The following is a 72,089-nucleotide window of genomic DNA, read 5'->3' on the forward strand; positions in this document are numbered from 1 at the left end:
AGGTAAACTTTATAGGTTGTGGAAGGTCTGTTGTTTGTTAATTAGAGAAATAAAATTTATACTTATATATCCACAAATTTAGGTTAGAGTATATTCTTGCCCTTAAAATTAAAATAATTTGTTAGTCGTTATTATATTTAGACATTAGTTAAAAGACAATTTTTTTTTATATTTTTTTATTATTTCTGTTTGAAGACAAATTAACAAACAAATAATATTACCATTGGTTTTCATTAACCGTTCGATTTAAATTTACTCTAAAAAAAAGTTTCTATTTGTAAAAGACCAAACAAAAGAATAGTTAAGGCTAGTTTAGTTTTCTTTTTAGATTACAATTTAAGAATAAATTTAATAAATTATTTGTAATGTGAAATTAGAAATGTTTGTCATGTGGTAATTTTTGTTTCTGGGGTTTAAGTTAACGATGTGAGGTAAGTGTGGTTGAAGTGCAATAATGGGGACTGCAATAAAAATATGAAAGTTTAGGAATGAATAGCAGTCCAGGTTGGGAGGGCAGTCGTGAGGTATGTAACAGCTCTACCTACTATCTCGAGGTGCAATTTTCGTTCGTGATAATTTTTTTTTTGTTGTTATAGTTGAATTATTTTTAATTCGTTGTGCTTGTCCTTTGGGTTGTAATGGTGGGTTGGAACCTTTCCCTAGGTGAGCCGTTGAGCTAGTTGGCATCACCATTACAATGCTTTTTGGGACACGTAACACGGAATTAAACGAACTCGTTTTATTGTATATTTTATATGAGATTTATTTATTGCATTTATTCCGGACCAAATAAGCGAGTAAATCAATAATGCGGAGAACAATTAAGCGGAAACTGTACTGTACTGTACCTACTCAAATTGTCACTGACAAATGACGTCAATTTGAATCTTCATTGTTTAATGAGTTTTCCAAACTATTAGGTATTAATGTGACGCATACTTGTCCCTATCACCCACAGGCTAATGGACAAGTAGCCAATCAAACCCTCCTTGGTAAGATGTTTTGCCAATAATTATGTTGCGTCTAATGTCTTCCATTTACCACGATCTAAACATTTCCCCTGCTGGATCAGTATACGGCATGGAACTTACAGTGTCTCTCATAAGTATTCGAATTTGGGTATTCCATGAAAAGAATCCCAATTTAAAAATACTTTTTGTGTGCAAAATAAATAAATTAACTTATTATATTGTCTAGACGGTTTTAAATCACGCTTTTTAAAACTTAAAAAATTTACATTTACTTAAATTAATTTAGCTTTTTTTAAAAAAGTCCACAAAAATACCTCCCAAAAGTATACGAATTTTTCCTGTATTTCATATTTGATCATATTATACGAAACACAGATTTTATAATCGATTGGTTTTTATGCTTAAAATTATTTTAAGGGGTTACTATCAACCGAAAAGATATATTTTCGGCCCATTTGGTCCACAATTTTGGTGGATTTGTACCATATTTTCATGTTATCATTAAAATGTCGATTTTTGGCAATATTTGTAATTTTTTCTCCTTTTTTCCAAAGATAAAACCAAAATTTGATATTGGTATTTAATAGACCGCTTGTAATAATAATATTTTTTGTTACAAGAATCTTTATTTAAACGTTCCAAGATATATTATTGGGATCATTTTTCTGTCGTTAGTTCAATTTATTGGAACTTAAGTCCATTTTTATAATACTAGGGTCAAAAATTTTTCGGGGAAAGTTGTCTTATATATATTCTTTTAGATATCAGCTTTTAACATTTCAAGTACAACTCCAAAACATGCCTTGAAGAAACACCTTTCAATTTAGTATAATCATTATTTTTATAACCAAGGCTACCAGGCTGCATGTCGCCATATCATTATGGCCCAACTCAAAAATATTGATATCTGGTTAAATATTATTTACGATGATCAAAATAAACCCAAAATTTTGGACTTACAGTGTTATTGTAATGGGAAACAAAAGCGTGGAAGTTATGAGTAGTAAAACCTGAAATCCACTCTATAGGATGACGTTTTGTTAAGGCATATTTTGAAGTTGTATACCGATACAATGTCTTGGAAATTGAAAATATATTAGTGCTAATATCTACAAAAATATATACTAGCCAACTTTGACGGAAAATATCGACCCTAATGCTACGAAAAGGGACTTAAGATCCAGATAATTCAATTAGAAACAGAAGAACGATCCCAAAAATACATCTTCGAGCGCTTAAGTACAGATTCTTTAACAAAAATTATTATTTTTAGATACCTCAAGAGGTCTATTAAATCCCAATATTAAATTTTGGTTTTATCTCTGGAAAAGAAGGAAGAAAATTGCAAATATGGTCAAAAATCGCCATTTTAATAATATTACATGAAAACATGGTACAAATGCCCCAAAATTGTGGACCAAATGGACCAAAAATATATCCTTTCGGTTGATAGAAACCCCTTAAAATAATTTTAAGCAAAAAACATTCGTTTCTAAGTTTTGGGCAAAGAATAATAAGAAGTTGGACTATGACATTGTTTTACAACAATAACATTTCCTTCTCTTCACAGACGAGTTCTGTGTAAATTCAACACACTTGTGAGAACTCAATTCTCTCACAATACTTCAAAACTTTTTCGCGAAAATACCGGGATAATAGGACTTGAACGACGTTTTTTCTGTCAGACACTGTACATAACCAGGTGAACTTTAAATTGATTTTAAAAAAATATTAACAATTAAAGAAGTCATGGATATTATAGAACTAAAAAGGTTGTAAGACATGATCAAGCCCAAGTATACATACATGCCGAAATTTATAGTCACGTATCCGTCACCAAGTTCAGATCTTTATACCCTACACCACTATAGTGGGGAGTGTATTATGCGTTTGTGCTGATGCTTGTAACGCACAAAAATATTGGTTAAAGTATACCGATCAACTCAGAATCACTTTCTGAATCGATTAAGACATGTCCGCCCGTTTTCAAAATATTTTGATAAAATTTGGACCATACGAGTTGTTCAGCACAAGGACGATGATTGAAAATGATTGAAATCGTTCCATTATTTCACCTAGCCACCATACAACCTGACCTTACGATTTGGGTTTTATATAAGCATAAATGACCATGTCGATTTTTATAATGATCGGCCGTCGTTTGACTCCCATACAAACCCACCTTTAAAAATATCTTAAAAGCCCAAAAATTGACTTATAACCATTTGTATCGCGATGAAATTCAGTATACCTAACCTAAAAATACATCCCCCTCCCATATAAAGCCTCTTTTAGAAATTTTGTTTTTCATCAATAAATTGCATAAATACATCGGAATCAAGGTAAAATTCAACATAAAATTTTCTTTGTGAAAAATAGATAACTTTTAAAATATACTTATGGTATATTGGGGACGAAATTCAGTGTTGTGAAGTCTACGCACAGCAAGACTTCTATTTTTATTAAATAAATTTTGTTCAATCTGACACCAAAATAGTTGACCTCTTACTCGGAGGACACTTCACATGTAATTTGGCAAATGCTTTATTTTTTTAAGGACCTTTTTAGTATATTGATTTCTTCCACTTTTATCCTTTCATTTCGTATTCCATTCCAAGTTGTATTCCATTTTAAAGAATAGATCGCATAAATGTAATATTTTGCATTACCCAATATTTTTCGCTCTAAATATGGTGTTATTTTTGAACTTTTTGCACTACTTTCTGCTTTAAATTTGTACTTTACAGCACTTTCTTTATGCTGTCAACTATGTATATTTATCGTTGTCTCGTTGTTTATATCGTTCCCCGCATCCTCGACTGCAATGTTTGCCCCTCTGCCCATTTTAGACACAAAATTACAATTTTTTTAATTGATTGTTTTGCAATTGTATAAACAGACTTTAAACTTAAATGCAAATTGAAATTATTTTGCACATTGTTAAATTTAGCTATTTTTGCCAACATACTCTATTTTATGTCATGTTAAATTTTCATTGAAACTACGAATAGTGACGCGTAAATTATTGAAACACAGTAAATCCTAATCTAAAAAAATACATCTAATGAATATTTAAAAATGTTTCATAAATAGATATGTATGTATATTGAGCTCAAAAATATTAACACATTTCGATTATTTTTAACTAAAGGGTCACAATTAAAAAAAACATTGTTTCGTGTTAAACATTTTTACTAGATTAATGTGACTTTACTTTACAAAAAACATTAGATAGGAAAAATAAAAGCAGGCACATATACATACTTACATATATAAGATATTAAATTGAGGATATACCCTTTAGAATAAAATAAGCGATATTATAAAAAAATAAACATTTGATGAAAATAAAAAAATAAAGTATATGTAGTAGAAGACAAATTACGACATTACGGTAAAAGCACATCCCTAACGCAATCCACACAACTTTTGTATGTTAATATCGATTTTTGAAACTGTTTTAACTTTTCCAAATAATGTAAATGATTCTTAGATCGTATATTTTTATAGGTAACACCATCGACCATTTTTGATATGATATATGAGATCCAATATATGTTTGTTTTTGGTTCGAACGTCTCCCATTTATTGCTAATAAGTATAAAAAAGAGATATATTACAATTAAAAATTATTACAATTATGTTGTTAAAAGCAACTCATACTTTAAAACTTTTCGCATCATCCGATATATTTCAAACTGATAATCACCAGTTGCGGTAAACAGTTCTTCGTCACTGGATAAATCGTTGTAAAAACAATAGTCATTAAATGTCATTCGCGATAAAGTGTAGTCTATAATAGTAATTTCAATGCCCTTGGTGGGTATAGTCACATTATCGTCCCCAAGCTTATAAGATATACTTTGTCGGTTGGTATTAAGAACTAAGACATTACCCCAATGTAAGTCACGATGCTCAAATTGAAATTCATTTTCACCCACAGCCAATGTTAATATTATCTAAAAATAAAACACAATTTACAACAATACCAAATAATTATATTTACATTGCACGTATTCTTACCTGTTGTAAAGCATAAAATGACTGTTCAGCATTTTTGAACTGAAATCCTTCTAGATCTCTACCGCTATATGCTAATTCTAAGACTATATATTGCTGATCGTTTGTAAAACAATTCGGGTGATCGTTTTCCGACTCTTTTTCCAAATCGTACTCCTCCCAAAGTTTTTGGAGATATGATGGATAGGATCCTTTAATGCATCTTACCTGAAATTTAAATTTAACTCATAGATAATTTAAAGTTCACAAATTTAATTAATTTAATACCTTTTTTAGATTTACAAATCCAGAAGTTACATTCGATTTGCGGTTGTCGTCGCTAAGATTGCATAGTTCCATTGAAATAATAACTTCAGGGAGAATTTGTTCATAGGTTTTTTGCACTTCACCATTAACTACTTCCTTTCCCTCTATAGGTATTATTTTTAATACTGTCTTTTCAACACTCTCATTGTCGACATCTCGATTATTGGTGTTGGAATGAACAAAAACCTCCCCATAAGCTCCTTCTCCAATTTTGTAACAATTTCGTAGGAAATCTTCGTTGTATGCACTATCAAATGTTAAAATGCGACGTTGCCCGCAACGCTGCAATATCTGACGCTTAAAATCATTACTTCCTAAGCTGTATGTTGATCTTGAACCTGATCTAGTTTGAGTTGAATTCGACGGTATATAAATTGATTTACGATTTCCAGCGATACTTGTGGTAGTTGTTGATGATTTAGGCCTTCCAATAACACCTGTACCTCTACCTTTATGGTTCTGTTTCGTTAATGATATACGGTCTTTTTCTAGAATTGAAAGTGAAATTAATTAAATCTTGCAGTGAAACAAATTTTATTTATATATTGTTATACAAATACCGCATTTTTTCTAATGTATAAGAATCATATGTATATCAAATTATATATGTACTTACATAGATATCTTTACTTTGAACTTTGGGTGTATTATTTTATGATTCCAAAATAATTCGTTTTGCGTGATCATTAAAAAAGAGTTCAATATGTAGTTTATGAAAAATATTTCTTCCTACTTTAATTGAACTCAGTCCCGCTATTAATAGTTCCAATAAATTCAAAACAGTACTTACCTAATGTAGGATGTTGTGTTCGACGTAAGCAGTTTAACGATTTACGCCATTTGCCAGGCTGCAAATCTATCTTAGGGGGTAATGGAGAAGGGTCAAGCTCTACTACTTCGTGCTTAGTATTATTTCTAACTTCATGATCGTTATTCGATTCATTGGAGGCAAAACAAACTTGTTTTTGAGTTTGTTTGGATTTCCATTTCTTTCTAACTAAAACAAGCGGAGAGATCCCAAGGGAATATCTATTATTTGATTCTTTAGGACTGTTTAATTCCTCTACGTATTCAACATTTACTATAGGGTTATTTGTGATTGGTGTAGCGTTAAATTTCACATTACTTGCTTGGCTCTTACACCCATTTTGGTTTCTATAATTGAAATGCCGTAAATCCCATGGTCCTATAGGAGAAAGAGTGCATTTGAATGGATTCACTAAACTCTTATTTCTGACGGGAGTTGAAATTACACCAGATAGCATACATTGTTTATTTGCTTTCGTATTTGTGGGTATATTAAGGTACTGTACGTTTGTCGGTAAAGATGCCTGTGATGAACATGAAACGGAGGTATCCATTTGTTGTGGTTCTGGCATTTTAGACATAGAGTTCTCATAACTACTATTTTCATAGCTTGAGTTCAGATTAAAGGAAGCACGTATATCTTTTTTTATTACATTTAACTCCCTTAAGGCACTAAAAGCAAGATTTTTGGATTAATTTTCTACAATTGTATATTTTTGAACTTACGGTCTTTGGTCTAATAATTTATCAAAGGAATCCATCCATGCATCATCAGGCAGCGTGTCGTCTGTCATAAAATCCATATTGAGTATAAAAATACATAAATATATATATTTTTAAGAACGTAAAGAATATAATAAATAGACTTCTTCAAAATAGTCCAAATCACAGATATAATTTGTGGTTCAAATATTTAAATTGAAATAGTTTGGGGCGTCATTACACATACTGACGTTTTTACACTTTATATCAGTGTTATCAATTAAGCATTTTTCTGCTCTATATAAACAGTTTGTTTTTTCTCCTAAAATGTTTGTTCAATTTTTCCTTCATATTCTATCTAATTTGTGATGGCTTTGTGACATGTTGCGTTCTCTTCTACACAAAATTTTCACATATCATATTACTTGTGGTATAATGTAAAAGGAGCTTTAACAAGTCACATATACACTGTAGTTTGTAACGCGTCTGCCGCGAAAACTTAAGTTTATTTTATATTGAATATAAATAAATTAAAATAAAATAAATTTCCCCAACAATGAATGAAAAATATAGTGCTACGTATTGAGTACAGAATGGAAATGTAGCTTTGCAAATCATACGGAGGTGTTACCCATATCTAGATTCGATAAATTTTTATTATGCTAAACTTTAAATTGTTATCATGATAAAAAAGACAAGCAGGTAGAGACAGCATTAATTAACATAATATCATCGTTTTAACAAAGATGTCAGAACAATTGTTTACCCCATGTCTATATTAGACAAATATTTATCACAGCACTTGACAAATCGTCGGCAGAAAAATTGTCAGTTTTTTGCTTATGTTAATGCATAGGAGTAAAAAATGCTGATTTTATCACGACAATTCACACATAATTTTACTGAAATAATGCTATATTTTACAGAAACAATTGTATGCAATTAAAATTGATTTTTAACATTAGAAATTAGTGTTTATTTACAAAATTTGTATTTAATTATACCCTACACCACTTTAGTGGGGAGGGTATATTGGGTTTGTGCTGATGTTTGTAACATACAAAAATATTCGTCCTATACCCACCTTAAAGTATACCAATCGGCTTAGAATCGTTTTCTGAGTCGATTAAGCTATGTCCGTCTGTCCGTCCGTCTGGCTGGCTGGTTGTCCATGTAAACCTTGTGCGCAAGGTACAGGTCGCAATTTTCAAGATAATTGGATGAAATTTGGAACACACTCCTTTTTCAGCCCAAGGACGAAGCCTATTGAAAATGGTTAAAATCGGTCCATTATTTCACCTAGCCCCCATACAACAGAACCCCCCGAAAAGGGCTTCTGAGCTCATAATTATGTTAAATATACCTGTATATTGATAAAAAGCGGCACAACTAAGTTTTATACCTTGATGACCTTGCCAAATTTCATAGAGATCGGGCCTCATTTGACCCTAGCTCCCATACAAAGTCCCCTTCAGAAAATTACTTGAATGTCCAAAATTAACTTATAAACACAAATATAGCGATGAAATTAAGCACAATAAAATATTTTGTAAATATAAATATATTCACAAAATTTTATCAGGCTTGGTCCTAATTTGACCCTAGCCCCCATATAAAGCCTCTTTCAGAAAATTAGTTTTTCGTCCATAAATTGCTTAAACGTATCGGAACATTGCAATAGAAGATAAATGCTTTATTATGAAAAATAAATCACATTTAATATTCATAACTGGTGTAGAGTATCATATGGTCGGTCACGCCCGACTATACTTTCTTACTTGTTTTATTCGTTTTTATAAAGTATAGCATTTTAATAATAAAATTATTATGATTATGTTAGTAAAAAACTCACACTGTGTGGTTTGAAGGAAATGCAGCAGAAGAACCAGAAATTTAATTTTTAGGTTGTTTTTGCTGCGACATCATTACATATGAAAAGTTCAAGATTTGCTTAAAAAAATCAAAATTAGAAAAATAGTCTCACAAAAACCATGAGTTTATTAATAAAACAATCGTTATCAATAAAAAAAAAACATAATTTCAGAAGCAAATCCTTATTTTTGGACAAAAAAGAGGCATTTAGATTGATGGAATAAATTTGATGTATGGCTGCGTTTAACTAATTAATATATTAATTAATATTTTATAATATGGGATGTGTGGCCATGGGACTTAAGTATGCTTAAAATATCGCTATAATTCCCTCTATTGGGTAAAAAAAACGATTTTTAGCCGCTTAATTGGTTGGAAATCGCTAAATTTGATTAATAATATAATAGTTAATTTGACATCACCAATTGATTATATAACCTCGAAAAACGATAAGACGACTGTCCGATCGTCTTCTGTGATCTGCTGATAGTCCCTTTCAAAAAAATTGGTAAAATTACAAAAATAGTGTAAAATGAATAGGTACTCAAAACAGTTGTTGGGACTAATTAAATCCAACAAGCCAGCTTTTACCCGATCACATTTCACATATTATCCAGACAAAGATGTAACACCAGCTGGATCACAAGGCGTTCAAAAAATGAACATGTTTCAAGCAATTAACAACGCAATGGATATTGCTTTGGAACAGGACAAGAGCGCTTTGTTGTTTGGCGAGGATGTCGGATTTGGCGGTGTTTTTCGTTGTTCAATAAAACTACGTGATAAATATGGAAAAGATCGAGTATTTAATACACCACTTTGTGAACAAGGTATCGCTGGTTTTGCAATTGGAGTTGCCAACGTAGGAGCTACTGCAATAGCAGAAATTCAATTTGCAGATTACATATTTCCAGCTTTCGATCAGATCGTAAACGAGGCTGCTAAATATCGGTATCGAAGTGGTGGTCTTTTCGATTGCGGATCTTTGACCTTCCGCGTACCCTGTGGTGCTGTTGGACATGGCGCATTATACCACAGTCAAAGTCCTGAAGCGTACTTTGCCCATACTCCTGGCTTAAAAGTGGTAGTGCCTCGTGGACCAATCAAAGCCAAGGGTTTGCTGTTAGCATGTATTAAGGATCCTAATCCATGTATTGTTTTTGAACCAAAAACTTTATATCGTGCAGCTGTTGAAGAAGTGCCTGTAGATAACTATACATCTGAAATAGGAAAGGCCGATGTTCTTCGAAAGGGCAAAGATGTGACTCTAATTGGTTGGGGAACGCAAGTGCATGTACTTCTCGAGGTACAATTAATATAAAGCTTAACAATTATAATTAAAAATTTAAAAAATTTTTAAATATTTTAGGTTGCTGAAATGGCAAAAAAGGAATTAAAAATTGACTGCGAAGTAATTGATTTGGTATCAATACTTCCTTGGGATCGAGATGCTGTTGCTAAGGTGAGTAAAACAGGAAAATAAAAGCTAACTGCTTTTTTCATTGGGGGTATGACTCGTTTAACTTCTTTAAGCCATTTTTAGTTGTTAGTAGTGTTGACAGAAACTGCGCAAAAGGAATTTATCAGACGTTAAAAAATTTCTTACATGATATGGAACTAGTTTATTTATTTACTAAAAATAAAACAGTTTAAGGCCCGTTATCCCAACATCCGGTTATCGTTTAACCAGTAGATATTCTGCCGGGTAAAATAATTTTTGTATAAAAACCAGAAATGGGCTAGTGCACTAATTTTTAACTATCACTAATAACACTGTGTGACACTAAAAACACTCGTTACGCGATATAATGCTTTTTATAGACCTAGATGAGTAAATCGGAAGCTATTGGAAAAAAACGCTTTTTGTTGACTAGACAGACCAAAAAAATTATATCTCAAAATTTTCTTGACCGATTTAATATTTATCAACTGTTTTGAAAAGAGTTTCCTTTGTCCTTTTTAAAAAGTATACACACTTTAATATTTTTTACGGAAATGTGTAAAATATTTAGATTTGAATACAAATTTTTATTATTTTTTTAATTTTTTTACAATTCAAGATCATTTTTGACCCACACTTTATTTGAAAACATATTTTTTTTTTATATTAGCCCATATTTCTATGAATAAAATAATGAAACGTTGAAATCAGATAAAAACTGACAGAAATATATTTTTTTTCGTAAAATCAAAAATTTACCAAATCTCTCATTTCTAAAGTAAATTATCAATTTGAATAATAAAGCTAAGCAATAGCTAAGATATGCAACACAAATATAGTTGCATATCTTAAGTTGATATTTTACTTCAGGAAAGAGAGATTTGGTAAATTTTTGATTTTACGAAAAAAATTATATTTGTCAGTTTTTATACTTTTTAAAAAGGACAAGGGAAACTCTTTTCAAAACCGTTGAAAAATATTAAATCGGTTAAGAAAATTTTGAGATATAATTTTTTTGGTCTGTCTAGTCAACAAAAAGCGTTTTTTTGCAATATCTTCCGATTTTTAGGGTATATTGAAGATTCTAAAAATGGTACTGTAATCTACTCTACTAGACCTACCAACTTCACTAGATCTCGCGATGAGTGTATTGAATTTTTTGTAATTTTGTCACACCGTGAAATCAGTGGTAGTTCAAAATTATTCACTACATTTATTTCAGTTTAGCGATGAATTAAAAACTATAAGCCTCACTCAATAATAGTGACAGTGATATTTAAAAAAACAATATTATCACTAAAAAATATTAGTGCTAAAAATATAAGCTTCACTATCACTAAGCTGCTGAAAATTAGTAAAAAATATTTTTTTGGAAATAATATTTAATAACTCGGGGGAGTTTTCCAGATTTTTCCTACCGAGCGCGTCCCCGGGTGGCGGATAGGGGGTGGTGATGGACCATCTGTCCTCTCCCAGCTTTAATTTCACTTAAGCTGAGGGAGGGCAGATTGTCCACCACCTGGGAATATTATATTCCCCGCGGACCAAAAAACTGGAAAAAAAAAAAAAAAAAAAAAAAAAACAAATATGGAAAATAAAAATAAAAAGATAAAAGTTACGGTGCAGGGCCTAAATAACCCAGTACCGGCGGCAAGTGTTGATCTACTCGCGAGTCACGTGTCGTCGTCATCCTGCAATCGTGAGCAGAATACTACTACGGAGGTGGGTACCTTGGCCTCCGTGGCGGACAATGCGTCAAGTGTACAGCATGCCGCTGGCAAAAATATAGGGGTGAAAGAGAAGGATGTACTCGGAGAGAGCTCTAAGCTACCTCAGCCTTTAAATATAGGTGAGGGTTCCGACTCTGAATCCTCAGATGATAATAATAATAATACCATTATAGCAAATCCCAAAAAGGATGAAGTAGAGCAAATGGTGAAAGAGGTGAGTGATAGCATAGCTAAACTACCTATTACTAAGAAAAGACTTTCTGGAGCACAGAGGAGGAAGTTGAAAAAGATGCTTCAGGAAATCATAGTTAGTCAATCCCACGACACTCCAAAGGAATCGGACTCTCTCACAAGATCTGAGACAAAAAGGATCAGGTCACCCGAGGAGTTGACAACTGAGAATAAGCCTAAGAAGAAAAAGAGCTCCCCGTCTTCTAATACACAGTCGAAGCCAAGCCATACTTCACTCAAAGGAATCTCAAGTGAGAATCCTGCGAGTAAGGGTGACAACGCCAAGCCAGATATTCCGAAGACGAACACGTCGGCGAAATCAACCTCGAAGGTAAGGGAATCTCAAAAGAAGCCCCGAAAAACGAGGAAGGAGAAGCTAGACGGAGGAAAAGGTAAAGAGCCGCCATCTTACGCCAAAGTTGCCAGAAGTAGGCACCGGGACGATCTCTGCTATGCAGTTTACGATGCCGGTAATCCGACAGGCAAAATTCCAATAGACCAACAGAGTAAAATAGAAGACCTGGTCAACAATAAGATAGTGGACCATGCAATAGCTTCAAAGGGCAAACAACCAATAGAGAGCGAGAGCTGCGAGTTCAGCATGGGCGTGATGTTGATGAGGTTGGCATCTCACCAATGTGTTAGCACCCTAAAGAACTTGGTGGAAAGTATCCCTCCTCCCTGGGACGGCGCTAGGCTGGGACTGGCAAAGAAGAGCGAGCTTCCGGTGCTCCTAAAGTCCACTGTCTACATAAAAGGATGGGGCAGTAAACTGGCTAATGAACGTATACTGGAAATTCTTGGAGGTCAAAATGGTGAGCTGGCCGTGGAAAAATGGGATGTCTTTTACAGGAAAGAAGAACCTGAGGGAACTTTATTTGTAATAGGTATCGACCAGAAATCCATGGCTAGTCTTGCCAAGAATAAAGGTAGGGCTTACTTCGCCTCTAAATCTGTCATATTCAAAATTGGGAAGGTGCCGATTGGAAGGGCTGTTACAACAAGCCTCGAAAAGGACACTAAAAAACCTAAGACCACAGTATCCACTACTGATAACGTTGAGGAGTCAAATCCTAAAATCGAGGAATTTACCATTAACTCGCCAGAAGAAAGTGTAGTTTCCCTTTCCAAAATTGGGAAGGCGCCGATTGAAAGGGCTGTCAAAACCGGCCCCGACAAGGACACTAAAACACCTAAGACAGTACCCAAAGCATCATTAGCAAGTACTAGCAATGTTGAGGAGTCAAATCCTAAAAGCGAGGAGGAAATTACTCACCCGCCAGAAGACAGAACAGCAATGCTCTCCAGAATTGGGAATGTGTCTATTAAAAATACTGCTATTCCTATGCCTGATAAGGACACCGCAGTGCCATCAACAGTACTCACTGCATTAATAGCCACTTCAGGCTATCCGGAGGAGTCAAATCCAAAGAGCGAGGAGGTGACCACCAACTCGCTGGAAGACAGTTTAATGGATGACCATGATTGAGGTTATCCAAATAAACCTCCATCGGAGCGAGACAGCTACCAACGCTCTGATGGCTAAAATCAACACAGGTAAAATACATATAGCTTTAATCCAGGAACCTTGGACGATTCGCAACAAGGTTTCTGGATTAAATCACGTAAATTTCCAACTTTTCTACGCTGATACAGGATCTCGCCCGAGAACATGTATCTTATGTCACAAGAACTTATGTTTTCTCCTCTCAACAGGATTATCAACATCGGATGCAACGGTGCTGAAGCAAGGTCGAGGCAACATATACCTTGCATCTATTTACCTGCCTTTCGATTCTCCGACCCTACCACCAACGTCGGATCTGATGAAACTGGTTGAAGAGGCACAAAGGAAAAATAAGAAAATTGTAATAGGTTGTGATGCCAACTCGCATCATGTAGCTTGGGGTAGTACAAACACCAATCGCAGGGGACAAGCCCTCATGGATTTCTTTAATACTAAAGACTTGATAACATTGAACTTAGGTAATAAAGCTACCTTCGTCAATAGAATCAGAGAAGAAGTATTAGATATAACTATATGTTCAGAAGAGCTTATAAACGAAATTCAGGATTGGAGAGTTTCGGACGAGCACTCCTTTTCTGATCATCGGTACATAAGATTCAAAATACTAAGGCCACCACCAAAGCCGATAAAGTTTCGGAATAAGTCTAAAACTAATTGGACAATGTTCGGGGCCTTACTAAAGAACCGTTTAGGTCAGGACACTTTTCAATGTCGAAATAAAGAGGATATAGATGCCAAAGTGGAAACGTTCACAAGTGCCCTGGTTGAATCGTTCGAGGACAGCTGCCCTCTGCGAGAGCGGAGATCTGCCCAGGAAAAACCCTGGGTAACTGGGGAGATCCGGAACCTTGGGAAGACTCTTCGCAAACTATTTAACCGGGCACGGCGTAAAAAGACCGCAGTATACTGGGATGAGTATCGTAATAAACTTGGTGAATATAAGAAAATCGTTCGAAGAGCCAAACGAGACTCCTGGAAACTTTTCTGTGAACAGGTAGATAGCGTAAATGAGGTATCGAAGATAAAAAAATTCCTATCCAAAACTCATGTCCAACCGGAATCTATGATCGAGGACACGGGCAGGAGGCTTGAGGATATGGAGGAGACAATGAAACTCCTAATGGATTCTCATTTCCCACCCGGTATATCGAATAACATAGATGAACCGATATTGGAGGAAGGGGAGGGTAACACGGAAATAGTTATTACAACTGACATGGTTAAAGGGGCAATCAAGAGCTTTGCTCCCTATAAAGCTGCAGGGCCGGATGGAATTTTCCCGGCACTTTTGCAGATGGAGGCGGGACTGGTTTCCGTACATCTGTCACAGATATTCACTGCATGCTTAAAATTGGCATATACCCCAGTTAAATGGCAGGATGCAAGGGTAATATTTATACCCAAACCAGGGAAACCTAGCTATGCGACACCTAAGTCCTATCGACCGATAAGTCTTACGTCCTTCCTACTTAAAACCTTGGAACGGATAGTCGATAGCATGGTTAAAAGCAGCATACCATACAATGACCTTAAATATAAGCAGCATGCTTATGTAAAGGGACGATCGGTGGAGACCGCTTTAAATGAAGTTGTCCACTACATAAGTGAATCTTTCGATAGCAAACTGTATACACTGGCAGTATGCATTGACATCGAAGGCGCTTTCAATAACGTGCACACTGATACCCTTATCCAATCCCTAGACCAGTTTTATGTTGACCGGGTGCTCCGTAACTGGATCAACTACATGCTGAGGAACAGATGGATAAGCTGCGAGATGTACGATATAACTATCAGGAAAAAGGTATTTCGCGGTATACCACAGGGTGGCATTTTGTCACCTTTACTCTGGGTCACCACGATTAATAGCCTCCTAAGGACCCTAACCGAGAAAGGACTTAGACCTGTCTGCTATGCAGACGATGTCGTAATACTTTTAAAGGGAAAGGATCCAAATTACTTGTGTAGAAGAGCTGAGGAGGCTCTGAATACGGCCTTGAGCTGGGCTCAACCGAGAGGCCTCAATGTTAACCCGGCGAAGACGGAAATCTGTCTTTTCACAAGAAAGACAAAAATTTCTACATATACTGAACCTTGCTTCTTGGGCAAGAAGATACCGGTGACAGACAAAGTTAAGTACTTAGGTGTAATACTTGACCGGAAATTAAAATGGAGACACCACATAGAGGATAGGATCAACAAGGCACATCGGTGCTGGGCGATATGTAGGAGAACCATAGGCATGAAATGGGGTCTTAGTCCTACTATGACAAATTGGCTTTATAAAAGTGTAATTAGACCAATTCTAGCTTATGCTTCAATAATCTGGTGGACTGCTTTGGACAAAAAGTGTAATATCAAACTACTACAGGGAGTTCAGCGTACATGCTGCTTGGGTATAAGTGGTGCCATGTGTACTACTTCAACCAAGGCTCTGGAAACGTTGCTAGATATTCCACCCATTGAAACATATATAAGATATGAGGCGGCGCTTACAGCCGAACGGCTCTTTACTTTAGGCGAACTGGCCAAAAACGGTTATAGGACACGTCATCAATGTATACTGGACACATTGGAAGGTTATACACATTCATCGGACGTGCCTGATCGCATACCAGACACTGAATATGTCGGAAACTTTGAAACGCTAATCCCAGATAGAATGTCTTGGTCAAGCGGAACATTAGAGCAAATACCAGTAGGAATCCGTTGCTACACGGATGGCTCTAAATTAGGGGACAAAGTGGGTCTGGGGTTCTATATTGAAGACCCAGAAACAGAAATATACCACCGTTTACCTAATCATAACACAAGCTTCCAGGCAGAAGTACGAGCAATAACGGAATGTGTAAATTGGATTAGAATAAATATGGCGCCCACAGGGCTTAATATATTTACCGACAGCCAGAAGGCAATTTGTGCGATATCAGGTGATAGAATTAAATCTAAGACCGTATTGGATTGTAAGAAAGCTTTAACTGAATACTCTCCCAGAGGTAAGGTTCACATCATATGGGTACCAGGCCACTCGGGAGTAGCCGGCAACGAAAGGGCGAATGTAATAGCTTTAAAGGGAAGGGAGCTCGATGTAGTTAACCTGACAAACGCAAAACCATTCGACGCAACAAAAGCTGAATTAAAAATATGGATGAGAGAATCCCATAAGGCCTCTTGGAATAATGAAACGGTGGGTAGAACCACAAAGATTCTATGGGGTGACCCTGATGAGAGCAAGACGAGAAATCTTCTCAAAATGAGCAAGTCTGAGGTTAGTATGATGGTACGTATTCTCAGTGGACACACAGGATTACGAGCACATCTATACAAAATTGGACGTGCGAATTCAGACGAATGTAGAGCATGTGGAGAGGACAGTGAAACTCTGGAGCACTTTCTTTGCCATTGTCAGGCATTCGTCGAAGTTAGATCCAAGTATCTTGGAAGTGATGTTATTCCAGAAATAACATTCTTAACCAACACCGATTGGAAGATTCTTAGGAATTACGTCCAGGAAACTGAGTTTCTGAACATGGAAAAATAATACATTCAGTGAACAATTTTTTTTTTTTTTTTTTTTTTTTTTTTTTTCTTGAATTGGAGCGCACAACAGGCCCGATAGTGGCCTAGGTGTATTTCTTCGGATTTGATGTAGTATACATCCTCCTATCAACCTACCTACCTACCTACCATATTTAGTGTTAGTGAAATATTGATTTAACTAAAAAAATAGTTAACTACCCCCATCTCTGATAAAAACTCAATACACTCAAACCTCGTTTTATGCGATTAATTCGTTTCGCAAAAAAGCGCATAATTCAAATTCGCACAAAATGATACACTAGCTCCGTACAAAATCCATTAATTGGGTTTTAAATAAAAAAGCGCACATTTTCAACTTATTCCCTTAAAAGTCAAACAAAATCGCATATAAAAAATCAACAAAAATTTAATTCTTTACTGAAACCATAAAAAATAAAGGAAACAAACAACAAAACAATACCAATTCCAAATAATGAAGAAAATGTACAACATTTCTTAAAAATAAAACTTAACATTTCTTCATGTACAGAGGATTTGAACAATACTTTATATATCCGAACCGGAATTGGTAAAAAATCAGTAGTTGTAAAATTTTGCTTAAAATTTTAGAATTCAAATTCGCATAAAGCGAGGTTTTTTTTTTACTTATCCTTCGGGGACTGACGTGGTATTCTGACAGACACCAAAAAATCAGAAAACTTCGATTTTTCAATTTTTACCTCGTAAATAAACATTGTTTAACTTGAATTATCGTGTCGAAATGAAAAAAAAATATAAATAACAACATAGACCCTTAAATTATAAACGCTAATAATTTATTAGGTTTAAAAAAACAGGTCTTCGAAAATATAATTGAAAGCTTATATTTTCGAAGAAAATGGTGTAAGTAAAATATTTGAAAAAACGTAACGTCAGTCCCAGAGGGTTATTTAACGCATCAGCAATTTTTGTGATGCCTGTTTGACATCTTTTGCCTTTTATTGTGGTTCATGTACTTATGAGATGCATTTCCGAACAGGACCATGCTTTGATGGAATACTTCTGAATCAATTAATAAACTCATTTAGATTTTTTTCTTAGTTAAATCCGTCAAAGGGTTATAACTTAAAACCGTTGTTCCAAGTACAAATTGTTTGAAAGTTAAATGTAATTTTAGTATTCTTTATATAGCTACAAAAATCATCGCCATTAAAAACAAATATTTTGCATTTCAATTCTAATTGAAATCGTTTCGCTCATTTACTACCAGACTGGCATAATATAAAAATCATTTCGATCATATAGTTGAGTATACCGGATAGAACACATCACTTTAATGCTGTTTTTAGCATGATAATGAATTAAAACCTTTGGCATAGTTGATCTAACAGTAGTTATTTGGTGATAGTACTAAACATTGTTGATTGCCCATCAAAATCGTATGACTCAAATCTCTTAGAAAAGCTGTTCGGCGTTTTGAACCGCAAGGTTGGAATTCGCCGTTTTAAATAACAAAGCCGCTGGTGAATGGCTTAAAATGCAAGTGGGAATCATTCCCAACTACACTAGTAACTAATCTATTCCATAAGGGTGTTTGGTGCTCCTTAAGTACAACGGTTTTTGTACGAAGAGGAAAAAGTTGCTTAAGTTTCGAACATCTATTTGTAGAGTTAATTCAATTTTTATTTTCTTGTTACTCAGAATTAAACTTTTGTTATTATTATAATGTAAACACATAAGTTAAGTTATGTTTATTTGAGTCTTTTAAATATCCATACATATAAAAGTTACAACAGATCTGATATAAAGAAAACTTAAAATTATAATGTTTTGTTTTAATAAAAAAATGTTGTTTACAGCATCATACTATTATACAAATCAATTATGTTATTTTGAATAAATCAATTAAAATACAATAGGTCTTTGTATATATTGCCAAATAAAGATACTTAGGTTTCAAACAATACTGTATTTGTGATTTGATAAAGCTATATGAAAGACTTTAAGTATTGCGCATGTTTTGTATCCCTCAGTTCAAAAAACCCCGAATTTGGGATTATGCCAGTCTTGTAGTAAAGAAGCGGTTTGGAATCTTCGATATTCTACATTTCGACGTTCCGCCACTAAAGTAACAACTTACAGAAACATAGTTACGGTCGAAGTGCGGAATACACATAATTGTTCAGCGTTGAAGAAATTTCTTTTTTTATTATTATCTATTCTTATAATGCATTTTTTCGATCATTGCTTAACTAAAACGTAATCGAAGCCCAAAAATATGACAAAACACAAGACATGGTGTATATTGGGAATAATAATTTTTTTGTGAACCTGTATAATGTGTATACATATTTAATAATTTTAATATATATTTTTTCAGTCTGTTAAAAAAACCGGACGAGTAATCGTCTCTCATGAGGCTCCCTTAACACAAGGCTTTGGATCGGAAATTGCTGCTTATATTCAAGAGAAATGTTTCCTCCATTTAGAAGCACCAGTTAAGCGTGTAACTGGCTGGGATACACCATTCCCTCATGTTTTCGAACCATTCTATTTACCAAACAAGTTCCGTTGTTTAACTGCTATAAAGGAGTTAATAAATTATTAGATGTCTTTATTTATGTAACTCATATTTAACCGGCAACAAAGAGGACATACTACAAATTTTTTGTGCAATTTTATATCTAATGTAACCGATGCATTTATTTAGATTTTAAATTAATTAATAAACAACTACGAGTAATTTTAATTTTCATAATAAGTAATAAAAGTTTTTAAATGATATTTTAACTAGAATATGTATATAAAAGATGCTTTTACAAAAATGTTTCATTTTTTTTTTAAATTTAAACTGCATATACATAGATAAGTATGTATGTACATTAGACCGACTCACTCTGTATGGAAAGCAAAAATGTGTTTTTGTTACCCCTCTCAAAATTTACCTTGCTTTGTTTTTTGATGATTTTAAGTCTCGCGATGGCCGTTCGTGAGCTGGACCAAATTAAAACAAGGTACTTTTAAATTATATTTTTAAAATTTAAGTTTTGTTTTAAAACAATATATTCAGTAGGTGGTATCGTTCGAAAGGGATTTTAAAGCTGCGTTCAATGATGTATTAATCATAAAAATAACCGTCAGTTAGTAATTGTCATGTTCCAAAAAATTTAAATTTGTTAGGTTTTTTATTAACATATGTAAATAAAATGTATGCACAATTTTATATAATTTATGCACTAGACGTGGCTTCAAAAAACCTTTCAAATTATACCACATATTGTATATTTAAAACTGTAAAATTTAAAAAACTATGTAACTAAAAAGGGCCTTTTTTGTAACCGGTCCAGCTCACGAACGGCCATCGATAGACTAGAAATATTTTGGGAACTCATTATAAAAACAAAACATAGATTTTTTGAAGCTGGGAAAATTTTGAATTGGACATGAAAAATCATGTCCCCCATATGATATTTTCTTGAAAACTGTCCAGCTCAACGGACAACACTAAACCCAAAATATTTTGGATAACATCATATTACATAACAGCGAATATTTTGAGGGGGGTAACTCGAGCACCATTTTTTGTGAGTCGGTATAATGTACATACTTCTATATCATCATATCCCAGCAAACATTTTAAAATTTTGGTAATGAGTAATATACTTGGTATTGATTTGAATATTATTTTATGCCCAGAGCGTCTGCCCAACAAGGGGTTTGAACTCTAGTAACCAGTTATTTTTTGGACGTAGATGAACAAAAATGACAGCACATAAGGTAAGTGTTGTAAATTTTAAATATACAACACCAAAATAGTTAATGTTGTGAACCATAGGTTAGGTTAGGTTGTTGAGGCAGTCGGTCCTTCGACCGACTCACTTGGGTCCTTATGGTCCCGTTGTGATACCCTATAGCGGATCCTACGAGAGGAAAACCAAAACCTATGGGACATTACATGTCCGTGTTCGATATGGTATTAAACCAGCCTGAGGCACGAATGAACGATTCTATCTTATATACGTCAATATTTGATAGAGCCGCAAGTTCATGCAGTATTGGACTGCCTAGAAACTCAGTCCTGATATTTGCTAGGGCGGGGCAGAGACAGAGGAAGTGTTCAACAGTTTCCTCTTCATCCTCGCTCTGACAGCTCCTGCAGAAATCATTGTATGGAAGATTTAATCTTCTTGCATGCGCACCTATAGTACAGTGCCCTGTTAGGATGGATACCAATATACGTAATCTCATCCTTGAAAGCCCCATCAAGCAAAAAGACCTTCGTTCATCATAGAGAGGCCAGGTCATTCTTGATATAGAGCAATAGGTCAGTGATGACCATCTGGTCTGCGCAGACCCATATAGTTCATGCTGAATAAAGGCCTTACAGCATGAAAGCGGAATACCAACCAGTGTGTCAGTATCCCATGTGTTGAGGCGTGAACCGGCTTTTGCTAGTTCGTCCGCTTTTCTATTTCCGGGAATATTAGAGTGACCCGGTACCCAGAGTAGCTCCAGGCACGAATGGTTCGCCATCTCGTCAAGAGACACCCGACATTCGCGAACCAGTCTGGATGTCGTATAGACACCAGATAGAGATTTAATGGCAGGTTTACTGTCAGTACAGATTCGGATATTACCGTTGCATATCCTATAGTACCTCATCCAGTTAACCGCTCTTTTTATGGCTGAGATTTCAGCCTGTATGACGCTGCAGTAGTCATTCAGCCTAAAACATACCGCTTTGTTTAAGCGGGGGATAAAGAAACCACCACCCACGCCTTTAGTGGACTTAGATCCATCAGTAAAGATGTCAAGTGTTTCACCTTCTGAGAAGGATGGTTCGTTTGACATCTTAACTGTGAATTTTTTGTCCGGAAGGGTCGTGGGAGAGCAGTAATCGATATTCTCGGGGATGTAACTCGTGCACCCCAGGATAGAAGCGTGACCATATCGGTTTGGCTTCCATATTCCGGCAGCATGAAGTCTGACTGCCGAGTTTAATGCCAGTTGCCTGGCCATCAGATCGGCAGGCAACCAGTGCATTAGTGTAAACAACGCCTGCGATGGCGTACTTCTAGTCGCACCAGTGATCATTAGTGCTGAAGCTCGCATTATTCCCTCAGTATGGTTGCAATAGGTGGATTTTTCCAAAGCTTTCCACCAGACAAGCGCACCATACATCAGAATAGGCTTTATAACCATGTCGAAAATCCATTTTGCAGACTTGGGACTAATTCCCCAGTTCTTACCAATGGCCTTCCTACATGCGTACATCGCGATAGATGCCTTAGAGGCTCTCGCTTTGATATTAAGATTCCATAGTAGTTTAGAATCAAGGATGATACCTAAGTATTTTGCACTGTCGGAGAGTTTAAGCTCCACCCCATTCAGGCGAGGAAGAGGGAAGGAAGGAATCTTGTATCTATTAGAGAATAGAACAAGTTCGGTCTTCCCAGGATTAACACTGAGACCACTGTTGTAGCTCCAACGACTCAGTCGGCTCAGTGATTGTTGTAGGCATTGTGAGATAGTGGTCAGATGCTTGCCAGAGACAGCAACCGCCACGTCATCCGCATATGCAATAGTCTTGCACTTCATAGAATCGAGTTCCATGAGCAGTGGGTTAATTGCAATATTCCATAGGAGAGGTGATAAGACCCCTCCTTGTGGAGTACCGCGCTTCGCCATTCTGTAAACAGTGGCATTTCCCATTGTAGAAATTATGACTCGATTCGTCAAAAGCCTACTAATGAATTGGGTGATCGGCTGGGTAACACCCAGCCTAGTCAGTTCCAATAAAATTGAATCTGGTAGTACATTATTAAAGGCCCCTTCAATATCAAGGAAGGCCACTAATGCATATTCCCTGTGCTCGAGGGATTTTTCTATAAAACCTACGAGCGAGTGGAGGGCAGTTTCAACAGATCTGCCCTTCATATAGGCATGTTGAGATGCAGATAAACGGTCGGGATCGATCGTACTCCTAATATGCAGGTCGATAATCCTTTCCAAGGTTTTCAGGAGAAAGGATGACAGACTAATTGGCCTGAAATCTTTCGGTTTTGTATGAGAGGCCTTACCCCCTTTGGGGATAAAGACCACATTACATCTGGTCCAAGATTCAGGAATGTAGGACCATTCTAGGCAGGCCGAGTAGATTCTAGTCAGCCAGGGGATTATGATATCCTCGTTGTGCTGAAGATCAGCAGGTATTATGCCATCAGGACCCGGTGATTTATACGGGTCAAAACTCTCGAGGGCCCATTTTAGCTTTTCCTCATTAATGAGATTGTCTGCCTCCATGTGCGTATCAGAGAGTTCATCGGAAAACTCCATCGTGAGAGGCGAGTTTCCAGGAAAGTGGGCGTCAAGGAGAACTTCTAGGGTTTCCTTTCCGCAAGTTGTCCATGTGCCACAGTCCTTTTGGATGTAGCTAGGAACAACCGTCGAAGTAGACAATATTTTCCGCAAGCGGCTTGTCTCAGAAGATCCTTCCACGCCGCTACAGAAGGATATCCAAGACTTGCGTTTTGCATTTCTGACCAGGTTTTTGAACCTGTTCACTGAGGCTTTATATTCCGACCAGTTTCCTAGTCGCTTGGCCTCGTTAAACAATCTGCGACACGCTTTACGAGTGTCTGCTATTTCAGAGGACCACCATGGTGGTTTACTCTTGCCTTTACAGACCTTTGGTCTGCAAGATTCCGAGATTGCCCTGTCGAACGCATTTGTAAGTGCGTTAGTCGCATTCTCAATATCAGTCCGATTCTGTATGTTCGGTAGTTGCCAAAGAAGGTTGGATAAGATCTCATGTTGTCTTGTCCAATCCGTTCTTTTCCTATTTCGAATAGGCATAGCCTTCGTTTCCCTGACCTCTATTATAAAGTCAATATACATGTGATCAGAAAAGGAGCAGTCTTTTGAAACCCTCCATTCCCTGATCATATTAAAGTGCTTAGAACTAACTAGCGTAATGTCCAAAACCTCCCTTCTGTTTATCGCCACGAAGGTAGGTTCCGAGCCTGTATTTACTACATCAATACCATTGCAGAGAATAAAGTTAAAAATCGACTCACCCCTTGCGTTGGTATCCGAGCTGCCCCATATAGCATGGTGTGCGTTGGCGTCAGCCCCAATTATTATCGGCAAATTTTCATTATTTGCCCTGGTTATAATATCGCGAACCTTTTTGTTTGGCGGTGGTTCGCAGTGGTCATGGGCCATGTAGCTGGATACCACTAAAAGGGTACCCGAACCTGTCTCCCAGGCCGCTACAACTGTGTCTTCATCGCTGAAATCAGAGAGAATGAAGACTTTTAGATCGCTTTTGGCAAGTATACATGATCTAATCCTACCTGTACCATTCATGTATAAAAGCTTGTAGCCTTTGATACTAAGTCCGCAAACCCTTTCACGGTGGATCCAGGGCTCCTGGACCAGTATAAGCTCCTCCCCTCTCTCTGCCATCCGGAGGAGCAGGGCAGCCGAAGCTGCTTTGGAATGGTGAAGGTTAATTTGCGTGACCTTCACCATCCTTCTTCTTCGAGACGTGTATAACGGTGACGTTGACGTCCTCTTGATCGGATTTCAGGAGGTCGTCCTCGTCAACCGTTTCGTCGCCGTCGGCTGTCACTTCAACCCCCTCGAAGAACTCACCAACCAGTTGTGAATTGGTTGTAGAGTCCTCCTCGGCGATTGAACTGGCAGCCTCGTCGCACGACATCTCTTCCGGAGCCGGATCCTCGCCATTTTGTACAGTTTTATCCTTATCGTCACCCCGGTAGACACGGAGAAAGATCGACTCAAAGCCGTAGTAGACCTTTCCTCGTCTCTCCCGAAGCGGCGCCAAGGACTCCCTGTTCATAATGACGGTGATCCTTCTGGAGTGTCCTTCAGATTCGGATACCCTGACTACCTTCCAGTCATGTGTGGGGATTTCAGGGTTACCGATCTTCAGGAGCTCCAATATCTCCTCTGGCTTCGCTGGTTCGTCGGGAACTAGGGCAGTGGACCTAGGCCGGCGTGGTATCTCGTCAACAGAGACCACATCCAGCTTCGCTCCATCCCACAGGCCATCCAAAAGAGCTATCGCCAGCTTAAGTAGCTGAGCAGAACGCTCATTTGAGCAGGCCATTAGCTTTACCCGACCACGGTACCAACCAGCATCATCGCACTGAGGGGGGGGACCTGGGTTCTCCTTGAGAACTCGCCAGAACACTCCCATCAGCTTTCTACGCACCATATCCCAGTTTGCATGAGATATGGAGCAGTCAGAATCCGCACGGTCGATGATGGCACGTACGAGGTGACCCTTGGCTACCTCGCTGAAGGACCTATCAAACGACCTGTGCTGCTTCAATTTCTTTGACTCGGGCTGTTGCGACTGACCTTGTGTCTCCTCCTCCGAACGTTGCCGTTTAGGCGCGTCTTTCGACGTGAGGGGGAGAATTTGTTGGTCAGCCAAGACGGATTTAGCCCAGTTAAGCGATGACAAGTCATCGGAAGAGAGGGACTCGGCAGGCTCTTTACCTAACCGGTCAATAATTTTCTCGGCGGCGCGCCGTTTAATGAAGGCCCTTCTTGCAGGTGTAACGTGCCTTGAGGGTTTGCTATCGCCCGGTTGGACTGGAGGCACAGCTGGGGAACCCGAAATCGAGTTCGCAGTTCCTTCACTGGCGGGGGGAGGTGTAGCTATGGTACCCGAAATCTGGTTCGCAGTACTATTGCTCACGACAGGCACTGGGTTAACTGCCTTGGCAGCACCCGAAGCAGGGGAATTGGCCGAGTTTTCATCGGTCAGGGCCTGGGCAGCCTTTGAAGTACTTGGGGTGAGAGACAGAGGTACTTCGCCACCATTTTTGGTGCAACCCTTTTTAGGGGGTGCTTTATTTTGGCAGATTTTGGATTTGGGTTTCCCCTCCTCCTTTCCTGCCGGTTTTTGGTTGCCGGTAGCTCGCGGATTAGTCTGGCCCGGTGTCGCCGCCAGACTAGCCCGGATCTCAGTAGCATTCGATTCACCGCGACCTGAAATCGCCGCCGCGGGAATAGGTTCTCCGGAGATTGTAAGGCCCCCGACCGGATACATGGGGCACGTCTTTTTTTCGGACATTTGGACATTTTAAGGTTTGCATTTTATACTTACTGCCAAGTTTAAGAAAGCTGCCTCGCCACGTGGAGAAGACAGACCACCAAGCCGCCCAATATGGGAAAAACAGACGCTGGTGGATTTGACGGACGTTCTAAAGGACAGGGTCCAAAAGGACCAAAAAGAACGGACCGGTACTACCGGGTGCCCTCTCAGCCACGAAAAGGGAAAAACACCCGGCAGACCCAAGATATCTGATAGCCGCCCCAAAGGGGAAAAACAGACGCTATCAGATTTGGGGGGGGGTAGTTCTTAGTAAGTGCTCGCCATGAGCCCCTCTGGTGTGGGTGTCCCTATCCAGCACGGCCTGCATGGGTCATTACACTTAAGCCTTCGCATCGCGTCAAGATGACTACCCTTCGCGAAGGGTGAACCATAATAGGGGTATTAGAATCCAATCATATTTTATACTCTGCACCACTATAGTGGGGAGGGTATAATCCGTTTGTGCTGATGTTTGTATGCACAAAAATATTTGTCTAACACACACCTTAAAATATACTATATTCGTCCGTCTGTCCTTCGTTCGTCCTTCCATGCAAACATTAAATTTAAATCGGTTCATTATTTCACCTAGCATCCATCCTACGGAATCTTCCTAATATAGCTACAAAGTCCCTTTCAGAAAATCAGCTTGTATTCAATAGATATCATAAATATAGGCATTGTGGTAAATATCTCCTATTATAACTTGACTAATTCATCTCGTACAACATTATTTTTTTAATCTCAAATAAAAATATTAAATTTTTTTATTTAAGAAATGTTAGTTTATTTAAAACACATGCTACAACAGTTGTATTTCGAATTTTTAACGAAATAAGCAAAAATGGAATATAATTTATAATCACAAACATAACAAAAATTTTATTAACTATTTATAAAAATAGGTGATTTAGACCACATATCATTCAGAAAACATATGCAAGTTGTATATATGTACATATATTATGAATGATAAGCTTTTGTTTAATTTTATTTATGCAACAATTATCACATTCAGCGGATACATCTCGGTGATATCTAACTTCTACATTTCATGTATAAATGTTAATATTTGCGTGAAAACATACGTTTGTATGAATTTATATCTTATTGTTTGAGGGTGATTCCATTGAAGTGAATTGAATGCAAATATCAGTTAGATACATTTGTAGCAAATATCCTGCATTTATTTATTGCGTTTTTGTTTACTACAAAAAAAGGAGAATATACAACAAATTTAATAATTATACGTAGATTGTTTTCGTAATATTATGCTAATCTAAAAGATGAATAATATATCATTTTAAAATGAATTTAAATCTTATGTAGTAATGAAATTATAGAATTAATTAGTTTCCGATATGTTTCTATCGTTATTAATGATGGTGTTAAAACATTAATATAATACAGAAACTAATTGATATTTTATGTACATTTAAACGATGAATATATGATATATGTCGAGAAATCATTATTGACTATTACTTTTTCGCTAGAGCTATCCCAAGTCCAAGAATTCCTCCCAAAACTAAAGCAGCTCCACCAGCCACTGCCATGCCTTTGGCCATTTCCTTGTCGTTTTGTTTCTTAATATATTCCTACGACGAAAACAAATAATTGTTAATAAATTCTTGTTACATCATTATTTTAATCAATTATTTTAACTATGTACCTCTAAAGATCGGACTTGATCATTTGATTCGATATCCAAAAATGCCCGACAATATTTTAGACCTTCTGAATAATTTTTTATTCTAGCATTACCAAAAGCCAAATAATAAATATAGTCGCGTCTTCCCTCCGGATGTATTCGGGCTAAATCCTCCAATATCATAATGCCCTAAAATTAGATTTATTAGAATATTCCAGTACTTCGGGTTAACAAGACCACAAATTAAAATCAATTAAAGTAAATGATTCATTATCAATCATACTTCACATGTACAAACCTTTCTGATGTCGTTGGTATATCTGCTACGAACTAAGCAGAACCCATACTCGAATTTGGTTTCTACAGATACTTCTCCATCCAATTCAAGTTCATGAGCATATTTCTTCTCAAATTTCTGTAAATGTTTTAATAATCTGTTTTGGAACCATAAATACATAAACATAATGTTGCTTGGAAATTACCTCTAGCTCATCCTGGGGAACCACTTCGTTCAAAAGTTCCTCCATTATTTATTTCGCAATATTTTTCCTATTCACTGCTTACAATGATTACTTATTTTATTTCTTTATTTTTGAAAACAAAAAGATACTCAGTAATAGAGTTGCCGGATTTGTTTAATTTACCATCCCTCATTAACTTTGTCAAATTAGTGCTTTTTGCCCCATTTTTAGTACTTTTTCAAAGTTTTATATGTATCTTAAAAAGATTTAAAGGCTCAAACACATACAATACTTTGCGTCCAACTGCGACTGACAGCTACGCAACGTAAGAAAGTGATATCCAATCGTTGCGTTGCCGACGTATTAAAAACTAATTAAATATTTTATACCCTCCACCACCATTAGTGGTGATAGAGGGTATATATAACTTTGTCATTCCGTGTGTAACACTATGAAATATTCTTCTGAGACACAACAAAGTATATACAGTGAATCAATTAAGTAATTTGCCTATGTAAAATTTTATAAATTTTAAGAAAAAACTTTATCTGAACAATTATTTTTAGCAAAATAAAGCAATTTGCTTGTTGTATTTTTTAAAGAATATCTTATATTTTAATTTTCTACCATAAAAAGTAAAATCGTGATATTAATTAACGAGATTTTTGATAAAATGTGAACGTATTGTTAATTTTTAAGGTCAATAAAGTATTTTGCTTTTTAAGGTTTTTTGTTAATTTTTTTAATATTGCTACATTATTTTATAAAATTTAATATTTTTATTACTCCTATATATTAGAATAACATTTTTTAGATATTTTAGTAGTGGAACGACTAAGTTTGGACATTTCTTAACCGATTTATTATCCTATATACCTATAAGAATTTTTCAATATTTGACTTAACATGAAATCTATCGTTTCTTTGATTTAATTTCGAAAATAATAAGTAATTTTGATATATTAGGAAATCAATGGATTTGGACCTAGAAAAAAATATTAGTGGGGTATGAATCTATAGATTATAACAAAAATAATCTGGGTTTTTAGTAATTTTGTATTGATAAACAAAAACTACATTACGGAAACCCCATCTATTTGAGGAGTACTGTGTGAATTTTATTTAGAATTGTATAATATTGATTCTTATTCAATAAAGCTAACACTAAGTACCATCCTAGCCACTCTAAGTATGGGGATATCACCGTATACCACTATAGAACTATTACATGCTAGAATTTTCAAATTCTACCTCATATTTTGAATGCATTATTTTATGAATAAAATACAGTAGGCGTAGCTGGATTTGGATAGTTATTCTTGATTTGGGTTCTAACTATATATAAGTGTATGTATTAGCTGAAAAATATTGCTTTTGTGGATCTTAGGTGATGAGAACCGCCTCTATTTGTAAATATCTAAATTAAGTATTTTTCCCGTACCACACGATAGTTCACTTTATATTGTTTCCAACCAACCTAAGGTCTGTTTAGAGGTCTAAATTTAAACATAGTGTTCTTTTAAGTTCGTATATGGACTTTGAAGAAGATAAATGAGGGCTTCAATGGTTTTTGCTTGGATACAAGTCGCTCTCCTTTGGCAGTTAAAGATTTTGAAAGACAACTCAGTGCGTTTTTTTTAATAATTCTTTGTGTTATTTCATCAATTTCTATATTTTATATTTTTTAATGATTGATTAAACATCTCATAATTGAATTTCATTTATATTTTTTATATTGGAATTGCCTCATTATTTTCCTTTAAACATTTTTAAGGCAATAGCTTCACATTTTCACACAATGAGAATATGATTTTTGAAAATTCCAATTGAAAAATACTTAACACGTGTCCTTTTAACAATAAAACAATAAATTCCAAAAAGCAATTAAAAAATAATTTGAAAAATCCAACGAAATTAACTGGAAATTTCAATATGCAAAATACTTTATTGACGTGCAAATTCTGATGAAAAATAATAAAATGCAACAACAAATGCACCAAAATTTTTATTTTAATAAAGAAGGTTTTCCCATTCTACACAAAATCTATTTTCAATTGGAAAACATAAATTTACTTTTTACCTGTTTTTTTGAATTTTATTTATGAACAAAAAACAAAATTCTCTTAAAAAAAGGTAGGCAAAAAACTTAGTTGATTCACTGTATATTCTTAGACCTCATGAAATTCTGAGTCGATCTAGCAATGTCCGCCTTCCGTCCATCTGTCTGTATAATACATTCCCACGATAACAAGAAGCAACAAAAATTAACGAAATTTACCCAAAATATTTATTATTGTCCTAGGCAGTTTGGTATTGAAAATGAACAAAATCGGTTCACATCGGGAAAAGTTTTGAATCAAAATTTAAAACTCCGAAAAAATAAACATTTTTTACACATTCTGATGTAATTTTCACGAAAACTATGCAATATAAATACATGAAAATCATCATACATTCGTTTCTACACAAGAACTTGATTCCTGCTGAAAATTGCCAGCATCGGTCCACAATTTCATATACCTTTCATACAAAAGTACATATTCCCGGAAAATGAGTTTATTGTTAATAACTTCCGTTAGAATGTGGATATCTTCACAAAATCTCACAAGTTAAAATCTTATGTGAATAGAATTCATTCAGAGAAAAAATTTTCAGGATCGGCCCATAATTGGTCATAGCTCCCAAACAAGGTACCCTCCCGAAAATCACTTAAACGCACTTAACTCATTACTTAATTCAGATATCCATATAAAATTTGGTACATGTTTGCTCTTATATACAGAAATATTACCGTAAATTTTTTTTGCGACCGGTCCATACAATGTCCCCTCCTGAAAATCACTTAAACGCACATAACTCATTACTTAATTAAGATATCCATATAAAATTTATATACATTAACGTTACTGTGAATTTTGTTGTTCGATAGGTCCATAATTGGTCATAGCTCCCACACAAGGTCCCCTCCCCTCCCCTTCCACTAAACGCAAATAACTCATTACTAAATTAAGATATCCATATAAAATTTGGCACAAGTATTTCTTTTATATACAGAAATGTTACTTTTTTCCGATCGGTCCATAATTGGTCATAGATCCCATGCAAAATCCCCTCCCGAAAATCACTTAAACGCACATAACTCATTACTAGGGATGCCAATCCTGAAATCCCGAAAATCCCGTGATTTTTCGGGATTAGAAAATCCCGAATCCCGGGATTTGCAAAATAATTTCCGGGTTTTTTTCGGGATTAGGAAATCCCGAATCCCGGGATTTTTCAAAATGAATCCCGGGATTTGTTACTAAAATTTTTTTTAATTCTTTTTTGAGCCATAATTCGCTTGAAAATTACGATCTTAGTTTTTTTTTTGACTTATGCAGAACAAAATTCAGCACAGCAAACCTTGTACATTTTGAACCTTTTATTATTATATGTCTATAGTAGACTCATTCTATTTAGGTCGCAAATTTGGACCAAAATGAACACAAGAAATCCTAAAAGTACCTCCTCTAAAATTCAATTTGATGCCAATATTAATATCAATACATTACAATCAGCTATTTGATAAAATTCATTTTTAAAATAGATTTGAATCTACAAAAATAATAAAAAAAATTCTGCGGCCTTCACCTTCGTGAGAAGGTTAAATATAAGTTTGTTATTCCGTTTGTATTTTCCAAAATATATATATTTTTAAATTGATTCTCCTAAGTGGAAAGTATTTTGTTGTCTTCGTAGTATTTTACAAGAAAATAATAAACCATTCTTCGATCGAATCCTTCGAATTCCATCACATACCGGAATATTTATTTTATTTCGGCACAGTCAAATATAAAATTTATTTTTTAAATAATATCTAGAAGGTTTTGCATTTCATGCTTTCTACAAATCTGAGTGATAACGGTAAAGGTAAATTAAATTGTTCTGAATGTAGATAACATTTTCCAAAGAAAAGGTTCATTTATGATCTAAATTGATATTCGAAGGATTGAACGTTATATTTATTATACCCTACACCACTACAGTGGGGAGGGTATTATACATTTGTGCTGATGTTTGTAACGCATAAAAATATTTGTCCTACACCCACCTTAAAGTATACCGATCTACTCAGAATCACTTTCTGAGTCGGCCGTCGTTTGACCCTAGCCCCCATACGAACCCCGCTTTAAAAAATATCTTAAACGTCCAAAAATTTACTTATAACCATTAGTATCGCGATGAGATTCAGCTAACCTTTATATATAAATTACATCCTTCTTCCCAATTTTTTGAGGATCGGTCCATATTTGACCCTAGTTCCCATATAAAGCCTCTTCTAGAAATTTTGTTTTCCATCAATAAATTGCTTAAATACATCGGAATTAAAGTAAAATTCAACAAATTTTTTATGAAAAATTAATATTTTTTAAAATATATCCATGGTGTAGAGTATCATATAGTCGGCCATGTCCGACTATACTTTTCTATTTGTTTTTATTTAGGAAGCATGTATGTAGTTACCAAATTTCTGAAATTATGATATTCTAAAAGTTTTTATTTAATTTAAATGTATCTTCTGTCGATTAATTAAGATTAAACAATTTTCTTCACAAACATGAAGATTTAAGATTTTCATGTATAAAATAATAAAATTTATGTAATCCCGATCCCGTAAAATCCCGGGATCCCAAAATATCCCGGGATTGCAATTTTCAAAATCCCGAATCCCGGGATTTGTAAAAGCCAGTCCCGTTTAGCATCCCTACTCATTACTAAATTACTAAATCCATATAGAATTTAGTACAAGTATCGCTCTTGTATATAGAAATGTTACTGTGAAATTTTTTTCCGATCGGTCGATAATTGGTCATATCTCCCATACTTTAACCGTATTTAACTAGTTGCATTAGTGCCGGTTCACTCAGGCAAACTTTTTGTAGGAAACTTTTGATTTTTGTGTATGAGAGAAAGAAATATAAATCATCTCTTTCTCTCACACACAAAATCAGTTTCCCTGTGTGAACCGGCACTACACTCAATTTGTGTAGAACAAAATACATATATATTTTGAATTTCGTTAAATATTTCACACACATGCATACATGCAAATTATAAGCATATCTTATGGCGCTGAAAAAATATAAAAGAAAATGGCGTTTGTAATGTTTAATAAATCTTGCAATTGTAACAGATTTAAGCTGTTTAGCTCTATTTAAGACATGATAAAACTTATTTCTACAAATATTTGATCAATTAAAAAAGTATTAATATAAAAGTAGCTGGTGGGGGGTATTTAAGATTCGGCTCAGCCGAACTCTAACTTGTTTAATAATAAAACAAATTTAAACGGCACAGTTAAAAAATTGTTTTTTTCGCACACACAAATGATTTTTTCAGTTTTGTTTTTGTTCATATAAACACATACATTAAGCACGAGCTGTCCGTCGCTCATCGACAAAACGTATTGTTTGTGTTTAGACCAAGATTGGCAACCGAAACGGTATTTATAACGGTATTAATAGCAAAATGTATTAAAACTAATAAAAAGTTAAAAGTAAACATGTAAACATGAGTGTCTCCAACAATAGAATTTGGAAAAGTCAAAAAATTGAGTGATTATAGAGTGATTACTTTTAATATTGTTTAAAAGTATTATTATGGTGCAAAAAGCAAATAGCACCAACAGAAATTTCTAGAGGCTCCCCATTTGGGCCCTATAACGTTTTACAGATCATCTTAAAATGGCCGCAGAATACATATTGTATACTTTTGTGGGTCTACATTTTCTTATTTATTAATTCAGGATTTAGGTAATACCAAAACTACTTCCCTCTAACCATAGAAAAATAAATAGAACTGAAACTGAGAATAAGAAATATTACTCTCTCACATGTACAGGTTCTGTGTGAATTTCATACAATTGTATGAGTATTTTTATGTTTGTTTACATAAAATAACAAAAATATGAAAGTACAAAATGTATCCGAATACACCATACCCTACCACATTGCGAGTAAGTAGCAATAAGTTATTTAGTATTTTTTAATGTAGAAGTTATATTCAAGAGATTGATGTTTGCTTAATTAATGAATGTACTACTCATTATAACAATATATAGTCAAAATTTCGTATATATAAAATTTGTTGAGTCGAATTTTATAAATACTCTATTCTTGTATAGCATGTACCGCTTACAAAAAAGTTCAATAGGCTAATTTATGGGCGGATTACATCATTAACATCGACGCAGGTGTTACAAACTTTAAGACGTAAACAAAATACCGTTCGCATTAGTGTGGTGTAGGGTGTATTTTGACTGCATTTGGGCTGCTTTGAAATTAACAATAATCGTTCATATCAAGCGTTAATTTTAGCATTAGCACAATTCCTTTGGCAAAATAGCACCTGCTGCTGCAATAAACACTGCTAAAAGTTATGTTTTCCCATAAAATTATTGAAAACATTTTCAGAAAAAAAAACAAATTGTTCAATCGTTTTTATTTTTTAATATTATTTTCAAGTGTCAATATTGACTCAACCCAGCAACCACAAAGAGTTTATTTAAAATTAAAAATAATTTTTAATGAAGATCTTTCTTACATTGGTCAACTGATATTGAATAAAAATGGCTAATTCAAACCATTATTTCATAAAATATCGAAATATAATATCAAACAAAAATATAAAAACTTTTTAAACGAAAGAGTTTGTGTTTGTTGGGTTACATATTTTTCAACTAATACATTCTCACGACTTAGGTTTTTGACAGCAGACTTAGGTCACAAAGTATACAGAGGCGTCACTTTTGACATTTAAAAAAGTCTAAAATCAGCTTTTGTTTGATTTTGAAATTGTTTGGTGAGAAGAGGTATATAAAATACAGCTAAAAAAATTATTGAATTCGTTTTGTGCGAAAGAGAGGGAAATAGATTTTTGCTCGTGACGCCTCTGTATACCCTGTGCTTAGGTTTTGTCATACTCAGTTTCAGTTCTATGTATACCTTTTCTATGCCTCTAACATTATTGGACTATGGGGACAATGGGGCTTATCATGTTCTCAAATAATTTTAGGACATCACAATGTTAAATGGGGTATGCTTTTCTTCATATATTTGGGTTGGTATTGGACCAGTCCTAATCTTTCGAGAAGTACTCTTTACACGCGTGTGCCTAGTTGTCTTAATTTTAGCAGATAAACAATAGACATATACCCGCCAAATTTTTTCATGTTTTGGTAATGATCAGTAGTTTTTTAATACATTGCATTGTAATGATTGCAATTTTTAAAGTATATGTATATGAAAATATCCAATTTCTACCACTTTAGATAACTTTAATGCAAATAGATGCAAGATATCCGTATTGAAACTGGTATAATACCGGCATTGATGCTGTTATGATAACGATATTGTACCGGTATGATACCGGTATTTATAATGATAAATTTATTTCGGAATCAATACCGGTATTCCATTTTAAACGGTATTTAAGCGGTATCGGTTGCCATTTGGTATATTGGTTCCGTTAATATATCGAAAACTGCTTAACATATTTCAAATCTAACTTACAATTCAATCTTACTTACAATTCTACAGGATAATTTAAGATATATCAACTTAATTTGACAGAATTTGGATGCACTATAAATGCATCATAGCAGAAGAAAACAAGTAAGATTGCTATATTTGGCTGTGCCGAATCTTATATACCCACCATCAAATCATAAGTCTTAAATTTCAGGTGAATTTCGAAAAGTGGACATATACTATAACAACCGATGTTTTTGCTTCTACAATTTAATCATTTATTGGATATTTTCTAAACTGATTGATCATATATAAATAGTAATCTAATTAGGGTGATGGTAGCACTTATTTTATCATATTTAATTATTTTTTAATGTTTTGATTTCCTTCAAATTTACTTATGGTCAATTTTGGACCGATCCTCCTAAAATTCTACAAAGATTTTGCATTCAATAAAACTTGTTATGTCGAATATCAATGCTTTCTAAGCCTTATATGAAGACTTTAATCCAATATGGCTCGATGCTCATAAAATTGGACAAAAAGATTTTAGATCTCAAAAAGCTAGTTCGTGATGAACTTTACCGCTACACTGGAATTTTTAAGTCAGTTATGGCTGTTAGTGTCATTCTATGATAGGAGATAAGGTAAATTACGAACCGATCCTCAAAAAATTTTACAGTTAGAATTAAGTTCCTATAAAACTTATTTATGTCGAATTTCATTACTTTCTATCATTTTAAAGAAGTTGTTTATGTCGAATTTCGTTGCTATTCTTTTATGTCGAAGCAAGTTATTGTAATGAGCGTTAAAGACATTTTATGAGGGGGACCTTATATGGGGGGCAGAATCAATTATGGACCTATCCTCTTAATATTTGGCAGAGAGATTTTAGTTTCTATAAAAGATGTTTATGTCAATTTCGTTGATATAATGGCATTTTAGGCAAATTATGAACTTTAAAGTAATTTTCAATTATAGCGAAAACTTGTTTACGTTGAATTTCGTTGCTTTACTATAATTTTGTAGCAAATTATGAGCCTTATAGTCAATTTATGAGGGGACCTTAATCGGGGGTAGGGTCACTTATAAACCGATCCTCATAAAATTTGGCAGAGAGATTTTGGTTCCTCTAAAACTTCTTTATGTTGACTTTCGTGATTTACTGGCATTTTTAAGAAAGTTGTGAGCTTTTAAAGTAATTTTCCGAGATGAACCTTATATGGGGAATAAGGTCAATTATGGGCCGATTTTTTAGTTCCCCAAATACTTGTTTATATCGAATTTCGTTGCATATTTAAAGCAAGTTATGATCGTTATTGTCGTTTTCTGAGAGGGACCTTATATGGGGGGTGGGGTCAATTATAAACCGATTTTCATAAAATTTGGTAGGGAGATTTTGGTTCCCTTAAGACTTGTTTATGTCGAATTTCGTTGCATTGCTATCATTTTGAAGCAAGTTATGAGCGTTATAGTCGTTTTCTGAGAGGGACCTTATATGGGGTGTAGGGTCAATTATGGACCGATTCTTATAAATTTTGGTAGGGAGATTTTGGTTCATATAAAACTTGTTTATGTGGAATTTCATTGACATACTGCTGTTTTTAAACCCGCCATGATTGTTTACAGTGGTTTTCGGGGGGCCACTTGTATGGGGGTGTTCCATACAAGGAACAAATACTAGGCCACAGAGGAAATAATCAAGGCGCTGACCAGATATACTTTAATTTACAATAAAGTTGACATTTGTAGTTGGTTAGTTGTTTGGTTGTTTCTTTCACTTAAATAATACAATCATTAATAATACAAGTTTAAGAAAATGAAGCAAATAATTACATTTTGTTTAATCACTAGGCAAACTAAAAGATTTCAAACCTATTGTCTTACGACGTGTTCAAGCAAGTTCTCAAAATAGTCGCTAACAATAACAATGTTAGAAAAAATTCAAATACAAATTACTGAGTTGTATAAATAAAGCATTAAAAAATAAAATAATAAAAGATGTCGCCTCCCGTGAATGTTCCTAGGGAGATTCACCACATACATCAAGCACCGCTTTCCCACATAATATTCTTTACGGCCAATTCACTTTGAATATAATTGTGATCAAAAAAATCACTTACTCGCCTCAATTATCCATCGCCTTAATGAGAACTCCCCTTCGGTTCACAAAATTACGGATGCATGTTATACATGCATCGGTGTATAAATCAGCTGCCAACTCAATATTAATCGCTCGGGTCGTTAAGCACGTGAAAAGTGCCCCCAACGTTTCTCCCTTCGGCGTCCAATTGTAACGTACATTGCCCCGAAATAATCAATTCTCGTGTAGGTGAAGGGTCTGAAATACGGCTGTAGACGGTTGGCAATTGTCCCACCATTGGAGGGTTTGGTTTGGCCCGATCTTTACGACATTTTTGACAATTTGACTTTGCGCGGCACATATGGCAATGTTGCCTTCCCGAAATTGGAAAAGTATTTTCAATAGGGGCTGGTTTTGATCGGGTCCTTTGAGAAGCTGAGAGTTTAACGACGTCCCGTTCACGGCTGCAGCGGCGTCAAATACGAGTCTTAATTTCCCTGGCTTGTTAACCTTTACAACAGCAAAATGTGGTACATACCATTTATGCAATGACTCTCTTAAAATTTCGTCTGGTGCACGTAGATGTGTTATCCAAAACACTCTCCTTATTTCATTAACCATGAGCTCATCATTTTGATGAAAAAATTTACTATAATTCCACATTACGATAAAATCAGTGATGACATGACGATTTGGCAATATGATTGGATGTTTAGATGAATCGGGCAGGGCCATCGCGTAATCCAATCGACCATGACACAAATGAGACCATCGGCATTTAGACCTGGAGTAAGTGATGACTATTCCTGGATACGATACCTTTTGAATTTAGGTCGGCTACTTCCTGTGCATACACTTCGGCTTAAACCGTTTTACATATTTTCACCTCGGCATTCTGAAGTTCGCCTGCTGTCAGCTTATAGCTCGACTTCCATTCAATTTTCCCCGACATAAATCACAAAATCGCATCACCCATACAACTGTTCTTTGTTTACGCAGATAACTCGAAAATTTCTTAAAGTCCATTAGGATCGTCTCAATAGTAACTACACAAATTCTTCTTTTCTCCTCTTCCGTTGCATTCAAACAAATCTGTTGTGACCACGATTGTTCATCCTCCAACAAAAAAGAAGGACCTTGTGTCTATGAGTTGTCGGGGTTATATGTCACTGGATAATTTGCCCTAGTAGCGACGTCGGCAGAGTTCAAGTGCGTTGGGACCAAGCGCCACTGGCTCTCGTTTGTCGATTCAAGAATCTCGCCAACTCTATGCGCCACAAATACCTTGTACTGGCGATGATCCGATCTTATCCAGCCCATTACAGTTCTGAAATCGGTCCAAAGAATTGTCCTGGATGGCTGAATTCTGTGGCATTCAATAACCATATTATTTAAGCGTGTGCCCAAGACCGCTGCTTGTAATTCCAGGCGAGGGATAGATAAAGCCTTAAGTGGGGTACATTTAGTTTTTCCGACAATAAAGCTGACATAAATCCCATTGCTCGTAACTATACGCCAGTATGCGACAGAGGCGAATATGGTTTCGCTGGCGTCATTGAAAATTTGGAGCTCAATTGACCTGGGCAGACCAAATTATTCAGTTCATTCCAAAATCCGAACCCACAGAACAAAACGATTATAAATGTTGGCAGAAATCTCCTCGTCCCACTTTACACCAGTGTCTCTCTTACTGCTGATGAAATTCTAAGCGGATCGTCCTCCTTCTGGTAGCTGCAAACCATGTCATCTACATAGTGACTATTTATAATTACATCCATCACCTCAGGTTGGTCGTTCGCATTTTCGAGCGGATTCAAATTTTTGACAAGTTGTGCGCTACATGGAGAACAAGTGTCGCCGAATATCATGGAAACCATATTCCTCTATACTATATATTCCTCTACTGGTTCGTTTCGATCAGATCTCCAAAGAAATCGCTGTGCATCTTGATCGGATTCACGTATTCGAACCTGCAGAAACATTTCCTTTATATCGGCACATATGGCAATGTTGCGTTCCCGAAATTGGAAAAGTATTTTCAATTGGGACTGGATTTGATCGGGTCCTTTGAGAAGCTGAGAGTTTAAAGACGTCCCGTTCACGGCTGCAGCGGCGTCAAATACGAGTCTTAATTTCCCTGGCTTGTTAACATTTACAACAGCAAAATGTGGTAAATACCATTTATGCAATGACTCTCTTAAAATTTCGTCAGGTGACAGTTTTCTGGCATAACCTTTCTCTATGTAATTGGCCATGCACTCTTTATATGCCTTGGCAAAATCCTCACTCTTTTGCATTTTCCGTTCCATGGAGTTCAAACGATTTAATGCCATGTTGAAACTATCCGGAAGTTTGACGTCATCAGATTTCCACAACAGGCCAGTCTCATAGCGTGATTCGATTCTTCTGGTTGTATAACTCAGAATTTGAAACGCACGTTTTACGTTTTCGGACTCGAGTGGTTGCTTTATCACCTCTACACCGAAATTTTCGGTTGTAAAATAGTCAGCAACTATTCTCTCACACTCCGCCTTCTCCTCATGAACATGAAGTACAATTTACAATAGACCAGCCGACAATGGGTTAGATTCTCGTGGTCGGGCATATATTACCCAACCCAGTAGTGTGTTAGCGACAATAACACATTGACTTAGTCTGACACTCTTCAAATTTGGGGTCAGATGACAATTATCCAATCCTATTAATACCTGTGGGATGGCTTCCATATATATTGGGCTATTGGAAGGCTCTTCAGATTGTGGAATTTGTCATTTAGTTCTTCCAGGTTAATAGATTGTGACTGGAACGATCTTGTACAGTAACTGAGTTGTTCTCGGTGAAAATGGTTCAGGACCTATCATATTCACCTGTGCTTGGTTGACATTCATGTCCTGGTGTAAATTCACATTGTGCACTTTTTTACAAACGCGTCAGAGAGTGTCCTTTACGTAAACACGAAAAGCAAAGGCGGTTGCCCTTTACAAAATCCCATCGTTCATCAATAAGCAATTTCAAAAACTGTTCACATTTAGACAAGAAATGGGAATCATTACATTTGGCACAATGTATTTGCCTTTGAACATCCTCTTGGACTATCTCAGCAACAGCAAGAATTGGCTTTGTATTGGTGCATGACTGAGTATTGCCTTTCATAGGAGTATTACCCTTAATAGGCCCAGGTAATGAGGTTGTCGGCAAATTTGGCGTAACCAAATGGCGTAATTTTCGCCATCTGATTAATCCATGCGTTAAAATGCTCCAACGTCGGATACGGGCTAATCAGCGTTGAGTGGGAGGCCCATTCTATACGTTTAGTCATTGGCATCTTAGAGAAAGTTCCTCCATCAATGTTGGATTACCCAAGTGTTGTACGGCATTGTAGCTCCTCAAAAAAGTTGTCGCTTTTGTAGCAAATGGAACTATCCTTTCAAAACGATTCACTGGTATGGCAACAATCTCACGCACTTTCTGCAATTGGCTTATAATCAAGAGCTCGGGACGACCATATTTAAATTCGAGCTGTTCAATTACCTGTTGGACATTACGTGGATTTATCAGCAAACATTCCACCTCTTCACGTGCTGAAGTAAGTAATAATTGAAGTAATTGGCTGTTGTAGACTATAATGTACATTCGTATTGATATATATTTACTTTGTGTTAATTTACTTTTATATTTTTAAATTTTGTTAATCATATTTTCATTGAAACTGTAATTTTAATTTGCTTTTGAATTTTAAAATATTTTGTTGAGTTGTGAATAAAACTTGAATAGAAATCATACACAATAATTGGCGACGAGGAAAATTTTTATAAAAATGGAAAAACAATTTGCCCAAATGCTTAAGGATCAGCAAACTTGGGCACAACAATTGCTTGAACAACAACAAGATTTTTTTGCACGTTATATAAATAACGTTAACACAACTCCGAAGAAGAACATTCCGCCTTTTTCCAAATTTGAGATCAGTTGAGACAATTTTTCTGCTTATTCCAATCAACTAAAAGAACATTTTAAAGCGTATGAGTCCAAGATGCCGAGCAAATGAAGTCCTACTTTTTATCGTGGATGGGTCAAGATTTATTTGAATTGGCAAGCAAATTGTTCGGAACAGAAAAACTTCAAACCAAAACTTTTCAAGAAATCATTTGTAAGCTGGAACAATATTATGCATCGAAAGTTCACGTGTTAGCAGCAAGATTTAAGTTTCACAACAGAGCGATGCACTTATTTTAAATACGTCACATGAAATAGCAAGAACTGCCGCTTTACAAAAACAAAACCCATCTTTGGAGGAAGTCATCAACATAGCAGAGACCTATGAATCAACACAATCATCATTGGAAACAATAAGAAACAACAGTCTTCCGCAAGAAGTTCAACAAGTTAAATTTAGAAATCATAATCCAAAGTACCAGCAACAAAATAGTCAAACTAGCAAAAGACCAAGCAAAATATCACCTGAAAATCAATTGCCATCATGTTCGGGATGTTTCAAAAATCATAAAAAACAAAATTGTAAGTTTCGCAATGCCAAATGCCACAGATGTGGGAAAACTGGTTACATAGCCCCGGTATGTAAATCTAAAAATGTTAATAATATAGAGAATTCTGAAGACTTAGTCTCTGATTCTGAGCATTGTCACCAAATTAACAATCTTTTAATTAGAAAGGATAAGAAGTTATTCGTTAATGTTCAAGTCAATGAGCATAAACTTGAATTCCAGTTTGATACTGGTGCATCATGTTCCATGATTGATTTAAAATCATATAATCTTTTCAAAAATTTGCCTATATATAAAACCGACACAGTTTTGAGAGCTTATGGTAATCAAAATATCCCTGTTCTCGGTATGTTAAAGGTAGATGTCTCATTAGGTTCTGAAACCAAACCTTTGAAATTGTTAGTGGCCAATACATATGAAGGCTCAAATATTTTCGGCATTGATTGGTACGATGCGTTTAAATGTGTTAATGATATTTTCCAGTTGGAAAGTCTACATGAGCAAAATATTTCAAAAAAATATCCTAAATTGTTTTCAAATTCATTAGGTTGTTGCAATATGTTTAAAGCTCATTTGTATTTGAAGGAGAATGTCATTCCAAAGTTTTCAAAAGCAAGACCTATTCCTTTTGCACTTCAAGAACAATTTAAGGAAGAAGCTAAACGTTTAGAAGAATTAGGAATTTGGAAGCCTATATCATATAGTCCTTGGGCTTCTCCAATCGTTATAGTCCCCAAACCTAATTCTAAAATCAGAATTTGCGCTGATTTCAAACAAACAGTTAATCCCCAGTTGGACATGGAGCATCCCATTCCAAAACTAGAGGATTTATTATATAAATTAAGAGGTGGTTGTGGTTGTATCCCATTCCAAAACTAGAGGATTTATTATATAAATTAAGAGGTGGTTGTAAATATTCAAAAATAGATTTGTCTGAAGCTTATTTTCAAATTGCCATGGATGAAGAATCGAAGAAAATATTAGTTGTTAACACCCCTCTTAGCTTATTTCAATACCAAAAGTTGCCTTTTGGCGTTTCCAGTGCATCGGCAATTTTCCAACGTTTTCTCCAACAATTAATTTCTGATATTCCTAATACCGTTAATTATCTGGACGATATAGTTGTAACGGGTAAAACTCATGAGGAACATGAGCAAAATTTGAAAAAACTCCTATCAAAATTAGAGAATGCTGGTTTAACATGTAATATAGCCAAATGCTCCTTTATGCAGGACGAAATTGAATATCTTGGTAATATAATTAGCAAAAACGGAATTGAGCCATCCGATAAAGGTATTATTGCCATTCAAAATTTACCTAGACCAAATAATACATACTACATGAAATACATAAACAACTTTTCTACTTTATGTGAACCTCTCAACAAATTGAGAAGAAAGAATATTCCCTTTGTGTGGGGAAAATGCCAAGAAGAAGCTTTTCAAAATCTTAAACAGCAACTTATTTCAACAACTAAACTTTCTCATTTCGATGATAAATTACCATTGTTATTAGCCACTGATGCGTCATCTTTTGGCCTGGGTGCCGTTATTTCCCATGTTTATCCCGATGGTTCTGAAAGACCTATAGCACATGCTTCCAAAACGTTAAATGCCCATGAAAAGAATTATAGCCAAATCGAAAAGGAGGCGCTAGCTATAATATTTGGTGTAAAGAAATTTCACAAATATCTTTATGGTAGGAAATTCACATTAATTACTGACCACAAGCCTCTCGTGTAAATTTTCAATCCACAAAAATCGATACCTATACATTCCGCAAACCGAATTCAACGATGGGCACTATTTTTGTCAAATTATAACTTTGATATTAAATACAAATCTACCAATAATCATCAAAATGCTGATGCATTATCAAGGTTACCATTGGAAAGTGATACAGAAATTGATATTGAACTAGATAACATGGATATAAATTTAGCGGAAGAAATATGTTCATTTCCTGTAGATGCTACACAAATTGCAGATTGCACAAAAAAGGATAAACTACTATTCCAAGTTCTGAAATTTATAAAAGAAGGTTGGCCTGAACAAGTTGATGATATTTTAAAGCCCTATTTTAATAGAAGAGAAAACTTAACAACTCTGGATGGTGTTATTTTACTGCAAATAGATAGTCATCGAGTAGTTATTCCCAAATGTTTCCAAACTAAAATACTAAACTTACTTCACGAAGGTCATTGGGGTATCGTTAAAACTAAACAATTAGCACGCCGATATTGTTGGTGGCCTGGAATAGACAAGGCAATTGAAAATTTAATTTTAAAATGTTCACCATGTTCATCTGTACTTTCTATGCCTACAAAAGAGTTCAGTTCATGGATGTGTGTTGATGCTTTTTCTCATTATCCTTATGTTTTTAAAATGAACATCTGCTACAATTAATACATTGAAAAATACTTTTGCAATTGAAGGTCTTCCAGAAGTAATAGTGTCAGATAATGGGCCTCAATTTACTGCATAGGAGTTTAGACTATTTTGTAATTCCAATGGGGTTATACATCTAACTACAGCGCCGTTTCATCCAGCTTCTAATGGTCAAGCGGAACGGTTTGTTCGATCTTTCAAAACATCATTAAAGAAAAATATTGAATCTGGAAAAAACATAGATGAGTCCTTACTAAGTTTCTTGTCAACATATCGATCAACACCGATGGAAAACGATAAATCACCAGCAGAATTACTTCATGGTCGACAACCAAGAATAATGTTGAGCTTACTAAATCCATGTGAAAGAATTTCAAATGAAAATAGAATATCTAAGTTCAAAATAAACGATAATGTGGTTGCAAGATTATATGGAAAACCTAAACGTTGGGTCGATGCACGAATTCTAAAAAGGAAATATGTTATATTTACTTAGGACAACTGATGATAAAACTATTAAACGTCATCAAAACCAAATACGTAAATCCGTTCCTACTATTCAAGAAAAATTAGCAGACAGTGATTTTAACAGAGCTCGTGAATTAGCTAATTTACTTCCTCCCCATAATAATGCTGAACCTTCTGTCGTTTCAGATCAACCTGCTGGTCATAATAATTATAATAGAAAAGGACAATCTCAAATTACATTTTCAGGTCAAACAAATTCAGCTGCTTCATCGGAATCTCGTTCTTTACAGCAACCAATTGTTCGAAGATCTATGAGAATAAGAAAATTAGCAGCCAATAATTCATCAGCAGTAAATACAAAATTAACGCGGAGGAATTGATATATATTTACTTTGTGTTAATTTACTTTTATATTTTTAAATTTTGTTAATCATATTTTCATTGAAATTGTAATTTTAATTTGCTTTTGAATTTTAAAATATTTTGTTGAGTTGTGAATAAAACTTGAATAGAAAACATACACAATACGTATGGCCTGGTGTCGGATCGAGATATGGTAGCGGCAGTTGTAGTATTATGTGTCGAAGATATATTTTTGCTTTGGACCCGTGTACTATGTGGTACAACTATAGGTGAAGGCAATTTCGACGCGGCACCTTCGTCTGGCAATTTCCCTTGTAGTTGAGACCTTTTGGCCTCACTTTGTAGAAGCTGTTGCATAGTACGTTGATTATTGTCCTCTAACACTTTTAACCTTTCCATTAAACAGGTGATCAAATCGTTGGCGTTATGTTGCTCTACAATTGTGTTCTCGGCACTGCACAGTGGGGCAGAATGGAAATTTTTTGGAAATAAATCTGGCATTTCTAAACGGCTGATCCGATCGGGATAAAATTTGGCGTGAGCGTAGCCAAGGAGTATTCGAGTTTAAGTTTTGAAGATAAACCCTGCAGATGCCCCAGGGACGGCGCTGTGGCGGCTCAAAGTAGGGTACCTACGACATGTAAAATTTTTAAACTCGTGCCATTTTTTTGTTTTTCACCCAAATACAAAGATTTTTATATTTTCTGAAAGCGCTTGACGAGATCTTAAAAAAACATGCTAGGACATACTACTTATCTCTTATAATATCCGAGTTATAGGCATTTAAAAATTTAGTGATACAAAATTTACCATACCTTGGTCCGCCTTTTTTTGAATACCGGGCGTAATTTTGAACCAAATGGACTCAATTTTTTCTTGTTAGTTAGACAACAAAATTTCCAATAACATACAAAAAATTTCAGATCAATATCATTTACAGATCCAAAAATATACGTATTTTAATTTAAAAATTCAAAAAATTTTAGATTTTTGCCGTTTTTTTGCCAAAAATGTGTCTTAACTCTTTTATTAATAAAATAAAATTTTCTTTAAGAACATATAACAATTTTATAGTTTTCTAAAAGGTATCTTTACGCAGAACGCTTTGGCGTAAAATAATTGTCCTATTTTTTGAAAATGTTGCCACTGCGTCCTTCCGAATATGACCTATTTTTTATCAAAACTTCAACTTTGGGCGACATGTTCTAAAATCCCAAAGCTGGGATTAGAAAACTGAAAGCAGTTTTGGAAACCTCAATATGTTTTCTATTTACTCCAAAAGTATTTTCCCAGCCCTGAAAGAAATGTGGACCCTATGTGCAAAAAAGTAAAAAATCCCATTTTTGGGATTTTCATTCCTATTTTTGAGAATTGCGGGATGCCCTTTGACCTTTTCAATTTTTTTTTTGCATTTTCTTATTTAAAATGACAAATTTAACAAGCTTTGAAAATTTCATTGAGTTTTGTTCATAAATAAAGATTTTGTCATATATTACATATTTGTTTAATTTCTAAAACTATGATTTATATCAAAATTTTAATAGGGTCGCAGATAGCTACAACAATTTAGACCATATTTATCCCTTAATATCATTTTTTAGTTAGATATGGAAATTCTCGACCCTTTACAAAAAATTTCAAGCCAATATCTCAATTACATTCAAAAATATGTTCATTTAAACCTGTGTCCTTTAATTTCATCTCTTTCATAATTTAGTATTAAGTATGACAGAACATACATTTGGTGTTGAATAAAATATTTGGACAATTTTTAAAAATTATTTAGTTAATTATTTTATTAAAGACTATAACATTGTATATACAATAAAAAAATTATAATTGTATCATGAGCCACGCACAACAACACCTAAATCACCCCACACAAACCACCTTTCCCGCCCACCGAAACATAAAACTCAATTTAATACAATATCATCAGTTAGTATAATAGCTATTTTTATTTGAACTGTTTATTTAAACATAATACAATTAATTCTTACAACCTACTTATATAGTTAATTCCTAACACTACTTATTTTCTATAAAATAATCTGTCATATCGGTATACATATCCAGAAGGTAATATAAGTCCTTTAAATCTTCCTTGTTTTGAGATGATAGAGTTTCATAACAAATCCATCTTTTTCGCATAGTTGAAAGAACAGGATCAGAAGATAGAAGTAAATTATTAAAAATATCTTCATTCTGTGATTGCCTGGAGCATTTTCTTGAGCTGAATAGTTGAACATGCTTAAAATCTCGATTCCTCACTTCCTGGGCTTCTTCTGTTAACTCTCCAAGTGGAAGAATATTCGATTCAATTATTATTTGACCATACTTTGTGTACTGTTGGTGTTAGTTCCCTCCATGGATACAGAGATACAAGGAATTTATTTTTAACACTATTTTAATGCCATTAAAATAGTGTTAACTCTTCGAAGCAACTCCTTGTCGATTCCAGTTATTTTTGAAGTAATTTCAAAATCACGAAAAAACCTTCTCGCCGTATTACCGTCATTTGTACTACCGCAACTTGGAAGTGGTTTGTCGATGTTTAATCCCATTTGAACTTTAAATTCTTCTTGGATTCTGCTTTTTTCCGCAGCTCTCAGTTCTTTCAATTCTTCATTATTTTTTGTTGATTTAGTAAGATTCTCTGGCACACTTCTATATTTGAGGTCGTATGCTATGTGTAAAAAGTAATCCAAAAATCGTATTCTGGCATGAAGTGGTGAAATTCCGAAAGACAGGACTTCTTCATTAATACTTCTGCTTTTGTTTATATTTGAGAATTGCGACTTTTTCTCATTACATATTGAGCATCTCCAGAAGGAAGAAGTTTCTGTTATGGCATTGCTGACCTTTCCATCAATCATTGTTAAGCTTAGCTGATATGATACGTTAATAGAGAATTCCTTTATTTTTATGCAAATGGGCTCCAGTGCATTTATTTCATCTTTTAAATATTCCACTAAATCTTTTGTTGTTTTCTTTGACTCCTTTATATATTCAAATCCAATGGGTCTACAAAAATTTTTTGAACCCGGAGTTGTATTGATCCATATATCTTCAAATGAATTTCCGATGCTTGACGATGATGGATTAAGGGAATATGAACGAATTCGTAGTGGCACTAATGATGACATAAATACACTTTTGTAGTCTGCTAATGTCCGACTTCCTCAAGCTTGTTTGTATTCTGGAAGTGCTGATAAACCGTCACATCCCCACTTACACATTAAGACAACATCACAGTTATGAATTTTCCTTAGTTGGTCTTCTGAAAAGTCTGACACAATTCTTGATGCTGTGTTTTCGAGCAAAGATGATATATCAATACAAGCTTCCACATCATTAACAGCAATAGGTGATGGTAGGATAGTTTGTTTTTATACCCTCCACCACCATCAGTGGTGATAGAGGGTATATATAACTTTGTCATTCCGTGTGTAACACCAAGAAATATTCATCTGAGACCCAACAAAGTATATATATTCCGGGTCCTTATGAAATTCTGAGTCGATTTAGCTATGTCCGTCTGTCCGTCCGTCCGTCCGTCCGTCCGTCTGTCTGTCTGTCTGTCTGTCTGTCTGTCTGTCTGTCTGTCTGTCTGTCTGTCTGTCTGTCTGTGTAAAACACGCTCACGTTAAAACGAAGCAATATAATTTAACCAAATTCACCCAAAATATTTATTATTATCCGGTACAGTTTGGTATTGAAAATGAGCAAAATCGGTTCACATCGGGAAAAGTTATGAATCAAAATTTAAAACAACCTCGAAAAAAATAAGCATTTTTTACACATTCTAATGTAATTTTCTCCAAAACTATGCCAGATAATTCCATGAAAATCACCATACATTCGTTTCTACATAAGATCTTGAATCGTGCAGAAAATTGTCAGAATCGGTCCGCAATTTCATATACCTCTCATACAAAAGTACATATTCCCGGAAAACGGGTTTTTCGTTAATAACTTCCATCACAATGTAGATATCTTCACAAAATTTTACCTATTAAAATCTTATGTCAATAGAATTCTTTCAGAGAAAAATTTTCTGGATCGGTCCATAATTGGACATAGCTCCCATACAAGGTCCCCTCCCGAAAATCACTTAAGCGCGCATAACTCATTACTAAATTAAGATATCCATATAAAATTTGGTACAAGTATTGCCCATATGCATAGAAATATTACTGTGAAAGCTTTTTTCGATCGGTCCATAATTGGTCATAGCTCCCATACAAGGTCCCCTCCCGAAAATCACTTAAACGCGCATAACTCATTACTAAATTAAGATATCCATATAAAATTTGGTACAAGTATTGCCCATATGCACAGAAATATTACTGTGAAAGTTTTTTCCGATCGGTCCATAATTGGTCATAGCTCCCATACAAGGTCCCCTCCCGAAAATCACTTAAACGCGCATAACTCATTACTAAATTAAGATATCCATATAAAATTTGGTACAAGTGTTGCTCATATGCACAGAAATATTATTGTGAAATTTTTTTCCGATCGGTCGATAATTGGTCATAGCTCCCATACATGGACCCCTCCCGATAATCACTTAAACGCACATAACTCATTACTAAATCAAGATATCCATATAACATTTGGTGCAAGTATTGCTCACATATACAGAAATATTACTATGAAATTTTTTCCGATCGGTCCATATTTGGTCATAGCTCCCATACAAGGTCCCCTCCCGGAAATCACTTAAACACACATAACTCATTACTAAATTGAAATACCCATATAAGGTTTAGTACAAGTATTGCTCATATGCACAGAAATATTACTGTGAAATTTTTTTTCGATCGGTCCATAATTGGTCATAGCTCCCATACAAGGTCCCCTCCCGAAAATCACTTAAACGCGCATAACTCATTACTAAATTAAGATATCCATATAAAATTTGGTATAAGTATTGCCCATATGCATAGAAATATTACTGTGAAAGTTTTTTCCGATCGGTCCATAATTGGTCATAGCTCCCATACAAGGTCCCATCCCGAAAATCACTACTTAATTAAGAGATCCATATAAAATTTGGTATAAAATTGCCCTTATGCATAGAAATATTACTGCGAAAATTTTTTTGGATCGGTTCAATATTGGTCATAGCTCCCATACAAGGTCCCCTCCCGAAAATCACTTAAACGCGTATAAATCACTACTTAATTAAGAGATCCATATAAAATTTGGTATAAAAATTGCCCTTATGCATAGAAATATTACTGCGAAAATTTTTTTGGATCGGTTCAAAATTGGTCATAGCTCCCATACAAGGTCCCCTCCCGAAAATCACTTAAACGCGCATAACATTACTAAATTAAGATATCCATATAAAATTTGGTATAAGTATTGCCCATATGCATAGAAATATTACTGTGAAAGTTTTCTCCGATCGGTTCATAATTGGTCATAGCTCCCATACAAGGTCCCCTCCCGAAAATCACTTAAACGCGTATAAATCACTACTTAATTAAGAGATCCATATAAAATTTGGTATAAAAATTGCCCTTATGCATAGAAATATTACTGCGAAAATTTTTTTGGATCGGTTCAAAATTGGTCATAGCTCCCATACAAGGTCCCCTCCCGAAAATCACTTAAACGCGCATAACTCATTACTAAATTAAGATATCCATATAAAATTTGGTATAAGTATTGCCCATATGCATAGAAATATTACTGTGAAAGCTTTTTCCGATCGATCCATAATTGGTCATAGCTCCCATACAAGGTCCCCTCCCGAAAGTCACTTAAACGCGCATAACTCATTACTAAATTAAGATATCCATATAAAATTTGGTACAAGTATTGCCCATATGCACAGAAATATTACGGTGAAAGTTTTTTCCGATCGGTCCATAATTGGTCATAGCTCCCATACAAGGTCCCCTCCCGAAAATCACTTAAACGCGCATAAATCACTACTTAATTAAGAGATCCATATAAAATTTGGTATAAAAATTGCCCACATGCATAGAAATATTACTGCGAAAATTTTTTTGGATCGGTTCAAAATTGGTCATAGCTCCCATACAAGGTTCCTTTCCGAAAATCACTTAACTCATTACCAAATCTTGATATCCATACATTTAGCAAAAATATTGCTCTTATATACATAAATTACACTATAAAATTGTTTTACGATCGGTCCATATTTGGTCATAGCTCTCATAATAGGTCCCCTCCAGAAAATCACTTAAATGCACAATATTCATTATATAAATACAAAATTTTGAAATTTTGTCTTTATATACATAATTGGTCATAGCTCCCATACAAGGTCCTTTTACGAAAATCTCCTAAAAGCACATTTCTCATTACCAAATAAAGCCATTGATACAACATTTGGCACAAATAATAGTTTTGTATACAAAAATTATATTGCAAGATTTTTTATCGATAGGTTCATAACATGTTTGCGGTGGGTCCCATGCAAGTGTCCCTTCAGAAAATCACTTGAACACACATTACTTATTACTAAATTACGATATAGAGACAAAATTTTACTGAAATATAGTTTTTATGTACAGAAATTTAGCTTAAAGAATTTTTACGATCGGTCTATATTTGGTCATATTTCTCATACTAGGTCCTGCCCCTAAAAGCGCTTTAACCGTATTTAACTATTTGCATTATCAATTTGTGTAGAACAAAATTATATATATGTATGTATTTTGAAAATCCTTAAATCTTTCACACACATGCATACATGCAAATACTAAATATCGCTAAAGCATATCTTATGGCGCTATAAAAATTTAAAAAAAAGTGGCGTTTCTAATGTTCAATAAATCTTGGAATTGTAGTAGATTTAAGCTGTTTAAATCTTGGGATTTTTCTATTTAAGACATGAGAAAACTTATTTCTACAAATGTTTTATTAATTAATACAAAAGTTGCTGGTGGAGGGTATTTAAGATTCGGCTCTGCCGAATATAGCACTCTAACTTGTTTTTCCTGGATCGCCTTGTATGATGGTAATATATTGTGTCCTTATTCATGCAGAGCTTTCCTTAATATTTGGTACTTATTTCGACTGAGACCCAGTTCCAACATAAGCGCTATTGCTTCCTCTTCAGTAAAATTTGATTGTGATGTTGGAGTTGGTATACTTTCCACAATTCGCTTAAGTCGTTTTGGTGATGCATTAGGAAGAATAGTTGCAATATGTACGGCATCCATAGGTTGGTATTCCTTTTTCAGCATTTCGTTAAATGTATCAGCAATTTCCTCATTTGAGATTGAAAAAAGTGTTTGTGTGACCCTCTTTTTTTTGACCTTGAACATAAGTCTTCGTATGTCTTGCAAGGCGCTCCTGTTGATGTGTTGTAAGTTGAGATTTCCGTAGTAGTTTCCATCAACTACAAAATTTTAATCGAAATTTCTTTTGATTTCCATCCACAGACTTACTTTTTACATCAAAAAGTTTTAAAAAGTTTTCAATTTTTGATATGCCTGTTTTGTCTACTTTTCTACTATATGTAGTTTTTATATAATTTGAAATGTCTTCAATTCTTTCTGGCCCTTTTGAAGATACACTCCATAAAACGGAACACAACTCTTCGTACTTTAATGTAATCTTCATTGTAGATTTATTAAATATGGTACTTAAAATCTAAGAAGTTTACTTATATACCAATTCTTGTCATTTCCGATACAGGTATTCCAAAGTGAAAAATTACGAATTGTCTACCTATTAACATTTAGGACTATATTACTATAACCTGTAATTCATAATAGGACCTTTCAATTATAAGGATAAGCAAACAAATAGAAAATAGGTAAATATAAGATTTAAATATGTTCTGTCATACTTAATACTAAAATATGAAAAAGATGAAATTAAAGGACACAGGTTTAAATGAACATATTTTTGAATGTAATTGAGATATTGGCTTGAAATTTTTTGTAAAGGGTCGAGAATTTCCATATCTAACTAAAAAATGATATTAAGGGATAAATATGGACTAAATTGTTGTAGCTATCTGCGACCCTATTAAAATTTTGATATAAATCATAGTTTTAGAAATTAAACAAATATGTAATATATGACAAAATCTTTATTTATGAACAAAACTCAATGAAATTTTCAACGCTTGTTAAATTTGTCATTTCAAATAAGAAAGTGCAAAAAAAAAATTGAAAAGGTCAAAGGGCATCCCGCAATTCCCAAAAATAGGAATGAAAATCCCAAAAATGGGAATTTTTACTTTTTTGCCCATAGGGTCCACATTTCTTTCAGGGCTGGGAAAATACTTTTGGAGTAAATAGAAAACATATTGAGGTTTCCAAAACTGCTTTCAGTTTTCTGATCCCAGCTTTGGGATTTTAGAACATGTCGCCCAAAGTTGAAGTTTTGATAAAAAATAGGTCATATTCGGAAGGACGCAGTGGCAACATTTTCTAAAAATAGGACAAGTTTTTTACGCCAAAGCGTTCTGCGTAAAGATACCTTTTAGAAAATTATAAAATTGTTATATGTTCTTAAAGAAAATTTTATTTTATTAATAAAAGAGTTAAGACACATTTTTGGCAAAAAAACGGCAAAAATCTAAAATTTTTTGAATTTTTAAATTAAAATACGTATATTTTTGGATCTGTAAATGATATTGATCTGAAATTTTTTGTATATTATTGGAAATTTTGTTGCCTAACTAACAAGAAAAAATTGAGTCCATTTGGTCCAAAATTACGCCCGGTATTCAAAAAAAGGCGGTCCAAGGTATGGTAAATTTTGTATCACTAAATTTTTAAATGCCTATAACTCGGATATTATAAGAGATAAGTAGTATGTCCTAGCATGTTTTTTCAAGATCTCGTCGAGCGCTTTCAGAAAATATAAAAATCTTTGTATTTGGGTGAAAAACAAAAAAATGGCACGAGTTTAAAAATTTTCCATGTCGTAGGTACCCTTCTTTGAGCCGCCACAGCGCCGTCCCTAGGGCATCTGCAGGGTTCATCTTCAAAACTAAAACTCGAATACTCCTTGGCTACCCTCACGCCAAATTTTATCCCGATCGGATCAGCCGTTTAGAAATGCCAGATTTATTTCCAAAAAATTTCCATTCTGCCCCACTGTGCATTGGTACCATCTGATGGACTGGCGTTGTCCACAACATCTCCAGTTGGCGATGACGAATTAGACATACTCCCTATAAAATCTTCAAAATGTTTTGGTAGCTATTTGATTTGATCGGTGACTCCGATTTGACATAGTCCTTAACACGGCAATAGTCTCTTACGAACTACGTCCTCTTTATGGCTTCGAATAATACAGCTTATCAAACTCGTTGTAATTATGATGAAATCTCCTGCGGTTCAATCAATTCCAAAAACCAAATGACTTTGTAGAATTGAAATAAAACTTTGTTCCACACAAGGAACAAATACTAGGCCACAGAGGAAATAAACAAAGCGCTGACCAGATATACTTTAATTTACAATAAAGTTGACATTTGTTGTTGGTTAGTTGTTTGGTTGTTTATTTCACTAAAATAATACAATCATTAATAATACAAGTTTAAGAAAATAAAGCAACAATGTAAGAAAAAGTTCAAATAAAAATTACAGAGTTGTATAAATTAAGAATTAAACAAGTAAGAGTGCTATATTCGGCTGTGCCGAATCTTATATAACCCTCACTATAGTGTATTTAAAAAATATAAATTTTATAAAATTTAAATTTATTTCATTTTCCCGACTATATCATTATTAGCAAAACAAAATAAGCAACAACAACGATAAAAAAACAAAACACACAAGGCAGTAAACCAACAGACATCCACACATACTAAACGAAATACACAAAAAAGCAAAAACAAAATACACAACGCAAGGAAACCAACAGACATCCAAACATAAAACTGAATACACCAAGAAAAAAATATACACAAGGCAATAAAACACACAGCCATCCAAACATACGAACTGAATACACCAAGAAACAAAAACAACATACACATGGCAATGAAACACAGCCATTCAAACATACGAAACGAAATAATCAAAAAAACAAAATACTGTCGGTCCACACTAGGAAAATTTTTTTTGGGAAATTTTTGATTTTGCGTGACAGAGAAAGAATATCATACATCTCTCTCGCGGTACGGAGTTTCTCGTACTCGGAAACTTGTTTTGTTTTGTTATTCTTCTCATTCGTACAACTACAAATCAATGCAATTAATACGTAGTTTCTGAAACAAAAGTTTCTATGTGTGGACATTAAGGAAACTTCAAAAGAGAATTAAGAAAAAGTTTCTCAACAAAAGTTTGCTAGTGTGGACCGACAGCAAGATAATTTCAAATCACTTAAACGCACATAACTCATTACTAAATTAAGATATCCATACAAAATTTGGAATAAGTATTGCTCATATGCACAGAAATATTACTGTGAAAGTTTTTTCCGATCGGTCCATAATTGGTCATAGCTCCCATACAAGGACCCTTCCCGAAAATCACTTAAACGCACATAACTCATTACTAAATCAAGATATCCATATAAAATTTGGAATAAGTATTACTCATATGCACAGAAATATTACTATGAAATTTTTTTCCGATCGGTCCATAATTGGTCATAGCTCCCATATAAGGTCCCCTCCCGAAAATCACTTAAACGCACATAACTCATTACTAAATCAAGATATCCATATAAAATTTGGAATAAGTATTGCTCATATGCACAGAAATATTACTGTGAAAGTTTTTTCCAATCGGTCCATAATTGGTCATAGCTCCCATACAAGGACCCTTCCCGAAAATCACTTAAACGCACATAACTCATTACTAATCAAGATATCCATATAAAATTTGGTACAAGTATTGCTCACATATACAGAAATATTACTATGAAAATTTTTTCCGATCGGTCCATAATTGGTCATAGCTCCCATACGAGGTCCCCTCCCGAAAATCACTTAAACACACATAACTCATTACTAAATTAAAATATCCATATAAAGTTTGGTACAAGTATTGCTCATATGCACAGAAATATTACTGTGAATTTTTTTTCCGATCGGTCCATAATTGGTCATAGCTCCCATACAAGGTCCCTTTCCGAAAATCACTTAAACACACATAACTCATTTCTATATTAAAATATCCATATAAAATTTGATACATGTTTTGCTCTCATATATATAAATATTACTATGAAATTTTTTTCCGATCGGTCCATAATTGGTCATAGCTCCGTACAAGGTCCAATCCCGAAAATCACTTAAACACACATAACTCATTACTAAATTAAAATATCCATATAAAGTTTGGTACAAGTATTGCTCTCACATATAGAAATATTACTATGGAATTTTTTTCCGATCGGTCCATAATTGGTCATAGCTCCCGTACCGAAAATCACTTAAACGCACATAACTCATTAATAAATTAAGATATCCATATAAAATTTGGTACAAGTATTGTTCACATATACAGAAATATTACTATGGAAGTTTTTTTCGGATCGGTCCATAATTGGTCATAGCTCCCATACAAGGTCCCCTCCCGAAAATCACTTAAACGCACATAACTCATTACAAAATATTGATATATAAACATTTAGCACAAATATTGCTCTTATATACATAAATTACACTATAAAATTGTTTTGCAATCGGTCCATATTTGGTCATAGCTCTCATACTAGGTCCCTTCCAGAAAATCACTTAAATGCACAATATTCATTACCAAATAATGATATGGATACAGAATTTTGTCGTTATATACATAATTGGTCATAGCTCACATACAAGGTCCTTTTACGAAAATCTCTTAAACTCACATTACTCATTACCAAATAAAGCTATTGATACAAAATTTGGCACAAATATTAGTTTTGTATACAAAAATTATATTTCAAGATTTTTTCACGATCGGTTCATAACATGGGTGCGGTCGGTCCTATACATGTTTCCCTTCAGAAAATCACATAAATACTCATAACTTATTACAAAATTAAATAAATCTTGGGATTTTTTCTATTTAAGACATGAGAAAACAAAGAATAAACAAGAAGTGAAACGCTGTCATTTTTTTACAACAATAACATTACGCTCTTCTCACAGACGAGTGCTGTGTAAATCCAACACATATGTAAAAATGTTATTCTCTCTCCAAACTTCAAAACTTTTTCGCGAAAATTTGAGGATAATAGCACTTTGAAATATTTTTTATCACTTAACATTATATTTTATAATTTTTTTGCACAATTTAAACACATTTAATAGCCCGAAAATAATATATTTTCTACAAACGAAAAAAAAATATTTTTTATTTTTTGACATTGAATTTTTGTTGGTTGAAATTAAAACTAAAAAAAACAATGTTGTAAATTTTCGTATGGTAAACGAAAAATATATTTCAAATAAATAATTTATTTTTCCAATATTATAGATTAAAAAACAAATAGACGTGTTTATAAAATGTTTGTAGATAAAATATGTGGAAAATATCTCAAGAAACCTTTCAAGGTATAAATTGAAATGAAATATTTTTTTTCAATATTTTTCAATACGATTTTTTGCAACTATGTTGACTTGAGAATTCTACTAATACATTCTTAGAGTTAGGTACCGGATGACAGTAGACTTAGGTACTTTTGACAGCAGTTTCATTTCTTATTTATTCTTTGTGAGAAAACTTATTTCTACAAATATTTGATCAATTAGAAAAGTATTAATATAAAAGTAGCTGGTGGAGGGTATTTAAGATTCGGCTCAGCCGAATATAGCACTCTAACTTGTTTCTTATATCTCCGTTGTTTATGGACGAAAGCATGTCTGATAGAATTACTGAAGAATTGGATCCGGAAGACATCTGGGGTCTTCAGAAAACTGATTTCAACAGACAGACGGACTGACAGACAGACGGACATGGCTTAATCGACTATCCGCTATCTATAAGGATTCAGAATATATATACTTTATAGGGTCGTAAAATTATATTTTGGAAATTACAAACGGAATGACAAACTAACATATATCCTTCTCATGAAGGTGAAGGGTATAAAAATAAAGTAATAAATAAAAGATGCCGAAAACTAGCGATGTCATCTTGTGACCGCAACAGCCCATTTTCAATGCCAAACCTATAGAGAATATTTGTGGAAAATTTCAACCTTCTAGATGTTTCCGTTCGGAATCTATCGTGTTTTCAACAGACAGACGGACGGACATGGCTAGATCGTCTTAGAATTTAATAAGGACCCAGAATACATATACTTTTGTGGGTCTATGACCATTATTGACAAAATTTTGATGGTGGGTATAAAAATCCATATAAAAAAATAAAAACTTGATTTTATTATTCGTAAATATAATATTCACTTCCCTTAAAAAATAGCGTTAAAATTTTTAATTTATTTTAATCCGTTTAGGAGTTATGATGTTAATAATCTTAACATGTGGGTTAATAATTTCCCATCTAACAAAGGTTTTTTCCATTATCACTTCCGAATGTAATAAAACTCCACCAAATAAATGTTCCATATGGGCAATTCCATACGATTGTATGTGACATTCGCACGCCTTCAAAGTGGTATAGATTTTGTAAAATTTTCCTAGGAATACTTGGAAAACAATTTTGTCATTCTGTTCCATTTAAATAATACTATATTTGCAAAAGGAATCATCCCATTCGGAATCTTTTTTTCCAAAATATGGATTAAAATATGGCGATATCATACGTGACAAAAAAACGGAAGTGTTTTTAAGATACATGTAAATATTTACGAAAATCTGCGAATTCTGTAGGTGTATCTTGTTTGTTTTAATTTTTTACACTATGGGACATATTTTTCATTAGTATTCCATAATTTTTAAATAAAAAAAGAAATTAATATAATTTTATAATGAACATATTTAAATATCGTACGTGACACATTGTATGTGACAGATTTTTCTCCTGATTTTTTTTAGGTTATAAAATATATATATTTTGGAAATATATGCATACACACACTTCAACAAATCAAAAGGAGTAGGAAAGTGCAGTCGGACATGGCCGACCTATATATATATGTTTAAGCAATTTATAGATAAAAATAAAAAACTGGAGTTATATGGCGACTAGGGTCAAATATGGACCGATCCTCATAAAATTCTAGGGTGTGATTTTAATTCATATAAAACTTATTTGTGCCAAATTTTATCATAATACTAGTGATTATAAGTGAGTTACGGACGTTTAAGTGTTTTTCTGAAATTAAACTTTGAATGGAACTAGGGTCAAATGAGGTCCAATCGTTATGAAAATCGGCATAAAGGTTTAGGTTTATAAACAATTTAGATCTGCCGATTTTTGAAGGGATAGTAGTATAATTAACAGAATTATGAGCTAAAAAGTGATATTTTCGGTTCCGTTTGTATGGAGGCGAGGTGTAAAAATAGACCGATTTCAAAAATTTTCAACAGTCTTCGTCTTTGGTGCTACAAAAGACGAAGACTGTTGCAGAAGTTATAAGGGTTTTATTTTTTCAGTCGTGGTTTACCTTTTCATGGAATTGCCCATATATAACTTTTATAATGACAAATTTTGTTGCTTATAACTTTTGTGGTTTTCGTAATATAGCGTTCTAAAGTTTAAAATCTTGAAATTTAAAGTATCGCCACATCTAAAGGGTTAATGATAGAATTTTTGTTTTTACTATTTTTCTCAGCTAAAGGAATACTTTGATTATCGGCAATGGAAATGTTTAAAATATTTTCTGAAAAAAATGCATCTTTGCATTATAAAAGTGTGAAAATGAGCTCATTCTTAAAAACTTTAGTTTAGATAGACCTGGTCCACACTAGGAAACTTTTGTTGAGAAACTTTTTCTTAATTCTCTTTTGAAGTTTCGTTAATGTCCACACATAGAAACTTTTGTTTCAGAAACTACGTATTAATTGCATTGATTTATTGTTGTACGAATGAGAAGAATAACAAAACAAGTTTCCGAGTATGAGAAACTCCGTACCGCGAGAGAGATGAATGATATTCTTTCTCTCTCACGCAAAATCAAAAGTTTCCCAAAAAAAGTTTCCTAGTGTGGACCGGCAGATACTTTTGTTTCAGAAACTACGTGTTAATTGAATTGATTTGTTTTTGTACGAATGAGAAGAATAACAAAACAAAACGAGTTTCCGAGTACGAGAAACTCCGTACCGCGAGAGAGATGAATGATATTTCTTTCTCTCTCAAGCAAAATCAAGAGTTTCCCGTACCGCGAGAGAGATGAATGATATTTCTTTCTCTCTCAAGCAAAATCAAAATTTTCCCTAAAATAGTTTCCTAGTGTGGACCGGCAGTTTATTAATTTACTTTTTCCCCCTGGGCTTTTCTCAATTTTCTTTTAAATGCCCTTCGTAAAATCTTGAATGTTTACATTGAGACGTTTAAGGCATGCCTGCTTTTTGAAATTATGAGTGTAAAAGTTGCCATTTTTATAATTCTTAATTTATTGTTGTAAATATTTTATAAATGAATAAATCTATTTCTTTAATATTTGTTATATTAAATATTGTTTTAATTATTTAAGTAAATATATATAAAAAAAAATATGAAAAAAATACTAAAATACTTTAAATTACATATTTTTGCTACTATTAGCTGTATGTTTTAGTTCTTCTTATAGTTATTTATTTTTTATTAAAGATATAATAACATTTTAATACTCATAACATATGAAAAAATAAATTATTTTTAAATTAAATTGAAATATGTAAAAAATTCAATTATTGCAAATGGCAACACTAATTCATGTGTGAGAGTAGTCGCACACGATCTTTACGCTGTGAGAGCAGAATAGAAATAAAGCAACTAGCAAAATCACGAAGGTGAAGGAAAAGCAATGTCGAAAAAAACCCCTCAAATTACGATTCGTGCGTGTCTTGCTACTTCCCTTTCTTCTTTCCCCCCTTTGCCGACAAACTCGACACGCTTGCGTGCTCACCCCTGAGAAAAAGTTTCAATGTAAAAGTGTAACTGCCGGTCCACACTAGGAAACTTTTGATTTTGCGTGAGAGAGAAAGAGAAAGAATATCATTCATCTCTCTCGCGGTACGGAGTTTCTCGTACTCGGAAACTTGTTTAGTGGGAAATTTTGCACAAAAGTTCAAATAACTGTCAATTGCAGCGTTGCCAAACATTAAAAAAGTACCCCTTTTTATGTAAAAAGTACCAGATATTACAGTTATTAGTAAGAAATCAGCCGCGATTTAATACACTTTTTTTTGACAATAAACCAAATAAAATTAATAGTGAAAAATAGTGCTATATAAACCCATGTCTATATTAGACAAATATTTATTATGCTAAACGTCAAATAGTTATTATGATAAAAAATTAGCAGGTGCAGATAGAATTTATTAGCTCTATAACGTCGTTATGACAGTGTTGTCTAAACAATTGTTTAGACAACGTTGTCTTGATAACAAACGTCATTTTATTGTAAAATTTGTTTATAATTTTGGTTTAGTGCAATTAAAATTTATTTTTAACATAAGTTTTAGTAAAATTAGTGTTCATTTACAAAACTTTAATTTAATTTTAATTGTTTTTATAAAATATAGTATTATTTCAATAAAATTAAATAAAATAAAATTTTGTTATCCCTATGCATTAACATAAACAAAAAACTGACAATTTTTCTGCCGACGTTTTGTCAGGTGCCGTGATAAATATTTGTCTAATATATACACGGGGTAATACGATGGATTAATTATCGTAAAGTGTTGTAAATTAATCTTCCACAAGATTTTCAGCAATTTCATCATTTTCTGAAAAGTTTATATGAAAATCTTACAAAACCATTTTTTTACATTTGTATGTATATTTACGAAAGATATTACTTGCCATTATCTTCATATACATATATTTTCTACTTCAAATAAAGACGAATCGATTAAATATTTTATCAATAGTGATTTAACACTTTCTCTCGGTTTTTTTTTTTGGAATTTTTGTCCTTTAATTTTTATAATTTTAATAATTTCTTTACTTTTGTCATTTGCTAGCATCCCTTTTCTCAAACAAAATGGCTACAGCTTTTTTCTACTTTTTTATTCTCATATGTATAAACTTTGTTGTAAAAAAGTTTGTTCACGTCAACCAGAGTAAAAATTTGGACTTTCGCACAGGAAAAAAAGTTGACGTGAATACCTTTATTGTATTTATAAAATACATACCGAATATGTTTGAAAATAAAAAAGTTTTTGAATTTAAAACAATTCAAAATTTATGAATACCCAAAAAATCAGTGATATTTTTGAAAATCAAAGAATTATGTTTAGACTAGAAAATTGTATTATGATACAGACATTTTTGACAATTATTAATACACAGTATTGTAGTCTGAGAATACCTTTATATCTCTGGCGAATGTATCTCGATATCGTCAAAGGTATAATTTACGAACACGATTGCAATAACGAGATTGGAACTAAAAAGATGTTTTTTAATTCGTAATTAATATTGATTATGATTATTATCGCAAACGAAACGTCGAGATGGAAAGATTTGCTGCCACAAACTAAGCGACAGTTGAGCTCTAGGAACACATTCTCTTGTCGCTTTCGAAAGCAGTTTTTGAAAGTTTTACCTGAGAAATTATTGAGAAAACTTCGATGGTGATTTAATTATAGATAGCTGTGCTCAAGTCGGTTGTTTCATTTTTAAAAAGTAAGATTATATTATTTAAATTTGAAAGCATTATTTTAGTAAAATTATCAGTGAGTTATCTTGATAAAATCACTATTTTATTACTACTAAATACTGATTTCAACATGATAACTCACTGATAATTTTACTAAAATAATGCTATATTTTATAAAAACAATTAAAATTAAATGCAAATTTAGTAAATAAATACTTGATTAATTCCCAACTGGTCTTGTATTTTGTATCGTTTATTAATTATTATTTGGTAGGATTTAAATTTTGGTTGTACTACTTTCAATAATTATTCTTTTTTAATTATTTTACAATTATTTGTATTATCTTCTTCTTCTGTTTTATCTTCTTTGAAATTGGGCATTCACATGAGAATGATAGTTTGATATTGAATACGAAATAAATAAATATATGAAAAAAAACGTAAAGTTATACGAGTTTTTTAATGGAAATTACCAAAATTTATACACAAGTGTAAACTAATACTAAAATACACACGGTACGTAGATTCTCAAGGCTTCTGAATTGGACAGCTAAATCACTAATACCTAGGGTTGCCAGATTCCGATTCGCAAAAAGCTGGACATCGGGTTTTAAAAAGCTGGACAAAACAAAAAAAAGCTGGACATAAAAAATACCGAGAAAATGTTAATTTTGGTTTTGTGTAAATAATTTCACAGTGATACACCAAAAAATGCAGGGGTTCTCATATACCAATTCCGTTTTTTTATAGCCCATATAGTACGAATATATTTTTAGTTTTACCCGATCACTTCGTTAACATAGTTTTTAAAAGCAAAATATGTGAAAAAGCTCCATTTTAGAAGTTTTAAATTTTAAAAATCATAAGTACGTAAGCTGTACGTAAAGAAATTGACTATCGCTCGCAATAATATGTCTTTACGCGTACTTTCCTGTAAGAAATATCCAGTAACTTTATGATAGAGAGTAATTTTTAATTTACTCTCAATCAAAAAAAATATCCAAAAAAGTACGCGAAAGCCAATTTTTTAAAAAAATGTGCAAGTTTTTGTTTATAAACAAAGATTAGTAATGCCCTTTTGCTGAAATCTCAAAAAAACAAGTAATTGAAACTTTGATTTTTCTTATAAATAAATGGATATATAAAGTTAACAAAATATGTAGTATCATTAAAAATATATAATTGTTTTAAAACTTTATGATACAAACATATTATTAAAATAAAAATGTACACAAATCGCTAAGAGAAAGACAAACTAAATTGTTTTAAAAACGCTAGATTGAATTTTTTTTATGATTTTTCACAACAAATAAACTCTTTTAAAAACTAATTTATGATAAATAAAATTAAAATAAATCTAATTACAAATAATTTTTTAATATTCGTGTGTTATTAATTTATATATTTCTTTCAAAAAATTTAAAATTTACCAAATTTTCGATTTCTTTGGTTTGTTTACATATTCATAAAACAAACATATGTTGTGAATATAAGTTGGATATTTTTTACTGGGGAAAAAATATCCAGTAAAATCAAAAAATTCTCTATCAACGAACTGTAATTTTTATCGCTCGAACGCGAACGGAATCCAGTAACAATTGTTGCAAATTGTTACAAATTATCGAGTACGCGAACAGACCTAATATTTATTACGACATCAGCTGTTCAAGTGTTAAGACATGATCAAAGTAAATTTATAAAGTAGACTCATTTGAACAGCTGACTATTTTTTTTAAACTTGCTATTTGTGGACTTACTTGTCAAAAATGTTTATGTTGCCATATTTGTTTTCATTTTAACGCTTGCTTTTGTACAAATTTCTGAGTAATTTGTTGTATTTAATGTGAAAAAGTGTATTTTAAGTGTATAATATTTTTAAAAATGTTCTAATTTTTAAAAAATAAAGAAAACTCTGCGACTTTTAATATAAATAACAACATATTTTTGGAAAGTACAACAATAATGCCATATTTTCCATTAATTATTGGTTCATTTTTGTAAACAAATTTTGACAAGTGAGCATTTCGAACAAAAACAAATTGCCTGTGGTTTTTGTAGACGTTTGTTGTACAACAACTCGTGTCGCTACTTTATTAATTTACTTTGGACATGATGATAGAAGAGGGAAATCATAACTTAGTTGTATAAAAAATGTACAATCAGTGTTGGCTAAAATGATTTGACAAAGATAACATAAAAATTATTACAGTGTGCTAAAAAATTCTATTTAGCTGGACAAATTAAATTTTAGCTTGAAACTGGACAAGATTTCATTTTTTCTAATTTTTTTTGAAATTGTGTCTGATATGGAATATAAGAAGGAAAAATTTGATATTTATTAACATTTTATTTATAATAAAAAATTAGATATTTAAAAATAACATTACCTTCTATTTTAAATAAACTTTTCATTCATGTTTTTCAATTAATTAAAATTTTATTGACATTTTAATGTGTTGTTTGTTTTGTTTTTCTCGTTTTTCTTGGGTAGAGTCGTATTTTTTAGTATTATTTAGGAAAAAACAGAGTTGCATCACTAAAAACTATTAGACAACTTTTAGCTGAGAGGACATGTCGCAGGGTTTTTCTCAATTCTCCGTGTCTATATTAGACAAATATTTATCACGGCACTTGACAAACGTCGGCAGAAAAATTGTCAGTTTTTTGTTTATATTAATACATAGGGGTAACAAAACGCTGATTTTATCACGACAACTCACATAATTTTATTGAAATAATGCTATATTTTATAAAAACAATTAATATTAAATGCAAATTTTGTGAATAAACGCTAATTTCACTAAAACTAATGTTAAAAATCAATTTTAATTGCACAAAAACAAAATTCTAAACAAATTTTACAATAAAATGACGTTTGTTATGAAGACAACGTTGTCTAAACAATTGTTTAGACAACACTGTCATAACGGCGTTATAACGCTAATAAATGCCGTCTGTACCTGCTAATTTTTTATTATGATAACAATTTGACGTTTAGCATAATAAATATTTGTCTAAAATAGACAAGGGGTTAGTTAGATGGAGACTCAAAAGGCGTGCGATATTTTTTTGATAGTGTTGCCATATTTATGATTCTTAAATGTTTTTTCTATTATTTTGTTTAACATTAAATATGTTTATTTTTAAAATATTTGTTAATAAAGTATTGTAATAAATATGTTTAACAATTATACTTATACTAAAAATTTATACAAATTTGGCGTAATAACACCCAATTGATTATTAAAATATGAGTTTAGCTAAGATATATTGCTTGTTTTATATTTATTTATGTAGGGTGATAGAATATTCGGACAGTACAAACGGACGGACAATGTAGAAAGATGAGTATGAGAGGAGATTGAGTGAGATCAATTGAGTGGCAAGCAGACAGAGGCTGTTGCAGGCAAACAGAAAGAAGAACAAGAGAGTTGTCATTAAACAATCAGCAAAGACGGACATATACGCGGACTGATTAAACAAAAGTAAACTAATAAACATTTAAATTATATTTTATTGAAGAAATAATAAAGTGTTTGATTTACTGAAAAGCGTATGTGCCTGATTTGCCACAGAAATAGCTAAGTCTATTTCCTACATGGGGGCTCAACCGAAATTTAATTCAACCAGAATTATATGTGAAAGTGTTGTGTGAAGGTGTTAAGAGTGTTAAAGTGTTTTGTGTTGAAGTTTTATGTGTTCAAAATATTTTTTCTTAAAGAAGTTATGAGAACAAAAGAAGTTTAAAGATGTTTAAAGAAGTTTAAAGAAGTTAAGAGAACGAAAGAAGTTAAGAGAAAAGAAGTAAAAGAGGAAGACGAACACATAAAACCAAACGTTGAGACTGATCAAGAACACACGAACAAACATAAGCAGAGAAGAGTCGATAGACCAAAAATAAGAGATTTTGAGTGTTGATGTGTATGTGACTAAAAGGTGGTTGATTAAGCTCCACCCAATTGTTCATCAAAATAAATGAGTGAAACTTTATCTGATACTCAAGAGAGTAATTAGAAGAGTGGGAGAGAATAACTCCACTAAGATTTTTGTTGATGTTGATATGGACAATATTGTGTGCGTGGGAAAAAACAGAACAAAATACGTTACAGTTTTTGTGAACTTTTTTTTGTGTGTGGCAAATGAACGGAGCAAAATACGTTACAGTTTTGTGAACGTTTTTTTTATATGATGTGTTATATGCAGGTGTTCATAGAGTGCAGCTGCTGATAGAGAAGAAAAGAAAAAAATAAAGACTAAAACAACAACAACACAGCATATTACGAGGGAACGAAAACTATTCAAAGTGTAACCGACTGATTTTATTCGACGTAGTTGATGTGTGTATACTTTTGGTGTGTGTCTACAACAACAACAGTACAAGGTACATTGGTGTATAGCGGTTGCTGATTAATAGAAGAAACTACAACAACAACGCAAATAGTAAGACAACAACAACACATATTGGTCGCCAAGCTGATGAAATCAATGCTCTGTACTATACAGTGAATGAAGAAGGAAGATTTTTGTTGCTGCAAGTAAGATCTTGATTCAACATAATTATATGGTGCGCTACAGAGGACAAGTGAAGCTGTATGGATGAGTGGACGGTTTGATTTATTTTATATTATTTGATTTAATACTGGATAATTTTAGACTGTTAATAATTGATTTTGCTGATTAAATATCAACGTAATTTAAATTAATTTTGAATTAATACTAGATAATTTTGATGATTTATTTTGATAAACTTTAATTTAAAGTAATTTTGATTTGATACTGGATAATTTTGAACTTTTGCTGAACTTTTGATAATTAATTTTGATGATTAAAGATTAACGTAATTTAAATTAATTTTGATTTAATGGTAAATAATATTGAACTTTTTCTGGACTTTTGATGATTATTACATTTTTGATTTAAATTAACTTTATTTTGATTTAATACTATAAATCTTGGATTTTATAATATTTTACTCTATAATATTTTATTTTATAATATTTTATTATATAATATTTTAATATTTTTGTAAAGGACATGGACGTGGTAACTATTATGAGTTTAGGTGTTAGTGACCTAAGGGAAAAATTGCAAGAGTTAGGACTGGACACAAAGGGAAGGAAGAACGACTTAAGGGACAGGTTATTGGAACACTTTGAATTGGACTTTGTAGATGCAGGTGATGATGGAGATGGTAGATTATTGACGGAAGATGAGTCACGTCAGGTAGCGCCACGTGAAAATTTTTATACTTTAAGGGATTTAGAAGATAGTTTGGTGAATTTTGAAGGCACAGGTTCACCGGATGTTTTTCAATGGGTTTCGGAATTTGAGGAGACGGCAACCATCGTCAAGTGGACGCCACTTCAAATGTTCGTGTACGCTAAGCAGCTTTTGAAAGGAGCTGCTCGACTATTCATGAGAAGTCAAGTGGGTATTCGTGATTGGGTGACATTAAAGGAAGCATTAGAAGAAGAATTCGGAACTACGATGTCGGCTGCAGAGGTGCATCGTGCTCTTCGTAATCGGAAATTAAAGGGAGGAGAATCGCTGTTAGAGTATCTGTACGCTATTATGGAACTCGGTAAGCAGATTCGTCTGGATGAAGTTAGTGTCATCGAGTATTTTATAAATGGGATAAACGATTCCAATTTAAATAAGGCGGTGCTGTACCAAGCTAAGGATATACGATCACTAAAGGAACAGATGAAGGTGTACGACAGAATACGCACTAAACCAAGATCATTAAATCGCGGTGTTGAAAGACCTGTAGGAGGAGATAACGCATCAAGCCTGGTGAAGAAGGAGAAACCGAGGAAATGTTTTAAATGTGGCGATGAAAGTCACATGGCCAACAATTGTCCCCACCGGCAATACAAATGCTTTAAATGCAATCAGTTGGGTCATAGATCCTTTGAATGTGGAAACGGTAGGACTAAAGCGTCGTCGGGGAACAATAATGAGCAGGCTAATATGGTGAATGCGGGTTCATCCCTCATTTTTAAGGAGGTCAAATTTGGAGGTAGAACAATTGAGGCGTTAATAGACACCGGATGTGATATCTGTATAATGAGGTGGGATATGGTGATAACACTAGGTGGTTTCGACATGACTGATGAGAAGATTAAATTACGGGGCATAGGCCAGAGCGAAATAGAAACTATGGGAAGTTTTTGTACGGGAATTGAAATAGATGGTATCCCATTTGAAGTTACCTTTTATGTCGTGCCCGAAAGAGATATTATCCATTCCGTCATGATTGGAAATAGCTTACTGAATAAGGCAGAGGTTATTGTGAAGAATGGTGAGGCACATTTTAGAATCCCAGGTGAGTTTAAAGATGAAAAGATGACGGGTACTAAACCCAAAGATGTAAAGATGTTAAAAGATGAAAAGATGACGGGTACTAAACCCAAAGATGTAAAGATGTTTAAAGATGAAAAGATGACGGGTACTAAACCCAAAGATGTAAAGATGTTTAAAGATGAAAAGATGACGGGTACTAAACCCAAAGATGTAAAGATGTTAAAAGATGATAAGATGACGGGTACTAAACCCAAAGATGTAAAGATGTTTAAGGATGAAAGGATATTGAAAGATGCAAAGATGATGGAAGATATGAAGGAGACGGAATTTGATTTGTGTACGGAATTCGCTGAAATCTGTATAGCTGCGGAAACATTCCAGGACGACGGACAAGGGGATTTATCTCATAGATTGCGAGAAGCCCAGACGGCAGATGAGAGGATAAGAGCTATAAAGTCAGTTCTGAAGAGGGATAGTTACGATGACTATTATTTGAAGGCCGATTTACTCTATAAGGATCCCAATAAGGAGCTTATTGTTGTACCTGAACAGATGGAAGAAGAGATCATAAAGATCGCTCATCGACAAGGTCATTTCAGCGCGAAGAAAACACAGGACTTGATTGAAGGGCAATATTATATTTTGAAGATAGCACCAAAGGTGGAAAAGGTGACGAAGAGTTGTGTAGAGTGTATAATTGCTGACGCCAAGGCCGGAAAGAAGGAAGGTTTATTGAATCCTATCGATAAAGATGGAGGGCCTATGACGACATATCATATAGACCACGTTGGTCCTATGGAGACTACACATAAGGCGTATAACCACATCTTGGTGGTGGTCGACGCATTCACGAAGTTTGTTTGGCTTTATCCAACAAAATCGACTGACGCGAAATCCGTGATTGAGTGTTTGGAGAAACAGGCATCAATTTTCGGAAATCCTTCGAGGATTATAACTGACAGGGGAACCGCATTTACTGCAAAGCTGTTTGAGGATTACTGTAAAGAGGAGAATATCCAACATCTCACCATAGCGACAGGTGTTCCTAGAGGAAACGGGCAAGTGGAGAGGATTCACAGGATCGTAGTGCCCATGTTGACGAAGTTATGTCGGGAGAAGGCAGTAAATTGGTACAAACATGTACGAAAGGTGCAAATGGTGATTAATTCAACCCCAACACGAAGTACTCATTACTCACCGTTTAGACTGATGACAGGAGTGGAAATGAAGTTGGCGGAGTACCCAGACATCCGTCAGATGATAGAAGAGGAAAACTTAGGAGTTTTCGATAGGGAAAGAGAAGCGGCAAGAATAGAGGCTAGGGGTAATATGGCGAAAATACAGGACGAGAACCGCAAGTCTTTTAACAAATTCAGGAAGCCGGAAGAGGAATATACGGTGAACGATATGGTTGCCATTAAGCGTACCCAGTTTGGTACTGGTTTGAAATTGAGGGGTAAATTTCTAGGTCCCTATAAGGTTACAAGTAAGTTACAGCACGGCAGGTATGAGGTGGAGAAGGTTGGAGACCAAGAGGGTCCGAATAAAACCGTGTCTGTGGCCGAGAATATGAAAAGGTGGTGTTACCGATTCGGGGCGAATCGGATGTCAGGATCGCCGATTGTAGGGTGATAGAATATTCGGACAGTACAAACGGACGGACAATGTAGAAAGATGAGTATGAGAGGAGATTGAGTGAGATCAATTGAGTGGCAAGCAGACAGAGGCTGTTGCAGGCAAACAGAAAGAAGAACAAGAGAGTTGTCATTAAACAATCAGCAAAGACGGACATATACGCGGACTGATTAAACAAAAGTAAACTAATAAACATTTAAATTATATTTTATTGAAGAAATAATAAAGTGTTTGATTTACTGAAAAGCGTATGTGCCTGATTTGCCACAGAAATAGCTAAGTCTATTCCTACATTTATTTAATTATTTATATTTTTCATAAAAATAACTAAAATTTAACAAGCAAATATTTAAAATGTTTATTGTTTTTGGATTAAATGAAATGTAAGTAAAATTCAAAATATTGCAAGTGGCAACACTGATTCATGAATTAGAGTGATCACTATCTTCACTCCTTGAGTGCAAGATATATTAATTATAAGGTAGTGTCGTCGGCGAATTCAGAAATACGGAGCGAATTCATTTTATTTTTTATATATGGAGTTTGACAGCATGCCTACACTTTAAAGTGCCAGCACACTGTCAAACTACATATAAAAAAATCAAAAGTGTATGAGCAAAAAACAATCAGCTACTCTGTTAACACTACCTTATAATTAATATACCTTGCTTGAGTGCAGAATAAAAATAAAGCAACTGCCAAAAATACGAACGCGTAACAAAAAAGATAGCAAAAAAACCCTCAAATTACGATTCGTGCGTCTTTTGCTACTTCCTAGCAAAGTAAATTAATAAAGTAGCATCACTTGAA

At 34.0% G+C, this 72,089-nt stretch overlaps 3 protein-coding genes across 3 annotated transcripts; 1 reads left to right on the forward strand and 2 right to left on the reverse strand.

The window, feature by feature from the left end:
- Positions 1 to 4,090: 4,090 nt before the first annotated feature.
- On the reverse strand, positions 4,091 to 24,625 carry LOC119603648 (putative serine/threonine-protein kinase haspin homolog). Its single transcript, XM_037955762.1, has 8 exons — positions 24,483 to 24,625; positions 24,204 to 24,418; positions 6,831 to 6,891; positions 6,088 to 6,776; positions 5,259 to 5,785; positions 4,995 to 5,198; positions 4,635 to 4,930; positions 4,091 to 4,562 (listed from the first exon to the last, which is right to left on the reverse strand). The coding sequence occupies exons 2-8, from the start codon at positions 24,349 to 24,351 to the stop codon at positions 4,361 to 4,363; spliced, it is 2,127 nt and encodes a 708-aa protein (XP_037811690.1). The 5' UTR covers positions 24,352 to 24,418; positions 24,483 to 24,625; the 3' UTR covers positions 4,091 to 4,360.
- Positions 9,069 to 19,923, forward strand: LOC119603658 (2-oxoisovalerate dehydrogenase subunit beta, mitochondrial). Its single transcript, XM_037955774.1, has 3 exons — positions 9,069 to 9,984; positions 10,048 to 10,140; positions 19,508 to 19,923. Exons 1-3 carry the CDS (start codon positions 9,211 to 9,213, stop codon positions 19,733 to 19,735), a joined length of 1,095 nt encoding a protein of 364 aa, XP_037811702.1. The 5' UTR covers positions 9,069 to 9,210; the 3' UTR covers positions 19,736 to 19,923.
- A 2,788-nt stretch (positions 24,626 to 27,413) lies between the features above and the next one.
- Positions 27,414 to 28,569, reverse strand: LOC119603901 (mitochondrial fission 1 protein). Its single transcript, XM_037956185.1, has 5 exons — positions 28,391 to 28,569; positions 28,207 to 28,323; positions 27,930 to 28,097; positions 27,743 to 27,855; positions 27,414 to 27,465 (listed from the first exon to the last, which is right to left on the reverse strand). The coding sequence occupies exons 1-5, from the start codon at positions 28,433 to 28,435 to the stop codon at positions 27,444 to 27,446; spliced, it is 465 nt and encodes a 154-aa protein (XP_037812113.1). The 5' UTR covers positions 28,436 to 28,569; the 3' UTR covers positions 27,414 to 27,443.
- Positions 28,570 to 72,089: the final 43,520 nt, after the last annotated feature.

The sequence above is a fragment of the Lucilia sericata genome, unplaced genomic scaffold (genome assembly GCF_015586225.1).
Source record: "Lucilia sericata isolate MDLA Ls3-8-SP2 unplaced genomic scaffold, ASM1558622v1 Contig000010F_arrow, whole genome shotgun sequence".
NCBI classification, from domain to species: domain Eukaryota; kingdom Metazoa; phylum Arthropoda; class Insecta; order Diptera; family Calliphoridae; genus Lucilia; species Lucilia sericata.

What these genes read in the sequence shown, in the direction of transcription:
- LOC119603901 (XM_037956185.1), bottom strand. Translation starts at nt 28,435, where the DNA reads ATGGAGGAACTTTTGAACGAAGTGGTTCCCCAGGATGAGCTAGAG. An exon ending in ATACCAACGACATCAGAAAG is followed by an intron (nt 28,098 to 28,206) that starts GTTTGTACATGT and finishes ATCTAATTTTAG; the next exon opens with GGCATTATGATATTGGAGGA. An exon ending in ATCAAGTCCGATCTTTAGAG is followed by an intron (nt 27,856 to 27,929) that starts GTACATAGTTAA and finishes TTTTCGTCGTAG; the next exon opens with GAATATATTAAGAAACAAAA.
- LOC119603648 (XM_037955762.1), bottom strand. Translation starts at nt 24,351, where the DNA reads ATGGCCCATGACCACTGCGAACCACCGCCAAACAAAAAGGTTCGCGAT. An exon ending in CTCGGATACCAACGCAAGGG is followed by an intron (nt 6,892 to 24,203) that starts GTGAGTCGATTT and finishes ATTTTATGACAG; the next exon opens with ACGACACGCTGCCTGATGAT. An exon ending in AAATTATTAGACCAAAGACC is followed by an intron (nt 6,777 to 6,830) that starts GTAAGTTCAAAA and finishes TCTTGCTTTTAG; the next exon opens with TGCCTTAAGGGAGTTAAATG.
- LOC119603658 (XM_037955774.1), top strand. Translation starts at nt 9,211, where the DNA reads ATGAATAGGTACTCAAAACAGTTGTTGGGACTAATTAAATCCAACAAG. An exon ending in AAGTGCATGTACTTCTCGAG is followed by an intron (nt 9,985 to 10,047) that starts GTACAATTAATA and finishes TAAATATTTTAG; the next exon opens with GTTGCTGAAATGGCAAAAAA. An exon ending in ATCGAGATGCTGTTGCTAAG is followed by an intron (nt 10,141 to 19,507) that starts GTGAGTAAAACA and finishes ATATTTTTTCAG; the next exon opens with TCTGTTAAAAAAACCGGACG.